The sequence below is a fragment of the Alosa alosa genome, chromosome 9 (genome assembly GCF_017589495.1).
Source record: "Alosa alosa isolate M-15738 ecotype Scorff River chromosome 9, AALO_Geno_1.1, whole genome shotgun sequence".
In the NCBI taxonomy this organism is placed as follows: Eukaryota; Metazoa; Chordata; class Actinopteri; order Clupeiformes; family Clupeidae; genus Alosa; species Alosa alosa.
This window is the reverse complement of record NC_063197.1, coordinates 22320345-22381292: the sequence shown is the minus strand read 5'-3', so window position 1 is coordinate 22381292 and position 60948 is coordinate 22320345. Positions and strand designations below refer to the sequence as shown.

General features: G+C 40.2%; 3 protein-coding genes across 3 annotated transcripts; all 3 read left to right on the top strand.

Annotated features, from left to right (window-relative positions):
• Positions 1-9324: 9324 nt before the first annotated feature.
• Positions 9325-16239, top strand: LOC125300759 (thiamine transporter 2-like). The gene is made up of 5 exons (XM_048252890.1): positions 9325-9474; positions 9743-10469; positions 14907-15099; positions 15778-15919; positions 16078-16239. The coding sequence occupies exons 1-5, from the start codon at positions 9325-9327 to the stop codon at positions 16237-16239; spliced, it is 1374 nt and encodes a 457-aa protein (XP_048108847.1).
• Positions 16240-26419: 10180 nt separating this feature from the next.
• On the top strand, positions 26420-46954 carry rgs8 (regulator of G protein signaling 8). The gene is made up of 5 exons (XM_048253529.1): positions 26420-27018; positions 41806-41916; positions 42042-42103; positions 44280-44446; positions 44879-46954. The coding sequence occupies exons 2-5, from the start codon at positions 41816-41818 to the stop codon at positions 45071-45073; spliced, it is 525 nt and encodes a 174-aa protein (XP_048109486.1). The 5' UTR covers positions 26420-27018; positions 41806-41815; the 3' UTR covers positions 45074-46954.
• Positions 46955-58175: 11221 nt separating this feature from the next.
• rgs16 (regulator of G protein signaling 16) lies at positions 58176-60144 on the top strand. Its single transcript, XM_048252547.1, has 5 exons — positions 58176-58271; positions 58501-58590; positions 58709-58770; positions 59039-59205; positions 59355-60144. The coding sequence occupies exons 1-5, from the start codon at positions 58228-58230 to the stop codon at positions 59559-59561; spliced, it is 570 nt and encodes a 189-aa protein (XP_048108504.1). The 5' UTR covers positions 58176-58227; the 3' UTR covers positions 59562-60144.
• Positions 60145-60948: the final 804 nt, after the last annotated feature.

Sequence of the window (60948 nt, the reverse complement as noted above, 5' to 3'; positions counted from 1 at the left end):
ATCAGTGGTTCTCAAAACTGCTGTAAATGATTGTGCTTTAGGGTTAGTGAGTCTGGCCATGTGAGCTATGTGGAACTCTCACGTCCCGTCTTACCTGCTGATCCAGTAATATATTCACCTTTAGCTTCATCTCTGGTCAAAACGTGTTATATTAATAGCATGTAAGCCTTATCTGCATTAGATTGCAATCTATACCTGGCATTAACAAACACGAATGCGCTCGCTCTATGCGTAAAGCCACTAAATTATGTAAAAGTATATAAGTATATATACTTTTTTGATCTCAGAAATTTGGTCTCTGCATTTAACCAAATCGGTGAATTAGTGAAACACAAACAGCACACAGTGAACACACAGTGAGGTGAAGCACACACTAATCCCTACAACGGCGGCGCTCGGGGAGCAGGGGTTAGGTGCCTTGCTCAAGGGCACTTCAGCTGCGGCCCACTGGTCGGGGCTCGAACCGGCAACCCTCCGGTTACAAGTCCAGAGTGCTAACCAGTGGGCCACGGCTGCCCACAATGTATGTGCTTACTGCGCCACACAAAGAAGACAGAAGTAGATTTCATGTTTGTAGGTTGTTAAAGTGTGGACTAACTGCTCAATTGTGTTCAAGAAACCGCTACATTAGCTAAAATGACATCTCCACACAACAAGTAGCCTAGTCTGGATGTTATGAACTGTTTCTACGTGATAGCTCGCCCTCACTCACTGGCCGTTTCAGTGTAAAGCTGACGGCAGGCGGCATTTGTGGAGGCAGCTGACACTGTTTCTGACGTGATTTAACATAATATTTTAATCAAACGGGTTGCAAAAATCTGCATATGATTAGGGAAGTGCGGACTGCCTTGTAACTTGATCGAACATAATAATTTTGACTGTGCCCAGGCCCCCTTACTGGTCCTGTGCCCCTGGGCAAGTGCCCTAATGGTTAATCCGGTCCTGTGTGGATGTATACTAATGGCTGTTAGTGGAGCCGTTTAGTGGGATCTTTTGAAAGAATGACCACAGGTAATAATCAACTCTAAAGGTGTTTGTTGTGGGTTTTTTGGGTTACATCCAATAAGAGAGATGATGAGCTTGTCCTAGGTCCTCTATTCAAACTCCACACAGTGTAATGCAAATAGCAACAACAGAACGCTACATAACATGGTACCGCCATGCAGAACACAAAACACAATAAAATAAAATAAAATAGAAATGGATGCAAATACACTTAAAGAAACAGAGGAGAGTCAAGAAGAGGAGACCTCATCCCAACCGAACAGATAACTGCTCACACACACTCAACACTGAAAGAGCAGTGCCAAGGTACTACTGGCAGAGTGGTGCAGGACAAATGTGCATTTTTGGCAAAAGCGAAACGGATGAAGAGAGTGTGCTTCTGCTGAAACCAGTGGCCGAGGTGAGGCCAAGTGCAGCGGATATGCGTGATCTATGACCGAGCTGTTAAAAATCTCAGACAAGGTGGAGAGGGGGAGCGCAGCGAGAGAAATGGGGCAAGCGAACAGATTCAAAGACGGAAGGAGAGATAAAGTGAAGAGTGTGGAGATAAACCAGGAGGCAGAGGGTAGGTTGGGGAGGGGGGGCTGGAGGAAGAGATAGAAACATTAAGAGAAATACGGCGAGAGAGAGACAGAGAGAGAGGAGGAGGAGGTGGAGGAGGAGGAGAAACTGGCAAGGAGAAAGAACGGCTGGAGGTTGCACAGAGGAAGGCACTATCAGAAACCCTAAGAGGAGGCAGCAAATGGCTTTGGCTAAGAGGGATAGACATCAAAGGGGAGGAGAGCAGCCAAGGAGTAAAGTTAGTTAGCTTGTAGGTTGACATGATGGCAGAGATATGGGGGTTGGCAGCAACAGCGTGACGCTCGCCAACAGAGAGTCCACTGATTCTTGCAGGGCACAGGCACAGGAAAGCAGTCTTAGATCTAATCAGTAGACCATAAGATAAGTCCATTAAATTTTATGCTGGCCTCTCTATTTTATACCTGGGCAGCACTTATATTTTTTAAAACATTCACCAGAAAAATGGTGGAAGCAGCATAGATAAAATTAACAGCGAAAGCATTACATTTTATAAAATCTTCTTCCATCTGAAATCAGTGATTTATGTTTGAGGTTGTTACATCACCTTTCTCGGTATTAAGTCATCTTAATCATGTGCAAGAAGTTTAGAATTGTGCAGCATTAAATGCAGGAGCACAGTCATTTACATTTCAAGATGCAGCTGCATCCAAAACGTCATCTTTCTCTCCAGTGACAGAGGCCTGCAGTGCAGTCTTGCCCTTTGTTGCAAAAATTATGTTTTCCACCTCAGTAATGAAGTATTGCAAAGCTATTATTGCCTGCAGAGTTAGCCTACGGGGGTATTTTGCCCATTGTCAATATTAGCATAATCAGATTTATCAGATTCATGGTTTGTACGATGACAATTATGTTAAATAATGAGAATGAGGGATTCCATCATGCTCTTTGGGGCGCTGAAGACAAACGACTTCAGTTTCACTCTACCCAGAGCTGTCTTGCAGCCATGTCCAATCGACTCAGTGTGTATAAATAATCGGTATGGTAACACATCTGATCCAACAGTTTTTGGAACCAGGAAACATTTTGCAACACTCTGCAAGGAAAATTGAAATGATTACATATTCTTAGTCCTAAAAAAGTTGTTTCCTCATATGCCATTTCAGTGGATCTGGCACTATTGCTGTATGTTAAAAGTGATTTCATATGGTGGCACTGGAGTGCAAAACACAAACATACAAGGAACACGCATTGCACAAAAACCTGCAGCCTTGAAATGCAAAACATAAACAACAACAACAAAAAAAGAAAGCACAAAACAAACACTCGCAGCGCTAAAACACAAACCACAAAAAGAAACCGCAAAATAAATAAATAAATAAAATCCTGTGGTCCTGAGGTGCAGATGCAACATAAAAAATAAAACCTGCAGTTTTGAAGTGCAACTGATGACATGTTACTGATTTTTTGCAGCATTTGCACCTCAGGACTGCTCATTTTTGTTAGTCTATTTTCTTTTTGTTTTTGTGTTTTGCACTGCGGCAAGCAGTTTTTATATCAGCAATGCATATAACTAAAGCTGAGGATATTTCCTTCTATTTTAAATGGAAGACTCCAGAATGGCCACATCAAGTTGCATATAAATGGACTCCAGATCTAACACTCACATTTTTTAAAATGATTACCAGTATTTGTGACTTGAATAATGCAAACCAAAGTGTATGCTTACAAATGAAATTCAAGCAAAAAAGAATCCCAGTCTTATCTCTTAAGGGGAGAGGGAAACTATCTGAGTTTGGCTCTCTTCACTATAATCCTGAAAAATAATACATCTGCATGGGGGGTGTATGCCACAGAATTAATTGCCATAACTCAAAGAGTGGAGTCTCTGATGAGCGCCTCAACTGAATGACTAATTCGAGTACAGTATCAACAACCAACCCAGCCATGAATTGAAATCTCCCCAAGACTTAAAATTCATTATATGACTACTCATATAGTTTAATTGAAACTGAAAATGTTATGTTCCACTCGAACAGGCAGCTAATAAGCACTCTTCAGTGACCAATGTTGTGGAGCAATTACATACTCCCTTTCCCTGGAATTCTCTGTCAGGAAGATAAGAGAGTGAAGGGAAGCTTTCATCCCAGCATGGCAGTTACAGATGAGCAGAGGAGGCTGAAACCCCAGCCCCTATTTACAGGTCTTTTACGCTCACCCCAAGAACAATGAATCAGCTTCTCAATATGTGTACACTAGCACCCATTACAGTGGATAGATTTCCGTGGTTTCCATGATCACAAAATAAATAAATAAATAAATAACACACGGCAGAGCTCTGGAAAATCCAACAGTTATGATTATGTGGCTTTGCAGCAGTGGTATCAAGGAGAAGGTGTATATCCAGTACTGTATATAATTCTCTGATCATTTATATGGTGAGTTTCTGCTAGTGCTCTGGCCTTAGTCATGTAAAATGCATGAGGGCAACCCTTGGCATCCATTAGAATATAAATGTAAGAGGCCTGGAATAAAGAAAAAATGAATGGAAGAATATTGCCATTTAGTGGCTCCATCTAAATATCTATAACATCGTCCATCTGACCATTGATGGGACAGCAACTTTGTAGCTGAATGCTTTTAGCATCAAGATTATATAAGGGGGGGAAATAGATGGGTCATATGCTGGCTTTCAGTGAGGGGGGGAGATGATTAATTAATGATTTTGAATTCACAATTTACCCCCCTTAAGCTCAGTTTGACCTTAATGATTCACAATGCAGTCCATTTTAATTATAATCATTAATGTTGAATATAAAAACCAATTGCCTTTTCGCTATCTTTGCACATATTCCCCATGAATGTTTCCACTGATTTGTTCTTTGACTAATGCCAGGCTGCATTGCCTCAAGATGACTTAAGCCATACATTGTTAGAATTGTAAAGGGCAGAGAAGGTGCTCTTTTTGCAATGACATTCTGCTGGTAAAGTTTTTTTTTTTTTAAATCTTGCATTTATTTTCGTCACAGTAAAAGGTACCTTGACAAAAGACCACCACATTCACTCATTTTAACATACTCACATTCTACAAGCTGCAAAAAGAGAACATATGATTCTAGCACTACTCTGACCATACAGTAGAGGCATTTCATAAAACACAGAGCAATGGCGCAAAGGCAAGTCATGAGTGGGCTAAACACTCCAGCCCTCTCTAGCTGTATGGAAACAAACAGCCCAGAGAGACTAAAACAAGTCCTTCACAAACCGACACTGATTAGAGGATTTCAAAGGCTGTTCTGAGGAAACAAGGCCCTTGATGCATGAACATATTGTACAACGTCAATGTGAAATAAGTCCATGATTTAGCACAAGCCTCCTTCAGCCTTTTGACCCACCTCTTTCTGTCCATGGAATCAAATTCCTGTCCAAATGCTGCCATATAAAGAACCACTGGTGCTGCTTAACCAAGGTCATGACCTTGATTGATTAGACTTGGCCATTCACTGCCACATTAATGAGTTCTAATTGTATTTAATGCTTCACTTCTAATTGATATGCTTTAATTGGCATGAATATCACTACATCAAATCCATTTTTCCGATTCATTTTCTTGATTAATAAACTCGTAATGTCAAGGACCTGTTGACAATCAGGGCAGCCATTCTGTGATCAAGTCCAGAGCCAGAGCTGGAAGTTATCAAGAGCTAGGGCTCTTCAAAGATTTCTCACAACACATGTGATGCAAACAAGAAATATTGCTTTTTATTGGTGACTCACAATTTGAAAATATAATGATTAGAAAATTAAAGTATAAACATTTCTACAGTGAAATGAGGCAGACTGAAGGTCCCCCTGATTTGTACATAAAGCATGTGCATGGCAACATGCAGCCCTCTACTGAACTAATGTCTCTGAGGGAAAAATACTATCACATGGTCTCCTCAGAAGCTCATGGATATCATTACTAAGAGTGGCAATGGCAAGGGGAATGTTATGATTGTTGCCAGAATCTCAGATACTATGTAATACATTGTATTGACCTGTTAAGCTTCCAATTCACTGATTAAAACCTAAACTTCCTTAGCTATGAATCCTTTATGGATATTTATATGACATTAATCAGATGGTCCCAACACACACATGGTGCTTTGGACACTGACGATAGCAGTCTCTGGGGTTCTGGAAAAAAACTCATCCTTCACATGCCAGCTGGTAGTCAGCTTTACCTCCCCTAGAATTAGACAAATGTCTTGAGTAAACTAGAGCTTTCAGACATCCAGGTGTGTGTCAATAACAGCAGCTCACAGCAAATGTTAACTGACCCGGCAGTGCATCAAATAAAATGTCAAAAGAGCTTTACTGGATTCCCTTGTTGCTGTTGCTTATATTTGTTATTTGCTTGCCTGCCTTGCTCTGGAAGGTCGATATTCAACCCTCCTCTGATCTTTAAAGATTTTTGCCTCCTATTTGACAGGAAAGCACAACGAATGTCTTGTCAATCTACAACAGAATGTATGGTTTTAAGCCATAGGAGCACACAACAGTCCCTCCGTCTTGAAGTCAGCTGTAGCCAAATTTAATAGAGGTTCTTATTGATTAGTTAAGTAATGTTATTATTATTTTATTACTTGGTGTGCTCTCATGAAGAGAGACTCCCTAGCGTCAGTGAGGGAATAGAGGTTTAAAATCCTCTTTCCCTACAATTCACGGCCAATAGTGTTTTCATAGAGCAATCATTGCAAAGCAAAGAGCAAGGGTACAGTGTGACTAGCAGGAGAAATGTGTGCCAACAGCACCCCCCTGTGAAACAGAGGGAAGGGACTCTTGGTCATGTCCTTGTGTTAGATTGTTCTCTGTTAGCAATGCACGCCTGAAATATTTTCAAAGCACTGCAGTACACACTTCTGGCACACTGACACTTCACTCACTACTCGGTAAGCATTTTGAATCGTGTTTTTGCGTATAGCAGAAATGAAAGTACATTCAAACCAGAAGGGCACTCTGAGAGAGCAGAATGCCCTACTGTATCTTACTTTTCATCCATTTTGAAAATCATGGATCTGTAAATTGATCCAAACGCTCTCTAAATTGTATGGGTTCTTGCTTGGCCCATGCCTCAAACCCTGTCCACATTTCAGGAAAGTCAGGCAGTTCGTTTTTGGGAGACATGATGATAAACAGACAGACAAACAAACAATCCAACAAACTTCAAGTGTATGAGCTAAGATGAAAAGTAGTGTCACCCATAGCATTTCCAATATGTCCAGAATGTTAAGTTAGCTGGCATATTGCATTCATCTAAATTCAGTCTGCAGCATACAGCATGTTAACACCATGCTATCACCCCCAAATATAGGTCTACATTATTCATGTGAGTGCCTTGTGGTGTGCTCACAAATAATTTCTAGATAGTAAAGCCACTTTTAAGCCCCTCTTAAGCTCCACTTTTCAATTTCACCCCCAGCAAAGCCTATGGCCCAATCATAGTTATTTTGCCTGTCAAAAAATGCAAATCTTCATTGAAAGTCATTGTGTGGAACAAAATAATAAAATAAAATGGCTGGATATGACCTTTGTCAAACCAAGAATACAATCAACAAACTATTTTTGAATTAATGCAAATTGCCCATTATTTGATGGCATACACTCAACTGCCCTGCCATCAAGCATAATTGCACGTTGATTATCCCAAGGAGAATTCTCACAACAATAACAAGCTTCTGCAGCAGGGGGGTCATAGGCATTTGGCCACGGATTTGTAGAGAGAGGTGGGAAGGTTTTCAAATGTGCCAGAGCACCAAAGGAATAGCATCCCTCACTGTGGGGCTAACCGGATTCTGTTAGTAGGCTTATTCAGGGACATGTCATCGGTTTAAAATGAGCTGCGAGCTCCATAAATGTGAGGAGCTTACATTGTGTATGTCCCTGTGTGTGTGTGTGTATTCGTATGTGTGTGTCAGGAGAAGAAGCGAGAGTGTGTGTGAGTAGGGGAAGAGGGTGGGGGGCGTGCATGTGCAAGTCGTTCTGTGTGTACCGTGAGAGAGACTCGGATGTGACAGATGTGGGGCCGGTTTTTGTCGCACCTGCCTCCCACAGCGTCACTCTGATTCTCACCCTCCTGTAACAACTTACCTAGGGGCAGCAGACAGGCAGCAGCCACACACGATGGCGGGGGAATGGCATATGTCGCCACTCAGGCACCGCCGTCAGGCCGGTTGGTGGAAGTGCGACAGGTCGCACATGGCACGGTGACAGCTTCCTGCCTCCTGAGCCTGTTAGTGTCGGGAGTGTGAGCCATCGCCGGAGGACTGTCTCTAGGAGCTTGACCCGAGGCACTGGGGCAAACACACACAGGGTGAACTGCATGCAACCAACCACAGCTCCTGCACATTTCACCAGCACTGTTGGTCACAGTGGTCTACCCACTAGCTCATGATTAAAATGAAGACAGTGGGTTAATACTTTGCTGGGAGCAGCTTAATCAATGCTTAATTTTGCTTACACAAAGCACAATGGAATTAAACATGTAGCGGCTAAATTATCTGACAATCATTTACGCTGCAGTAAACACGTTTCGTGTAGTGGAAGGAAACTGCAACAAGATCATCAACATGGAATGAGGTGGTCCTTAGTCAGATGTGTCAGGTTGTTTGTGCGAGGTCAGCGCTCCAATCATTTTTTTTCAACAGGGTGAGCTGTCATTTCTTCAACACCTTGGAAATAGTCGTCCAAGTCCATTTTGATTCCCTCCTCCCATCTCTCTCTCTCTCTCTTTCTCTCCCACACACATACACACACCTCTTCATTCTAGCACTAAGTTCTACCCACAACAGCTGTTAAAACAAGGGTGTTATCTGTCACTCCCTGCTCCCTTGGCAGCCGTCATCAGAGTCTATTCTCATCCCTTCCCACTCCGAAGGTGTACAATGAACAAAAAATAGAACCATTTGGAGACTGCACTGAACTCTGACTCCAGATTTCTAGATTGTTAAAATGATAAAGGCGCACATAAGACTGCATTCATGTAATGCACCTGGTAGATGTTTTAACATCCACTTTTGCAAATACAGCAAATACAAATTAGGGTCATTTATATCATTAGATGTAGTCTCAAATAATATCCACTATAAACAATGCCACCCTTTTTATACTCTTACTTCTGTTCCACTCCGTAAAGATGACAAAAAAGCCTTGTAAATGTATAATTTAATTGCTATTATTTCAGAAATTTATGGGCCATAAAGCTTGGCTAGCCGCTGACTATTACGACTCTCAAAATATAATATTTCCTCATTATCAAGCCATATCCTTATCTTAAAATGGCTGTGTCCATAAAAGCTCCAATATCGCAACACAGGAAAGAACAAACTCCTGTCATTTTTCATCAAGATCTTTATCCAAAGTGGCATTTCACCAAAGTCTCTGGCCTTTCTGAGGCTCCCCCAGTCCTCCTGTTTAACATTGCCTCGCTGCAACACCCCTTTAAATTGGAGATATATTTGCTATGAGTAGGCAGCAGGATAGATGGGTATATATTCATTACCGGGCACTCATGGGGATCACGGAAGCTCATTCGTCATCTTAATTCATGGGCCACTCAGAACCCACCAGCTCCTTAGGAGGAGGGGGAGAAGGCGGGGGAGAAAAAAACTTGCAAGGCAAACAATGAGAGCAGGTGACCGGTCACCTTGAGCTTATCTGTGCCTGCATATCGGCCCCAGATCAAACAGGCAGGAATGAAAGGGAGTTCTAACCCATGCCAGCTGAGACTATTCCCGGGGTAGACGCACTTCAGAGGCCATGGCCTGTTGGAACATGAGGCAGGGCGATGGTTGGCTCTACCCGACGGCAGTCCTGTGTGTCTACGGATTTCTTTCCATGATGAGACCAGCGGAGCCTTTCCTCGTTCCCTTCCTCACTGGACCACAGAAAAATTTTACTGTTCAGCAGGTACAGTACAACCCCTTAAAGCAATAGGTTACACTAGCACAGGATACTGTGAGAATTGAGGTACATTCTTCATAATTTGTTCTAGGGTTCATCAGTCTGTCAATTGTTTGTAATTCTATTTGTAGACTCTAAAGGAATTTATTTAGCACAGAGTATGGGTGACATCACAAGATACCTATTAACTATTGTGACCATGATACATGACAGTGATTGTACTGGGGGAAAAATACTTGGCGATCATTAAACAATCTGTATTTTCCATCTCCAGATTTCAAGAGATATCTATCCAATATGGGCATACTCCAGTTTATTCCTCCTAATCCCCATGTTTTTGCTGACAGACATGTTGAGGTACAAACCTATTGTTGTCTTGCAAGCGCTGGCCTATTTGGTGTGCTGGCTCCTGTTCTCCTTTGGACATGGCCTCTGGTCCATACAGCTCGCCCTCTTTGCGTACAGCGTGGCAATGGCATGTGATTTGGGCTACTTCTGCTACATCTACAGCATGGTCGGGCAGGAGCACTACCAGCGCGTGACCAGCTATGCCAGGGCAGCGGTTTTACTCGGCTACGCAATGGCCTCTCTGATTAGCCAGCTGCTGGTGTCCATTTGGAGAGTGTCCTTGTTCTGCCTGAATGTGATTACAATCACTTGCCTGTGTGGGGCACTGTTGACCTCCTTGTTTTTACCCATGCCCCAAAGAGGTGTTTTGCTAACGGAGTTCCATGATGAAACTGAATCAAAAACAGATTTGCCCACTCAAACAGCATGGCGGAAAAGGTTCCAAAGGACTTGGAGAGGGCTGAGACATATGCTGGTGGACTGTAAAGAACACTACTCCTCTGTAGCCTTCTTGTTCTTTTGCATTTGGTTTGTGATGGGAAAGTGTGGCTACTATCAGATCTCTGAGTATGTGCAGATTCTGTGGAACCTGAAGAAACCGGAGAACTTCACAGTTTACAACGGAGCTGTTGATGCAGTGGCGACTCTTTCAGGTAAAATAACTATTGCATCATGTGGAGTCTTCCATCTAAGCATTCAAAACAGTCCCCCTGTCTGTGTGTATGTGTGTGTGTTTGTGTTGGGCGGGGGGTGGGGTGTCACGATTCCTTACAACCCTTTGGTGCCAGAAGTTCCTGAAGCTCCATTGCGCTACTTTTTCATAGCATCACAGTGATGTCATCTACCAAGCACTAAAGCAAACAAAATATATGCATTTTAATGCATCATTCTAGTTTGTGTAAATTTAAATGTAAAATGGTAAGGCACAAAAATTTGTCTTTTAAACCGGTGCACAGCATTGGACTACACAGCATTAGAAATAAGCATTATGGCATTGCACATTGGTGTATTTCCAGCTCTTATAGACATTGCCATTGGTAGGAAAAGATAAACATCCTCCCATAAACATATATGCAATAATGCGGAAAAGCCTACTGGATGAAAGTATTTCTGTTATAAGAGAAACAATGCATGCTGAGATTGTATCACAGCCCTAATATATTTAAAACAAGTTGAGTATTCAACAAAACCATATAGGTATGTTGCAAACCTATAACATGCACGCTATCTCTACACAACAGTTTCACAAGTCTCTCTCTCACAACAGTCTGTATTCTACTCAGATGTGACTGTCTCTCCTACAGCAGACTAACATTTTCCACTCAATTCACTGAATGCTGAAGCAGTAAAATCCACCTTGAGAATTGAAAGTCCTCTCATATAGCATTTAGTTCCACTTCACAGACTTTCAAGTGTAGTCCGCAGAGAGAAAGACGGGAAAAGGGAGTAACTTGTTTCCTTTCAAATATCATTTCTGTTGCTTTGACACTTTGACACCCAAATGACTGTCTCAGTTCAACCTTGAGTCTCTGTGGAGTGTGTTTGAACACTCCTTCCTGGAGAGTGAGAAAACAACATCAAGACCAGGGTTCAATTACCACTGAGAATTTCACACAGTGATTCAAATAACGCACCAGCCATTTCAGTATGCTGAAAGCATGGGTTATTTCTCATTAAGCCGGCAATTTCTTCAGTGTAAATACTCTCTTCGACTCTCCCAAGAGGAACGAACTCAAAAATGCCTCTTGGGAACACAATCTCAGTCTAGTGTATAAGAGCACTCACCTGCATGCAGTCGGGTACAGTATGAAAACTCACTGCTCCATCAGTGGAGAGATGGCTACAGTGACATCCAATGATATGGCACAGAACACCTTGCACTTAACTAGTGTTCCTCTTAATTGAGTCAATAGTGAAATCTATGATATGAGCTTTAATGGCCTCCAGCAATGTCCACTCTCTTTTTTATTGTGAACTCAGTTCCATTAATCAACCTCTTGACGCCCAATACGGATTAAGGCATGTCTTGAATAATTACCAGGAATGTGGCCATACTCATTCGGTTTCAATTTATGTCATTATTGCCTTCTTCTTCAAAGATTAAGAGCAGCATAGAGATATTAGCAGCTCAATAACCTGACCCAATTTTTAGCATGGGACAGTGGTGGCAGTGAATGACATAATTCCCATTAGGATTCCCTTTCAGAATTGATGAAATACATTCCTAATACAGTGTGTGGTCATTAGGACTTACCATATGCAATTAGTATTGATCCAAAGAGGTGGCACGGGGTGATGAGCTATAATCTTTGTCAGGGACGGCTGACTATATTCCATTACCATCAAGAGGTTTGGAGATAATTTAATGCCCTTGTCTTGTTGGAGACGGGTGTTGCTCTCAGTTTTCACATTTTGTAGAAGGACTGATATTTCATCCTGTGGGGCAGGGACAGGCAAGGATATTCTGAATGTATAACCTTTGCAATTCATCACTGCTATCCCAAACAAAAATGTTTAACACAGCCTGACACCAGAAGTGGCAGAATATAAAAGCTAGTATAGAGTGACTCCTAGTGGTAGTGATTGGTATTGATAACAAAAGTCCATCATGTCTGAATGACTACCGCCCAAGTAGCCCTGACGTCTACAGTGATGAAGTGTTTTGAGAAGCTTGTGAAAAACATTATCTGCTCATCCCTCCCTGCCTCCTTCGACCCCCTCCAATTTGCTTACAGAGCCAACAGGTCTACAGAGGATGCCATCTCAAACCTCATGCACACCACCTTAACTCACCTGGAGGAGGGGAATGGGAATTATGTGAGGATGCAGTTCATTGACTTTAGTTCAGCATTCAACACGATAGTACCTCTCACCTTGGTCTCAAAGATGAAGGCCTTAGGACTGAACACCACCCTGTGTCACTCTATCTAACAGCTTGACACTGAATATTAATAAAACCAAGGAAATGGTAGTGGATTACAGAAGGAAGCAGCAGAACTACAGTTACACCCCACTAATGATCAGCGGGCAACCTGTAGAGAGAGTCACAAGTTTTAAATACCTTGGTGTCCACATTACTGAAGACTTAACATGGACTGTTAACACTCAATATGTTCTGAAGAAGTCCAGACAACGACTCTACTTCCTTCGTCAGCTAAGGAAATTCAAAGTTTCTACATCCATCATGAAGGCCTTCTACACTTCAGCGGTTGAGAGTGTTCTAACTGGTAGCATCATCACCTGGTATGGGAACTCCACAGTTAGAGATTGTAGTACTCTGCAGAGAGTAGTGCGCTCAGCTGAACTTACTATAAGAACTCAACTCCCTGCTCTACAAGATATCTATTCCAGAAGAGTACTCCTAAGAGCCCAAAAGATTCTGAAGGACTCTTCTCATCCTAACAACGGATTATTCTTACCGCTGAAATCAAGAAGACGCCTATGTAGTCACAAAGCCAGAACTGAGAGACTCAGGAGAAGTTTTTATCCCCAGGCCATCCGAACTCTGAACTCACACTATACTGACTTTGCACACATTCACTCCTCAGCACTCTCAAACATTTCCCAACTCTGAATTCACACTATACTGAATTTGCACTCATTCACTCCTCAGCACTCATGATCCCCCCCCACACACACACACCTACATGACTTTTAGCACTTCCCTCTCCCTATGCTACAGACCTTTTATTTATTTTCTTATTTCATCACACGTCAAAACACACACACACACACACATATCTGACTTTCTCCAACTTTTGCACATCTCCATAGAACTTTTTGTTTATTATTTTTAATTTCTCCTCCATCTATCTACCCATGTCCCTGATTGCCTAGCCTTTCTGACCCCCATCCCCATCCCCAACACACACACACACACAAAACACACACACTTACATCATCACTGTCATCACTTCACATACATACAGCACACTGCTTGCTACAGTAAGCCTCCTCTACATACTTGCTGCACACTGCCCCCCTACATACACAGCACATTGTCTTCAGGATCTTCTCCAACACACATCCTCTACATACTTACAGCACACTGCCCCCACCTACCCACACACACACTACACACACACACACACACACACAGTCACTGCTCCACTCCCCTCCCGCCCACACACACATCTTCACTGTCATCACTCACATACATCATACATACAGTACTTTGCTTGCAATAGTAAGTCCCTTCATCATACTTACAGCACACTGCCCCCCCCTCCCTCCCTACACAGCACATTATTTAATCAGGTGCCCCCCCCCAATCCCAATCCTCCCCCACCTTTCTTATGCAGCCCTTGCCACTTAATCTACTAAACCCCTCATCTACTGCACTTTTTACCCCCATAAATGCACAAATAGGCTGACACCAGTCATAATTTCACTGCATTTCTTACTTCCAGTAACTATATGCATGTGACAATAAACTTCCTTGTATCTTGTATCCTTGTATTTCTTGTCTCTACCTTTTTCATTCTGCCACAACTCCATATTTTGTATAACAAATGAAATAGTGTACCAACACCTCAGGAATGCAACTATTCATCAATAATAAATTATGTTATAAGAAAACTTATTTCTTATTTAAGGAAAGCAAATACAGATTAGGGACATTGTTCTACAGCAGTGTTTCTCAAACTTTTTCAGACCAAGGACCGCTTAACAAATAAAAACAAAAACTCACAGACCACCTAGCTAAAAAAAATGAGACCTACTTAAATAATATATTACACAATAGGCCTACTCACTGGACTACCTTGCTTATTGTCTTTGCACTTTGCTTATTGTGTCAGAGGATTCATTTGATTTAAACTGGCATAGCTTGCATAGGCAATGTTGCAGAACTGTTTGGATTTACATACAAGTTGGTTCAATATTGCAAACAACTCATCTATATTATATTTTACCACGTCTGCTCGCGGACCACATAGGGATAGCTTGCGGACCACCAGTGGTCCCCGGACCACACTTTGAGAAACACCGTTTTACAGATATATAGTATATTACGAAGAATGTGTTTGTAATTACTCTTCTCTGTTCATGTATATAGCTGCTCATATCTCTGTTAATGTGTGTGGGAGTAGGTGCGGCAGCATCTGTGGCCGTGGGTCACACTACCCTGAACTGGTCTCTGTGGGGGGAGCTATCCCTGGGTGTGTTCTCCACTCTCAGTGCTGGTTCTGTCTACCTCATGGACCTCACCAGTAACATATGGATTTGCTATGCCTGCTACATCATCTTCAAGTCTATCTACATGCAACTCATTACCATCTGCGTGTAAGAAATGCCATTCATACTCCCTGAGCTTCATCCACAACACACCAGTGCATGAGGTAGAGCTTGTGAGGTAGAGCTTGATCATCAGTAAACTAAAATACAGAAAGGAAGAAATAAAGCTTTGTTACCTTAAAGGTGCAGTCCACAATTCAAATCCAATACACATTTAGTAAAATTCTGATAATTGCTCCTTATGTTTTTTTTTTTTCAGCTATCTGTTGTGGTGTCAAAAACCTCATATGTTCATATACAGCCTTGGCTCTGAAAATGTAAAACAAACATAGTGGCTTGCTCAAAGCCTAAGCCATGAACAATTCCAACCAATAGTATGTTGCTTCAAGAGAAGGGTGTCATTTCATTGGTGGTTGAGCTCAAATCTATATTACAAATATAGACTACATCTTTAGCAATAGTTAGATGGCATTAATCAAATGATTAAACTTGTAACATCTACCCTGCAAAACTGTAGATGGAAATAGCCCAATTCCTTGATGGTCACAACAAATGTATTACAATACATGTTTTGCTAGTTTTATTATAATAAATGGCATGTTTACAAACATGTTTCTACCATGTTTTTATGTTCTGCATCATTGGGTTAATAGATAACATTTAGTAGTTTCATTTTAATTTAATCATGTAAATGCAATGTGTACAAATGATTTATCTGCCTCTCAGTTTTCAGATAGCGAAAACCCTGAGTAAGGAACACTATGCGCTGGTCCTTGGTATCAACAACTTTGCAGCAATGGCTCTCCAGGCCCTTCTCACGGCAGTTGTGCTGAACACCAAGAGTCTTCAATTAACTGTGGCCACCCAGGTAGGCTGCATGCCTACTGAATGAATGAACCTCTGACCTGCCATTTCAAAAACCACATGTTGTGATTGAATTATAATATCACCAGTGTCCCATACATCTTGCAGCAGCAAGGTATTGAGATTTTCTTTAAACAAGTTTTTTTTCCCCTCTCATTGCAGTTCCTTATATATGCAACCTACTTTGGAGTCATTTCCCTGATATTCCTGATCAGAGGAGTGTACAATGTGTATGCAACTAAACAGTCCCTGCTAGAAAGCGACAGCCAAGAAGAGCAAATAATTGAGGGACAGACTGGCTTACCAGAGGCAACAGAGGTTTAGCAGTGTTTCACTCAATCACTAACATCTCAAGGCATGAGCACCTAAAATGTTTTATGTGCCTCAGATTAACATTGAATTTCAGATTAATAAAGTGTCAAATGTGTCATTAGTTTTATTTGTATTTTGTTTATGTCTATTGTACAATTAATCACTGTGTAAGAGATATTAAGTACAGTTGGGTTATCTTCCTACACAAATGTGTAATTGTGATAAAGAAACACTCCCACTGATTGCAATGTCAAGAACAGACCTCTAAACATGCAATGTGTACGTGCACCCACCAGAGAGCACTATGACAATAAAAATCCACTAGTTATGGTTATGGTTATGGTTACGCTTTTGTCCAAAGCGACATACAAAACAATATAATACTTAAATTTAACAGCAAACAAATTAAGATTTTGGTCAGACTATAATAAGAAGAATAGCAATAATAAACAACAATGTCAATTCAATCAATAGCCTAATGAAATAAACAATGAAAAAGAGGGAAAAAAGCAATAATAAACAATAAACTAGTTCAAATAAAATAAAATAAAATAGTTACTGCATGTCTGTGGTCTGTGACTATAATATTGAGATGCTACTTGAAATAAATGTGCCTTTGGAAGGATGCCAGTAGAGATAAAAGAGGCTGGGCAACACCTCAAACAAATGTATTTAAAAAACATGAAAACGCATGATTCAAAACAAACATAATGTAAAAGTACAGCCATAGAAACTGATCTTATGCACCAGATAAGTGGCCGTCAAAAGGGTTTCATATTTCATTTGACAATGAATATGAAAGTATAATAGGTCATCAGACAGGGAGATACATTTCTAATTTTTACCCATCATCTTGTTATAATCTGAACTGCCATGAACAATAATAATGAAGAAGGCTTTTAAGTAATTGGATTGTAAATACATAGCAGACAACCATGACAGTAATACCTGCCATTATTACAAACATTACCCAACCTAATGGTTGCAATTTGAAGATTTTGCTGGTCCCAATGTAAGTGGATAAACACTATATACTGAAGTGTATGAAAGCATGGACAAAAGATCAGCAATGAGTATATGAGAAAGAAACACTATTGAAAAAGCCTGCCAGATGATTGCAGGACAGTCACAACATGAGCAGAATGAATAGGACAGACATTTTGGGAGGCAGACAAGAACCCCAAAACTGGACGTGAATAAGGTCCGGATGTCAGATAAGCACAAATCTTTACCCTCTCTCTCTCTCTCTCCCTCCCTCTCTCTCTCTCTCTCTCTCTCTCTCTCTCTCTCTCTCTCTCTCTATCTCCCTCTCTCTCTCTCCCTCTCTCTCTCTCCCTCTGAGCCCCCTTGAGGAGGGCATAAGAGTGCTGAGGAAACATACTCACTGACCCCATGCTACACTCTCACTGATTATGTCCAAGTCCATTTACTAAGGCCGTTTATTCGATCATAAGTACTTTATACAGTAATCTGTCACTTCGCACATCACTCTCATTGCCATGTGACATTCATCTTTGCTGTTAAGCACATGCTAATCTAAACCTAATTTCTTTTGATTTTATGGTGAATTCTATAAATGACTATGAACTCACTGAAATCCCACATGAAATCCCACATATCTCTTAAAGTAGCAACACACAAAACAGTACAATGTGTAGTCCAGCATTATCTAACAAGTCCTAGATGACTGATATCGTAGATATACTGACTTTAGTTACTCCAAAGATTAATCAAGCAAAAGTGAAAGCCCTGTACAAAAAATAATGTGAAAAGCTGTCAGCTGGGCAACTGTCAGCTTGTGATAACGGAGAGCTCGAATTAAAAGTTGAGAACATGGATGAATCTTCATGCATGTAATGCCCAGTATTGCCACAGTTACCTTGAAAAAAGTAATCTGATTACTGATTACTCCTTTAAAAAGTAAGTTAGTTACTTTACTGATTACTTGATTTTAAAAGTAACTAAGTTAGATTACAAGTTACTTTATTAGTTACTTTCAGCAGCTGCCGACAACACCCCAATCCGCCTCAACATAAAATGATAACCGGTTTTGCCAATACTCACTATACTGGAAGTGCATTTTAACAGTAATGTCAACAATGTATAGCAGACATCCCAACCTAACCTACTTAGATACTGAAATTCAGATGTTTGTTCATGTCTAGTCAGTACACCAAATAGGAAGGCCTATTGATAGAAATGGTGATAGTAAAATATGTAGATTTTGGTAGTTTGGCCTTTTCATGTAGCCTTGGCAACTAGCCATCTAGTATAGGCCTGAGTAATATGCAAATGAAATTACACTTGTTAAACTCACCTCAACAAGTCTTTTGCGGTCATTTAACCCGCCGTGAGCAATGCTAAAGTCACTGTTACAAACAGTGCAGTGTGCAAGTAACGCGCTACTAAGTAACACGTTACTGGTATCACTGGTAATGCCATCTCACATTAATATTGTGGTTGAATATACAGTATGTCTATGTAGGAAATAATCTGCATAATTGTAAGGATGTTATTTAGGGAATGATGCTACAGTTGTAACATGCTTCATCATCTGAAACAAACTTGAACAACAGCAGTCTACCTTAGTTGAATATTCCATTACATTTAATCATCACTGCAATTTAATACCATTGCTAGCTGTGTTTATGTTGCCACCATGCCATATCAGTGTAAAATGTAGCTCAAATGAAATAATACTAATAAAAAGACTCTGTTTCTTTGCATACAGTACATAGCTCAAGTTGTGAACAAGCAATATCCTACAAATAATTTAAAGTTATCAAACTATGATAGTTTTATGAAGTGCTGGCAAACACATCTGAAATGACCACCATTCTAACTTTCACTCACCTGATGAGAACGTGTAAATAAAAAATTTAAATAATTATCCCAGAAAGTCCCAGAAATATGACTTGAATAGAAGTTAGTTAGTTATTAACAAATAATTGATAACTTTTAGAATACTTTGAGTACTGATGCAGTCAGCATAGGCCTCTTACATTGTTTGCAGGTAGGCCTACATAGGGGCAGCCGTGGCCCACTGGTTAGCACTCTGGACTTGTAACCGGAGGGTTGCCGGTTCGAGCCCCGACCAGTGGGCTGCGGCTGAAGTGCCCTTGAGCAAGGCACCTAACCCCGAGCGCCGCCATTGTAGCAGGCAGCTCACTGCGCCAGGATTAGTGTGTGCTTCACCTCACTGTGTGTACACTGTGTGCTGTTTGTGTTTCACTAATTCACCGATTGGGTTAAATGCAGAGACCAAATTTCCCTCACGGGATCAAAAAAGTATATATACTTATACTTATACTTATTTCATTCCGTTTTCGATGGCAAACGCAAAACAGCACCAAAACAACCACCAGTGGACAAAAAGAGTATTACATGTGTCCTGTTAAGACTCGCCATAGAGAATGAATGGGGAAATTACGGATGTTATAGTTTGACGATGTCGTACTTCCGTGCGGGCCAGATGCTATATACCACGGATATGTTTTGGGGGGCCACCCACAAGGAATCGGGCCGTAGTTTGGAGACCACTGATTTAGATCAAGGAGGGGTTGTTGGAACATTTTTTTAGACTTAAAGAAGGCCCAGATTCCTTTTATCTAAATTATCTCATTTTAATTTCCAGATGCCATTATTTGGATTGAGTCATATATATATATATAAAAAAACGGTCGCAGTTTGTTAGAGTGCAGCATTTGCATGTCCACAGGTGTCCCACAGGGATCCATATTTGGTCCACTCTTATTTACACTCTATGTCAACATTCTGCCAACTGTCTGCCCCAATTCCAACATTTACGTATGCAGATGACACAGTCATCTTCATACATAGTAGCAGTGCAGATCAAGATGCAGGTCAGTTAACAAATGTGATGCAACATGTTACAGCATGGTTAAAACAAAATTGTCTACAATTAAATGTGTCCATTTGTTTTTAGCAAGTCAAAACAACACTTACAGAGCCAGGTGTTCTTATAGCAGTTGGTCTTAAAGTTGAAGTATCTTGGTGAGCTAATTAATTGATTGAAATTCATTTAAAGCTACATTTAAAAAAAGCTTTGTCAGCGGGTCAAGTTTAACCTGGCAAATTTTAGCTATATCAGCAACTGCATGTCAACAGAGGCTGTGGTTATGTATATACTCAATGATCATCTCTCATATAACATCTGTCTTATGTATAAGATTTGTAATTTGTAAGACAAAAAGATTTGTCTGTTGGAATAAACTATCCAGAAAACAGCTTTGCTTTGAAAATTTGATACAATTGATTCCACCAGTGATGACTAAATCATTCAACTTTTTCTTTTAATTCATTTGCTGCCGATCTTAACCAGGACTTTCTGAATGAAGAGATATATCTCAATGAAACCTTCTGGATTAAATAGAAATAGATCAATAGAAATAAAATAGAATAAATAAAAATATTGTTATCTTACATTTATGAAATGCATGACATTTTGGGATAGTGTATGTCATTAAATCTTTCCATGGGTGCATAGACAGGGCCATAATAGGGCTGCACCTTACTATGGGCCCCAGACAGGAACTTCTCTCATGCTTTACACTGCACAAAATTAAATCTAACCAAGTGTTTTTAATCTTATGATAAGGTCAAAAAATCTATTTGGTATTGTTTTTAGTATGAAAAGACTTAGGGCCAGATGTATGTACATTTGCAAACGTAGCGTTATCAGCGTCATAGACAAACCGCACATTGCGAACGCTGTCAGACCCAAGTTTCCCTCGTATTTATCAATCGTTCAATCCTTAGTGTAAACTGCACTTTTCTCTGCCTTTCTCCGCCCATAAATGCAATTTATGAACGTCCACAACTGAATGGCAGCGCCTACAAGCGCAGTTGAATGAAGTTAACTGATGACAACATTAAAAAGAATCAAACGTTTAGCATCGTGAAATAATACCATACATGATAAGAAGATAATGAAGATCAGTAGTTCTACTCAAAATACTTGTGCATGTAGGCTATGGAAGATTGGTCAAATCTAGCAAGTAGGAAAGTTTAAGTGAATGACGTGAAAGTGAAAGTAAGACATTTGAAAGGCCAACGAAAGTTAATGTTGCTTTTGATAGTACAAAGACTTACAAAACTGGTGCTCTAAATAGCGATTCTGTTGTCTTTGAAAGGTTCTCTTATTGACGCATTGAACTGCAATTTGGATTAACACCTGCTTTTACAAGGCGAAAGTAGGCCTATTTAGGCGCAGAATAGACTTGCGCTTTCAGGAGCAGTCTTTGTACATACCTTAGGCGCTCTTTACTCTTCCCCTCCCATCTTTTTACGCTAAACTCCCACTTTCCCCTGGATCCTCCCATGAATGCATATGCATGACATTAAAAACGCAATCTGCCACTTTCAGCTCCCGCGACAGGCAGTTTGTGCTTTTACATCATTGCGGCCTGTTTGTATACCTCGCAATGATTTTACACGCACGTTGCAAAACAAATACGCCTGAAGTGGGCGCAAAAGCGTTATTACATCTGGCCCTCAGTGCTCTCTCGAAAGATAATTTTGACTTAATTTAAGAAGACTTCGACTTATTTTAAGGTGTCTTATCAAGACAAATTTACTTATTTACACACTGGCAGACAAATTTGCTTGTTTTTTGAACAAATTTGCTTAACGCACTGGCAGAAAAAAAATGCTTTTACAGGATGAGATGTCTTAAAATAAGTCAAACTTTTCTTAAATTAAGTCAAATGATTTCACAAAAAAGCACTAGGTAAGTCTCTATACTGAACACAATACAAAATTAGTTTCTTTCTTGATATTAGATTAATAATCTTGGTTAGATTTTATTAGATAAGCAGTTTTTGCAGTGTACCTATTGAGGACACATCATGTGGGAGCAAGGACAGGAGACTCCCTGCTTCAGCACATTACTCATATGGGAGGATATATTGATGGAGTCTCTGTGTGCATGCATTCCTGAGGCTCTGCTCAATAGCATGCAGCAAAAGTGAATGGCATTGAGCTATTTGGTAAGCCTTTACAAAGCTTTACAGAAAAATAAGACAGCTCGGTAAAGTTGAAATTAGAGGATACTATTGCAACAACGCTTATGAAGGCAGCCTCAGGAACTCTTCTGACAGCATATAACTGCATTACATTTGAACCAAAACCTTTGCATTCTATAACATAGAATGGATGAACAGAGTATTTTACATTGTTTGTAGATGTTAACATATAAGGTATACAACTTTGATCTGTTAAAAATGTTCTGATGCTCTGATTCTATTTTACAAGGCCAATTACAACCATTTAATTCAGGGGTGTCAAACTCATATTAGGTAGTGGGCCGGATTTGTTGGAATGAGACCTCGTGAGGGGCCGTCATTGTCATGGTCATTATAATTTTTCTGCATGGGTATCAGAGTGTTGTTAGATGATATCACTTATGAGCAAACAAGTACAAATAATGTACTGCTGTCATATACTGCTCTTTCTCTCTTGAAATGCCCACTTTTTCCTTCCTGTGGATGGTTTGTAGTGTTAGGTTTAATCAAGTCATCATAGAGATATTGCTTATTACATATTGTTGAAGACAACTGGATGTGCATCTTTTTTTTTGTAATTTTCCCTTCCTACCCAAATCATCTGGGGGGCCGTATGAAACCTGCTGGCGGGTCTGATCTGGCCCCCGGGCCTTATGTTTGACACCCCTGCTTTTAATTAGTTGGGGCAATAAAATGGCACATTTTAGCTGTTTTACATGTCATCTTTTAAGTTTCTGACTGTTATTCTGAAGTGCTGCTGTGAACACAGGACCAATGCAGCCCAGAATCAAACACCCTCAAAAGTGAGCATGTGTGAGTCAGAAAAGTCAGTTCATTTATTCAGATGTTTGGTTATAAATAGACTGCACTTGCCTTTTTTATTTATTTTGAGATATTCCATGACTCACATCTACCGACTAAAAGTGCAGGTTTCCGCATTTATTTCCGGACTTATTTCTAGATGCATATTGGTTATCTTATCACAGTAGTATTCTGCCAAAGTCACTGTGCCAAATAGATAGCAGGAGTGAATCTCTGATTTGTGGATGTCTACACTGTTGCCAACTCACAGTGCCACAACACTCCAGGGGCCTCAGAGATCCTGGATACCAGACTGAGTCTTGATCATGTATGCACCACAGACTAATCGGCTAATGTTTTAACGAACATGGGCAAATGGAGCACACTTCAGAGGAGCAAGAGCAATTTAACTGTGAGGCAATTATTGTGGTACTTTGATTTTCTTTTTTATGTTCCAAAAAACTATTAATGCTGTTGCTGTGTCTATCACAGTAATTTGAAAGCAAAGTCTACCTTTAGTGTTGATTAAATGGAAGAGCTTGTGTGGTTGTCTTATCTGATGGAACCGGAGAGTTTCATCTGTCTAAGTGCAGATCTGCTTACCAAAGCTCAAATATGCCTACACTGTCTGTGCCTCTCCAAAGCTCCAAAGCTTATTTTTCCATGTACAATTTTACAATGCACTTAAAGTTGTTACGCACACATGCACGCGCACACACACACACACATTTTTTTTTGATTCCAAAAAGATTAACGTATGACCTACAAGCCAACAATCATGTACTGACAAGAGGCCTTAATATGACTTCCTTTTTTGTAGAGCTTTAGTGCGTGTGTAACAGTCTTGGGTGAGCCTCTGACATTCTAGGTATTGTCACGAAAGGCAGCACAGCTTGTCATGTTTGAAATTGACATTACACAGTGGAGAGTGGGGCTGGTTGAGCCATTTTTAGCAGTTTTTTGTAAAACTGTGAGAGTCATGCACTAAAGGAAATTTTGACTGTTTTTGCTATTAATTAATTCGGAGTGTCTATTTAACCCCTGGTACTGTACGAATAGCCTTGGCCACACAGCTGAGCTATTCACACCCTGTGACATAACAACAAAAAGACGTTGCTCACGTGCACAAAAAACATGGCGGACATTTGTTTTTCCGTCAGCAGAGAGTGAAGAATTCTGAATGGTTTCGGCACTAATATCTGTTCAAATTAAGTTTTAGATTGGAAAGTTGTGTTTTATTTTCATAATCTTCGTTCAGTGAACACATACAACTGTCAGTTTGTTAGTTAACAGAAATGTCGTGAATATGTCGCTCAGGCCTATAAACTATAAGTTTACCTGCAAACAACCCTCAAGTGGTGGAACTAGATAGTGCAGTGGTCACAGATGGTTTAGTATGTGGGAGACTAGAGTTTGATTTCTGCATGATGTGTTATGGCAGAGTAAGTGCACACGTTCACCAACGTCTTTGGAGAGAAGACGCGCAATTTGAACAAGAAATCGGTTCTCAAACTGAAGTTTGATTGCAACAATTAGCTAGTTCAAGCACCAGGGTGTAAATAGCATACAATACTATAAACACCAGGGTACAAATAGCATCCACTTCTAACTATACATTGATGCAAACAGCATTATTCAGAGTGTCTAGTGAGCTATTCACACCCTGTGATGTAACAACAAAAACATGTTGCTTGTTTTTTTTTATTATTATTATTACATTGTGTGATCAATGTGCCAGAGTAAATGCACAGGAGTGCAAATAGCATACACTGATATTTGTACCAGATGGGGTATTAATAGAACACATTGCTGTGTGCACCGGGGTATGAATAGCATACATTGGTATTTGTACCAGACGGGGTATTACTGTAATAGAACACATTGCTGTGTGCACCGGGTAATAGAATTTACTTCTAATTGCACCAGGGTACGAATAGCATACACTGCTAATTGTACCAGGGGTGCAAATAGCCTTACCCTAATTAATTTGGTACTGGGGTTGGCTATGCTGCTGACAGAATTAATGTTTCTTTTTTTCTGAAAAAATATTTCCAACATGAAAAAGTATTTAATTTCAATAACTATGCATTACATACAAACAAAACAAAAATAACAATGCAAGTTATATAAATAAATAATAACTGCAAGCGGTGATTGTCGGGGTCCGAGCAAAATGACAAGAAGTGCCCGTTAGCAGAATGAAGGTGGGGGCTAATTAGCGGTTTGCAATAAAACTGGTCACATTCGACTAGCATGAAAACAAATCCCAGCGAACGGTTGAACTCGGTACACGTGTTATTAACCCCTAGGTTCATTTTGCGCCGGAATTGTCCTTTAAGTAAACATAACACGAACAACAATATATTTGAAAACTGAACCATATTGCTGGTGTGTCTTTATCAGACAAACATGGCCTAGTATGTGTTTTAACCAATCAGATATAGGGAAAGGATCTAATTGCGCACAATATATTTTGAACGTATTACAACATGCCTTACACACACTTCTAAAAATCTTGGCAACAGCCAATTCATTTTTAAAATGTTACACTGTAAACTTTTGTGCTTGGTGACGACAGTCTGCATTTGAATAAAAGATTAAAACATTCCAGTCATAATTCATATAAATGTATTGAACAATGAATCACTATCCTGGAGCGTTGCTTTATGACTAACCTCAACGATATAGACATGCCAGTTTTGGTATCAGTAGGTAGGCTGAGTCATTATGTATTCCACTGGTTGACCTTACAATGTGACTTATAATGTAAGCCAAGACATGTGGAGAGCCAGCAGACTCAATCTAAGCACGTGGAATCGCAAGAGACCATCAAGTCATTTCTCCGATGCAAGTACAACTACTTGGACAATGAATTTCAACATCAATAACATTCTTAGAACCAGACCCTATAATCTTTGATATTGTCACACTGAGCTTTTCAGATGCACCTTGCACATTTGGAGTCCTTGCATGTGTGAGTGTGTGGGGGTGGGGGATGGGGGGGCAAGGGCGTGGGAAGGGGGGTGCTGCAGCACCCCTGGTCAAAGATAGGTTCCTGTGCGCCTGGGGGGGGTTTGGTGTGAAAGAGGAGACATGGTTTTACACAGAGAATATCAAAAGTCAACATAAGGAAAGGAGCAAATCTCCCTGGGAAAAAAAGAAAAGATCAGATTAATTCTGCCACGTCCACTCCATATGACTTGACAGAAGAGAGGACGGCTGGTATCACGTGTAAGCGTGTGTGAGTTGTAGCCGCAGAATTAGAGCGCGTGTTCTGGGGTGGGGTGGGGTGGGGGATCAGAGCTTGGTGACACCGAGTTAAGCCGTGCATTGGTGGGCCTGCTCCCCCAGCCACTGCTGCTGTTACCGCACTGACGCCAGGACCTAATTGAGGACAGCATGTCCTCATTCGTGTCCCTGTGATAAGGGCCATCCCGGCTGCAAGCTGGAGGAGAGCGGGATAAAAGAGGGGCTTTGATGATTCATTCACACTCTTTTTTTTCCTCCTTCGCCAAGCCACCTCTCCCTGCGCTGTGCTGAACAAACCCCAGGCACACCTGCAAAGCATCCCTATTGTCAGCCCCTTTGCATGGGATATTAACACAATGCAAGCTCCCCTGACATTTCCATATTGGCTGCTGCCATGGTACTGCTCTTGGGGACGCGTCGCGAGCAATCGTGTGTTGGTTAAGCATCTCTGCTTCCCTGCTGTTCGCCCCCCTTCTCCCTCTCTCTCACTCTCTCCCTATCCCACGCTCCCTCACACTATCACACCGATGCGAGCAGCGTGTGTACTGATTCCCACTCCCGGGCAACAACAGATAGCTCTGCGCAAGAGAGAACAAAAAAAAGCCCTCTAAACCGCTGCTGGGTGGAACAGCCGAGCGAGCAGCTTCTGCCTCCTGCTCCCAGCCGACATCTGCCGAGACCCACCTTGCACCTGTTCCCCGGGCTGTACGCACTGAAGGTAAAGTCTCCATATTCATATTCACTCTGATTTTGTTGCATAAGCTCTCAACAGGCAAGCTCTCGTGCTGCTTGCTTGCTCGCTCACTCACTCACTCACTCAGTTGCTTACTCTCAGTTGCACCAGTGTTGTTTATAATTCAGAGCCACTCTCGCCATCTGCCTTGTAAGATCTCTCCTCTCTCATGTATGAAATGCTTGTGATGTAGCCCTAGGATGTAATGCTATGGGCAGTAAAAGGGTTATGCAGTGAGATCTCGTACTTTAAACCTTTCATCATTCAGATTGATTTCTCATAATGTGTTGAGTGCAAAAACAGCAGCATCGCTTATGGCTTTGAGATATGATATGAGATTATACTTAGGTGATATTATCTTGAGCTTTTTCGATCACATGCATCATATGCTCCCTCTATCTTAATCTTAATCTTAATCTGATGTGTATGTCTGTTGTGCATGCAAAATGCATGAACACTTTGTGCCCAGGCTCTTTGTTTACATGCATGTAAACATGTGGATGCGCATGTGTAAGTGACCATCTGTGCATGTGCATCATTTACATGTGTGCATCTGTACTCGTGTGTATAAAGTACACAGCACTACACACTGCATTGTGTGTGTGTGTGTGCGTGTGAACGTATGTGTGTGTGTGCGCGTGTGTGAATGAGTGAGTGTGCATGCTTTTGTTGTTGCAAGGTCTCACTTCCTGTAAACTCCCCCAGTAATCACCCATAGGGATTCTGGGGCACTTAAATGTCATCATGAGGAAGTGGGGAGAGATGTGAGGTGACTTTGAAGCCCCCACACATGCCACCTACCTACCACTGCTTTTCTATCAGTACCAGCCAGGTTGAAGCCTTCAACCTCCCCTTTCATTTGATAGCTATCAACACAGCCTACCCCAACATGGCACTCCAGTCTAAAATCAAATCTCTGTAGACTTTCCATTTCAGAGTAGTTGTATTAAATGCATTGAGGTAAATTGAAGAACCGAACTGCATTTTTGTAGCTTCACACTGAAAACATTGCTTTTCACAACCCCAGTACCTCAATATTTCATGTTGCCATAGCAATAGTGCTATCTGGCTTGTGTGATTCTGGAAACTCTGCCATGTAGGACTCAGCTGTAGCTATTCATTCCATCTGTGTGTCTTGAAAATGCAATGTGATCGAAATTACATCCCTCTGTAAAACATTAGTGTACAGCACAAACATTGACCAGTCGAGTTGACAAGATAATAATATCCACAATTATCCACAAGATAATAATAGTAATAATAAATATCAAATAAAATAAGCAGGGATATAAATGGAACCAGGAAGGCGATTTTGTAAAAAAAAAATTTAAAAAAAACGCTTAACGCTATATTTAAAAGCTGACACTGATGGAGGCTGTTTCAGAGCTTAGGTAATCTGACTGCATATGATTGGTCACTCCTAATTGATAGTCTAAATTCTGGCACACAAAAGGCCCAGTCTGCAGGATCTGAGGGACAGTAAGGGGTTTTAACAAACATCATTTGTACAACCTCAAATCAGAAAAAAGTTGGGATGTCAAATAAAAAGTCTCATAAACCCATATTTAGTAGCAAAACGGACATAGACAACATATCAAATGTTTAAATATGTGCAAAATTCATTTTGGTATTGTTTTCCTGAAATATTCAAGGTCTTCCCTGGAAAAGACAGTGCCTTGATGGCAGTATACAGTATGTTGCTCAAAACCTGCATACATCATTCAGAATTGATTGTGCCTTGCCAGATGTGCAAGATGCCCATGCTGTAGGCGCTAATGCATCTCCACACCGTCATAGATGTTGGGTTTCGAACTGAGCACTAAAACTAATTTAATAGGTTGGATACTTGGATATGCCCTCTCCTCTTTAGCCCAGATGAGTTCATGATTTCCAAAAAGAATTGCACATTTTGATAGGTCTAACCACAGGACCTTTTCTCACTACCTCAGTCCATTTTAAACAAGTTCAGGCCCAGATAAGACGGTGGTATTTCTGCATCATGTCTAAATACAATTGTGGCTATTGTATGGTAAAGTTCACACTAGCATTTCTGAATTGAGTGTCAAACTGTGCTCATAGACAATAGCTATCAGAAGTTTTCATGAGCCCATAAAATTATTCTGGATTCTCTGAATATTTTCATGATATTATGTACTGTAGATGATGAATTCCCCAAATACTTCACAATTTCATGTTAAGAAGCATTAAATTACATTGTTTCGCACAGGTTTACACAAAGTGATGAATACCCCTACATATTTACTTCTAAGAGACTCTGCCTCTCTGGAACATTCTTTTTTATACCCAATCATGTTGCCAGTTACCCTGTGATTAGCTGTGAAACATTCCTCCTTTCCTCCATGTCGTACGGGTGCTCACACAATTTGTACTCCCTCACACCAACCTCAAGTTTCTGAGAACTTTCATCCAATTCGAACACATGGAACTGGTTATGTGCTTGCCCTGCAACAAGTTGCCCCATATTGCCTAAAGCAACACGTTGAAATTTTTATTTAATTAATAATTTAATACTTTATTAATAAATGAATAACTTTTTGTGATCATAATATTGACATTCAGGAAGATGAGTAACTTGTAGGTTGCTCACACACACAATACACTCCTTCATACCAGCCTCAAGTTTCTTGAGAACTTTAGGGTAAGGCTATTTGCACCCCTGGTACAATTAGTAGTGTATGCTATTCATACCCTGGTGCAATAAGAAGTGAATTCTATTCGTACCCCGGTACACACAGCAATGTTTCCTATTAGTACCCCGTCTGGTACAAATATCAATGTATGCTATTCGTACCCCGGTGCACACAGCAATGTGTTCTGTTAGTACCCCGTCTGGTACAAATATCAGTGTATGCTATTTGCATCCCTGTGATTTATTCTGGCATATTGATCACACAATGTAATAATAATTAAAAAAAACAAGCAACATGTTTTTTTGTTGTTACGTAACAGGGTGTGAATAGCTCAGCTGTGTAATAGACACTCTGAATAAGGTATACTGTTTGCATCAATGTATAGTTAGAAGTGGATGCTATTCGTACCTTGGTGTATATTGTACTGTATGCTATTTACACCCTGGTGCATGAACTAGCTAATTGTTGCAATCAAAACTTCCGTTTGAGAACCAATTTCTTGTTCAAATTGCACGCCTTCTCTCCAGAGACGTTGGTACACATGCACACTCACTCTGCCAAAATGCATCACACAGGAATTGAACCCTGGTCTCCCACATGCTAACCCATGTCTGTGACCACTGCATCTACATCTTCTTCCACAAGTAGGTGGTGTTTGCGGGAAAACTTACGACTGAACGACTGAACGACTGAACGTCATATTCACAAAATTTCTGTTAACGAACAAACTGACGGTGGTATGTGTTCACTGAACCAGTATTATGAAAACTAGATATACCGCATACCGGTATAAAATATGACTGCCGCTCAGTCCTCTACATTCCGCGAAAATAAATCATATTAATGAATTTGTCTCCATCTTCTACTCCATCCCCCACTCTTGAAACTTTTGTGTATGCTTGTTTGGAATGTGTGTTTGCGGGTCGCTTTACCAAAGTAGCCTACTGGCTGCAAAGGTGAATAGATTTGTAGCACTTGCCAAAAAATGTGTAGCATTGTTATAAAACCTTTAAAATATCTAAACAATCACAAGTAGGGCAGTTCATTACAGTCCATCCATTGCAACTGGACTGATGAAAGGTACATCTCTAGGCTACATTGTATTTGGGAAAAGCAGAAGGTATAATGTATGTATTTATTTATTTATTATTAAACACAACAATCCCTGTCAGTTCCATGCAGTTTTCAACAGCTATCAAGAAGAGAGGTCATGTCATGGATTTTTGTGAATGTTTTTTTCTTCTACATATGGATAAGTTTAGTCATCTAGTTCATATAATATTCAGCTTTATTGTCAATGCACAAATTAAATACCAGTAGTCTAAAACAAAATGCCGTTTTACCCAGTGGTGCAAATAACTGACATGTCCAAAAGGGCCTTCATGAAATGCGTTGCTAGACTGTTTATTAGGGTGACCACCTGCTAATAAGCCCAAGGGGGGACAAAGGGTGTGTTTCTGAGGGACAATGTGGGATACTGCCTGGCGCGACGGTGCCCCCACCTCATGGACAGACTCACTGATAGTGGTTTACCCATTTCTAGCACATACAACCTTACATGGTATATTAATAATGCCCTATTCCCCTAAACATGTGTAATTGCTGATGTATGCTCATGAATAGGCCAACCAATGTGTATTTCTCTCTAAATAAAGATTCATAATACTTTGAACATTCAATGAATTGACAGATGCACTTCCACTTACGATTTACTTTTTACGAAAATAAATCACACTTCAATTTGTCTCCATATTTTACTCCATCCCCCACTCTTGAAACTTTTGTGTATGCTTGTTTGGCATGCCTGAGTGTGTGTGTGCGGCTGCACAGAAAGTAGCCTACTGGTGCTGAAAAGGTGAATAGATTGTAGAATAGCCAAAGAAGATGTAGCATTGTTATAAAACCTTTAAAATCTCTAAACAATCACAAGTAGGACAGTTCATCACAGTTCATCCATTGCAACTGGATTGATGAAAGGTCACTTACACCTGTAGGCTACATTGTATTTGGGAAAAGCAAAAGGTATCAGCGTAATGTTATTTATTTATTTATTTTTTATGTATTTATAAACAAAAACATCTCTGTCAGTTCCATGCCGTTTTCAACAGCTATCAAAAACAAAGGTCATTTTTGGATGGATGGATTTTTGTGAATGTTTCTTCTTCTACATAAGATTTTAGTCATCTTTAGTTCATGTAATACTTTATTGTCAATGCACAAATTAAGTAACAGTAGTCTGAAACGAAATGCTGTTTTACATCTAACCAGTGGTGCAAATAACTGACATGTCCAAATGGGCCTTGATGAAATGCGTCGCTAGACTGTTCATACACATTTTAACGGGCCAAAGTTGAAGAGCTTTGTCCGTTATTGTTAGTGCAACTATAGGCTGATTCATGTTCCTTGCATTTTGTAACTGAGGTCCATGGCTAGTCTGGCTTTCACCAAACCAAGCTCAATCTTTTAAGAAATCAAAAAAAAACTATAGCGGGCAGATCAGGCTGGGTTCACCCAGCCTAGTCCATAGGCACCTGATATTGTTTAATTTTCGATTGAGATATACACGCTCTGGCTATTCTAAATGCAAAAATGCATCAGGGAGTTATGACAAAAGCGGTAACTAACAAACTAGATCCTAATAGAAAGCTGTTAGCTTCCCTAAGCTACAGGTAGGATTATAAAGTAGGCCTATTTACAACATAAATTGTCAATAGGGTATGCTGGCTTACACAAATAAAATCTCCTTTGAAACCAATGGCTTACGCTTTACAGTATCAAGCCCGGACTTAAACTGCCATATCGTGGCGAAAAGTTGTAATAACATTCACGCAGCTCCACGAGTCAAGGAAGCTTTATGAAGTAGCCACTTCTAAATGGGACCCACTACACAGTAGCTTAAGGTGTGTTGCTAAAGCAGCCATAATGACATGAAGGTGTCATTGTTTGATACTTCACACACACGCGTGCTTTTTAATTTCACAGACTACAACTACCAAGCTGTAATCAAAGCACATCGATTCCCCTCTCACACCCTGCACGCACTTAAAACAAAATATACAGGCGCCTCAGTCTCACGCATGTACTGTATAGGCAAAACTGTATCAGACCGGTGTAACGTTGGTAAATCTTCCATTGCACAGAATGATTTTGTAGCACGGCAATAAATGACAGTCGAAAAGATACAAACAGTGCTGCTATCAATTTGCTTGGTATAACCGCATTTATAGTTTTCTACAAATGCAATCAATCAAATGGGCCTCCATCACTCAACCAACGCTTAACGGTAACATTACCTAGGTCCTTATTGATATTACAAGATTAACGCATTACCTGCAGTAAAACCAAGCATGTCCGATAAACATCCTCAGATTTATTTCGCTTCAAGAAGAAATGGGAATTACACTTCATGTGAACATCGTCCCTATCCTTATTAGATGTTCGCCATGTAAAATACAGTCCTTGTAGGAAGCGTCCATTGTTTTTCCAACCCACTTTTAACTTCCAACAAAATTACGCCTCACTGCAACGATCGCGCCATCTAGTGGACAAACGACTACTTATCGCCAATACTGAAAATGCAGCCATGATGATGATGATGAATATTTATTTTGGCTTTCTTTTAATCCTACTGAATTTGTAATTATGTATCGGCCGTTCTAATACCGATAGTATGTGGGTGCCTGTGTGTGTGCATGTGTATATGTGTGCACCGCCATTTACAGGCCAATGAGTGTACAGTCACTAAATGTACACATAACCTAATTTTTTTAGACCCCCCCATGGATGAAATTCTATGAACCAGAGAATGCCAGGTCAATCATACACATAAAATTTGGTGCAGTTCTGAACATCTTAACTGAAGATAGGGGCGATTAAAGCAGAATAATATTGCATTTTAATTTTTTACCGGGGGGGGTGCAAATCACAAATGAGTGATTATGAGCCAGGTTGATGTGGGCCCTTGAGACCAACATACCATAAAAGGGGGCGGGGCGGGTGGGTGGTGTTCCCCGGGGACAAAATGAAATTTTTCCGTAAAAGTCTAGTGGGGCTACATACCCACCAAATTTCATGTACCCCGGTGGTTCGGTGTCCCGGGTATCAATGACCAAAAATTCAGGAAGTAGATGACGGGAAAAATTCTTGAATTGTGTGCATGTGTGTGTGTACAAGTTTATGTTTATGTGTGTGGGTGTGTGTGTGTGTGTGTGTGTATGTGCGTGCTTGTGTGTTTGCCTGCGTATGTGTGTTTGTGCATGTGCATGCATGCGTACATATGTCTACTGTGTGAGTATGTGTCATACGTATGATTACTGTAAATGTATGTGTGTGCGTGTGTATCTGTTTATGCACATGTGTGCACATGGAATGGGTTAACATGACCCCTGGAGGCAAACATACGGAAAAAAATTGGTCATCCTAGGCCCTACAGTTCTCAAGATATTCACAGAGAACTGTGTCTGCCCTACCCTCCTTTCGGGGGGTCCAGTCCAGCGGGGGGGCTACAGATCAAAACGAAAAATGACGGTTCCATGCTATCCATGTGGGGGTACATGCCCACCAAGTTTTGTGTACCCCGGTCTTTCAGTGTCCCGGGAATCCTTGTTGGTGTACGTCACTAAATGTACACATAAATTATTTTATTGTAAGGCCCCCCATGAACGAAAGTACACAAAACTTGGCATGCATTCGGAGGGTGTCATAATGATCCTACACTTTTAATTTCGTGCAGTTTTGACCTTGTCAGCCAGAGATATTGTGATGAAAACTAGGTGGCGCTATACATGAAATAAGTGGTAATGGGATGGGTTGACATGCCCCCCTTAAGACCAACATACATAAAAAGGTGGACCTCCTAGGCCCCTACGGTTCTCGAGATATTCACAGAAAACTGTCTCCGGCCACCTACAGGCCAGTTGGTGTATAGTAACATAAATTAATTTGTTGTGGCCCCCATGAACGGAATTCCACAAAACTTGGCGTGCATACAGAGGGTGTCATAATTATCCTACACTTCCAATTTCGTGCAGTTTTGACTATGTTAGGTCACAGATACCTTCAATTACAACACCTCATTTTACTTTTTGTGTTTAACTAGGTGGCGCTATACATGAAATGAGTGGTTATGGAATGGGTTGACATGGCCCCTTGAGATCAACATACAAAAAAAAATGGTCCTCCTAAACCCTACGGTTTTCGAGATATTCACAGAAAACTGTGTCTGCCCTACCCTCCTTTCAGGGGGTCCAGTCCAGCGGGGGGGGGCTACAGATCAAAACGAAAAACGATGGTTCCATGCTATCCATGTACATGCCCACCAAGTTTCGTGTACCCCGGTCTTTCAGTGTCCCGGGAATCATTGACGGAAATTTGGGCATGCGAAAAAGGAAAAAAAATAAATAAAAATCTGACTAAACCCATATGACCGCCGCTTTGCTGCGCGGAACACAAATGGAACCCAACCCAGTAGCTCAAGGTCTGTGGCCAAAGCAGCCATAATGAAAGCGTTATCATTGTTTGGATACTTCACACACACGGGTTTTTTAATCGCATAGACTACTACTACCAAGCTGGAATCAAAGCACATCGACTCCCCTCTCACACCCTAAACACGCACTTCGAACAAACAAAAAACTGATGTTGATGTTGTGTTTTGTCATGTTGTGTTTTGGCCTGATGCGCCACCCTCCACCTATCTACTAATCACAAAGTCAGTAGTGTTTTGGCATGTGGGTTGGCAACCTCGAGTCAGGGAGGAGGGGGAGGGGATACACCGCTCTACAGTAATTTGAAAGTGATTGCAGTACCAGTTTTGGCCACAATCTTACATATGGTTCCTTTAAGCCCTGAATTAAACGTAGCTTCATGTGTTCCATTGAACATTATAACAAGTGGGTTCACAATGTGTGGGGCTGTGCTAAACCTGACCATAAGGCTACTTTTGCCAGAGTTCAAAGTAAAAATGTATTGAGACAAGGTAGCATCCCATCAGGGTTATCTCAGCATGGTATACTAGCCTATAATATACAAACCATAACTCATAAAAAATGCTTAATTTACTAAGTGCCTGCTGATCAGATAGGCTATGCCCATAGACCCCTTTTGAAAGACCCAAAGTGCCAGTCAGATATACCTTGAGTCTCACATTTTTAAAGTCTCAATGTGTCCATTAGTTTACACAGAATTCACTAGAAGTCGTTATTTAAGGGGTTATTTTTCAAAAATTTCTGCCGGGGGTACATGCCCCCGGACCCCTCTAGCCTTCCTGTGTGTGACACTGGGCTAAGCCCCCAATGTTTCAAATGTCTGGCTCCGCCCCTGGTCAGCATATTGTTCTGTTGACTGTTTGCAGGTTATGGCATGTCTTGTAGACAGAGAAAAACTGAAAAACTCAGTTTTGACTCAAACACTCATCATTGTGGAGACATGGAGCGGCTTGGTACATATTATAAGAACCATTGAGACCTTTGATTGCAAATAAAGATGTTTCCAGTGATTATTTTAAAAGGGTATGAATAATTGTGTACATGCCATTTTTCATAAAAATGTTAAAAAAGATAAAAACGCTTATTTTTTTGATTCCATGTTTCTACCACATTGTCTTACAACCTATGGGCATGTGGCAGTGTCATTTTCAGTCAGAGCAAACATATTGGTCAAGAGAAAATCAACATTAAATCAATTTTTGCCAGGGGTATGAATAATTTTGTTCTTAACCTGTAGGTACAGGATCCAATTAGGAAGAGGCTCAGGAAATGTGGTTACCTTAGACCTATAGGGGGTGCTAACGGTTGATGTGTTTGGAATTAAAACTTACTAGTGGTGTCTGTTAATACTGTGGGAGGTCCTAAGGCCGACACATCCCAATTTGTGATGTCAACATAATTGATCCGGCGGCCATATTGGATTTCATCAAGAACCATAAAAAGTTTTCACGGGTACAAAGTTTATCCGATTTTCACGAAACTTGGTGTAGATAATCTTCAGACCATGCCTCACACAAGTTATTCCATTGCATATTGATATTCCAAAGCATTTTCCCGTCATAGCCAATCGAAATTGGTGGCAAAGCTGCCAAACAGGAAGTGGACTTAAATATCAGCAAGGCTTTCACATATCAAGACCAAACTTAGTACGTGGGCTCAGGACCGAATTAGGAGGAGGCTGAAGAAATTTGGTAAATTTTGACCATTATGGGGGCGCTATAATCACAGGAAGTAGGCTCATATCTCAGCAACGCTTTCACTTATACTGTAGAAACCAAACTTGGTATATGGACTTGGGTACCCATCCTGAGGACACACAACAAATTTGGTGGCCTTCAACTACTATGGAGGTGCTAGAATTACAGAATATTAGCTCATATGAATGCTTTCACATATCAACACCAAAGTTGATACATGGACTCGGGGCCACATCCTGAGGACACACAAAAAATGTGGTGACCTTCGACCACTAGGGGGGTGCTAGAGTTACAGAAGGTTTGCTCATATCTCAGCAATGCTTTCACATTTTGAAACCAAACTTGGTTCATGGACTGTGGACCACATCCTGAGGACACACAATAAATTTAGCGACCTTTGGCCTCTAGGGGAACTCTAGTTAGCAACACTTTCTCGTATCAACACCAAACTTGTCACATGGACTCGGGACTACATCCTGAGGACGCACAATAAATTTAGCAACGGGGGTGGGGGGTAATGGGATGTGTGGGGGAGACTGTGTACCTGTGTGTGTGTGTGTTTATGTGTGTATGAGAGGCAAAAAGAGAGAGACATTGATGAAGTGTGAGGTTGATGAGATTAGGTATGAGGAAGAGTATGGCAGGTTCAGCATTCTGATGGCTTGTGGATAGAAACTGTCTCTGTATCTCTTTCAGTCTGTAGGCTATATCCTGGGATGTAGTGGTAAAATAAGAGGGGGGTAAACTATGAATTCTGTGATTTCGATGAGGTGGACTGCGCTATGCAGTATCGGATTTTTAAAAAACGCATTCAGAACGGTAGTTTGAACACTCAATCGCAAATATGGGTGGAAAGTTTGGTTGTTGGAACTACTGGTCAAGAGTAGTCGTTGTGTCGTTCATTTTGCGGTTGTCAACATTTTGCATTAGTTTGACTAGATTGACCCTCCATGTTCATACCTGAACACCCTCCAACAGAGCATTTTACTTATCATTAAGTTTTTTAATTTACATTCATTCATCTTTGAGTGCAGGGGTGGAACGACAGAGTTGCGATGGTGTTCATACACAGCTGCATCCACAACATCCACTCATGAATGTCTACGTGAGCACAGGCTGAAATTAAGAAAATATTGGGACACAATAGAAACATTTTCTTCCATCGATTATAAGTTGGTTGTGTATTCATAATAATTTCTATATAATTGTTGTTGTTGTAATGTATAATTATTGCCAGTGTGAAAAAAGGGGGTCACTACAGCAGACAATTGATTGCAGTATTTTTTGGGCCATGTAGTTGCAGACATGTTGTATAAACTGCACTAGTCACACATACAGAATCAGGGCACCATGAAACAATAATCCTTTCATGTCCTGAGCAGCTAAATAAAACACACTGACCTTTGCTGAGATAATACGAGCATGAGGCAAATATTATTGCAGATAAAGGTGCTGCAGATTGCTCCAAACACCTCACGGCCCAAAGGTCAAGTTAAATATAGAGCGCAGCACAGCCTACAGGGGGAGACATGGCCAGACTTTACCTCCCACGCTGTCACAACCAGCTAGGAGCTGAGACTTTAAGTGTGGACTGCTGTGACCGTGACAAAGCAACAGGGAAAAGTTCAGCTGAAGGTATTTTTGGCCCCTATTTTTTTTTACTCCAGTATAAATACGATATGCTTTTTACCAAGCATATCGTTTAGAAAAGTGGATGTCACACTGTGGCTTGCTAAAGGAGAGGAGATGGGAACATGGCACTTTTGCATGTAAAAATAACCACATCAAGAGTTGGAGCTCAGATGGCTCGACACATTGACTGTGGGCAGTGGACATGTAGAGGTGGTGCCAATGGGGTGCTTACCAATGAGGAAGTGCAGTGCACTTTCCTGTCACATTAAATTAATTCATATCCACACACAAGGATGTGACATTTATGCCTTCATGCAATGGTACAGCTATTACAATGTCTCTAAAGGCCATATGTAATTCCATTTGTTTAAGGTTAACACAGCATGAATTTGGGTCACTATAAAATACAATAATTGCTTCTATACCAAGTGTTAGTCACATGGATGAATAAAGCTTTTTTCGCTTGCATTCAGCTATTTCTGAGGTTTATTGTATCCCATTATTATATTCCATATAAAAAAAACATATTTGCGTCTGGAACACTCTATGAAAAGTAGAGCGAAACCAATAAGTGAGCATCCAGCGTGATGTAAAGCATCTGCAATGCGAAATTCCACATCAAAGAGAATTCACAATTATCATCTTGCAGACAGCCAGGCTTTAGACTTATAAAAAAAATGGAAAAGACGGGGGAATGCTAAACTATTCTAAATTTTTCATGAGGCTTCCCAGATTTTATGGGGTGAGAAATTTCAGGACCTTTTTATAGCAACCCCTCCAGGACCTCTTTTCTTCTGCATGGCTGCCTCTACATGAACTGACATCTTCCTGACTACAAGGATTTGTCAGAGGATTTTATAAATAGTATGGCACGTGTCTGTGCCGGGTGCTGCCTCCAGAGCCGAAAGCAAAAGAAGTATATACAGGCACCATCGAAACACGCATGATGTTGTCGCTGGCTGGATTTATTTTTATCTGATTAAATATCTATATGTGCTGAGACATGCTTATATAATAATATATATATATATATATATATATATATATATATATATATATATATATATATATATGTTCCAGATGCAAATATGTTTTTTATATATGGAATATAATAATGGGATACAATAAACCTCAGAAATAGCTAAATGCAGGCGAAAAAAGCTTTATTCATCCATGTGACTAAAACTTGGTATATATATATCCCTCTGAGCATCATAATGAGAACATCCAGATTCTCTCTCCATCCAGCTTCCCACCATTTTAAGTCCCCCCGTACCACAGTTTAAAGACTGCCTACACAATATAGAAATAAAATTAGATTTTATCCATAGCATTCTTTGTGCTGCACCAGATTTAAAAAAAAGGACAAACAATACTGTATTAAACTAAATCAACTAAATATGTTAGTTGATGGTTTTGCCTTGTACAAGGGTGACAAAATAATAATGATGTTTCATAATGTATAATTTTGAGTTGCATCAATTTTTAAACTCTTTGACAGAATTTCTGACTATCGGTGTAAGGATGGCCTGCTAACACTCAGTAGTATGCACTACATTTCCTCTGAAATCCCAGTACCATTCTTCACCAATATTAAAAGAATGGTCATGAATTAAACTGCAGAGTCAAGTACTATTCAAGTGTGCATCCCCTGGTAGGGGTTTAGCAGGACAAATGCACAATGCACAGTGAACAAAACAAATTTAGACAAATCTAAATAAAGAATTATCCATTTTTAAGCAAACAGTGCGATCTTTAAAGGTTCCCCTCCTCCATGATATTAAGATACAGGGTCACCTGTTCTCCGTTTTGCACCTGTTCTGCCCCTCTGCGATGAGCACCTTTTCAGTGTGGCAATTTCACCTCATCAAAACATTTTCATGCAATGTTCCCTGTGTGAGTGTACTGTAGGCTACGCTTGAAATTGATTTGTTGAGCTCACTGTGTATCTCAGCTCTTTGTGCCGTAAGTAGTTGAGGCATGCATGACCTCTTCTGACCAAAGTTGTTCGGAAAACCTGTTAGGTAACAGTACTGCTGGATCTGACAGACAAGAAGTACCATGTTCTGTGATTGCTGACATTCATATATTTTGGTATATTTTTTTATTTAGGTTGGAATGGAAGATACATTCAGTGAAAGTGAAATGCTATATTTTCACTATATTTTATTTGGGTTGTGGTTTGAATAAAATTGTTGGGGATGAAGTCAAAAATGCTGACTGGATGAGCCAGATGGACCCACACATACACTAGGGGGTCCAGGCTCTGTTAGGAGGTTTTAATACCTTGTCAATTCATAATTTCATTTTTTTGCCAATTGTTTTGGCACTATATATAAAATTGCACATGATGGGTCATGATCACACATCAGGTCACAAATGTCCTTAGATGTGGTGATGTGGGATTACTTAAACCCAGGTGTTACCCTGGAGTCACAGCTTAGCACTTTCATATTTTTTTGCATTTATGCAAGCTGCAAGCTCTCCACCCTCTCCATGTTTGAGTACTGACTGCCCACTACTGTTTTACTACTGTGTTACTACTGTCCACAACCTAGTGTCTTACTACTGTTTTACTGCTACACTGTTTTTCATGCTATATTAGCACACATGACCATTGGCTTCTGCTACAATACTGAATGGCTGTAACCCTATTACCTCAACCTATTCTTGCACTGACGTATTTTTTACATAGTTTTTATATACCTTCTATTATACATTACATTATACATTACTCTCTTATTTGTCCATATTATTTATGCTGGTCTATAGACCTTATTCTTGCACTGTTGCACTGTTAAGACTACTGTTGGACTGCTTTTTGCACCTTCACCATGACACTCACTCTCTTGAGCACCTTACCATGCACACAGAACTACAGGCCAGTCCCGGCCCTGTCACTGGAAGCGACTCATGCTTGATCATCCACAGGCACACTGTGGATTTTTTTTAATTTAATTTATATAGTATATTTAGTATTTAGTTTTGTTAGTTTTATCTTCTAGTTTTGTTACTCTTATCTTCTACTGTCTCTATTGTACAGTGGAGTTTTGTTATGTGTATATACTTATATTTACCCTTTCTGCTGTAAGTGCATGTTGTGTGTGATGTCTGTTTGCTACTGAGACCTTGAATTTTCCCTTGGGGATCAATAAAGTATCTATCTATCTATCTATCTATCTTTCTATCTGATATGTCAAGTCACCCAAAAAATGTAGAGACAAAAAGAGAGAGGTTCCATATGCCATTTGATATTTCATTGGGAAAAACAAACCTACTGTACATATCTATTCTGTCTTCTTTCAGATCACTCACCATGAAAACCAGGCTAGGCTGCCTATCCAATAAGTCGGACTCCTGTAATGATTTCTCTGAATTCTTGCCACCTGCACAGGACAGGTCGGCTAAATGTGTAAAGTGAGTGCCTGGTGTGATCAGACAGGATTATCAGTATCTACATATTACGTAACATTTAACCATTTTTTTACAGTTTGATGTGCTTTCAAGGAAATATTAATCTTCTGGGTCTCATTCTCTCTCAGGTTATCAACTGAAGAAGTCACAAGCTGGGCTGATTCATTTGACATTCTTCTGTCTAACAAGTGTGAGTTGGCATACACATACATTACAAAATGTGTTTTCATAACAGATATATAGGTCTCAAGGCCCTTGGGTTGTCCTCATTTTCCTGGAGAATGCATATTGTCCTGGAACACTTAGGCTAATGGTGCTTTATGCTGTAACTTAAAGGAATTATCCGGAGTAAAATGCACTTTAGATCAATTTACGGATGATTGGGAGTACATACGTTGACATCAACGTATGTACTCCCAAAATACAGTATTGTATTTGACATCAAAATCACGTCATTCGGATGTGTTTTGAGAAAGTTCGATTTTACCGTTTTTAGTCAAAACTCGTTAGCCTGGAAGTGACCAGGGCATGTCATTTCGCCGCTACAAAACGCTATTTTTATATCTCTTCTACAGTTCCAAACAACATTACATGCCCTGGTCACTTCCAGGCTAACGAGTTTTGACTAAAAACGGTAAAATCGAACTTTCTCAAAACACATCCGAATGACGTGATTTTGATGTCAACTCAACGAATGTACTCCCAATCATCCGTAAATTGATCTAAAGTGCATTTTACTCCGGATAATTCCTTTAAAAGAAAACACATGAGGGAATTAAAAATCACCTCTTTGTTTTGTTATGTAAGAGCCTTTGCCTTGGTTATGGAGGATTCTTCACAGCAATGTGAGTCAGATGGTTGGTTATGACCACCTTTGGAGATCACACACTAAATGACAGGTTGAATTTGCTCGGTCTGTCATTGCCATCCACAGGGACAGCTTGTAGATGTCCCCTCTATCAAAATCACACCAGAGGTCTGTGATGAAACACCAAAAATAAACCTCTCTGGTCCAGGGAACATGAAGCACTCATTGAAGGGTATTCGTGGAAGGAGAGTTGTGCCTGTGTTATTACAAAAAAAAGGATTTTAGATATGCAGTTTATATTGACTGTTTTACAGGTTTGATTGTCTTGCCACACTGACCAATGTAATCTCACAACTACTGTAACACTGCTAAGTGGCTTCATGATTTAGAGTTGCAAATTATCTATAAAAACATTGAGTTAGAAATTCTGTGGATACCATTTAAGCAAGAAATACAGATTTGATTTGATTTGAGCTATAGTACCCCAAACATAATACATGGATGCAAAACATATTTTCTCTGTAACACCATCATCTCTGTATTTTAAAGTGCAATGTTCTGGATTCTGAGGTAAAATTGTGAGGATTTGAGGATTTTGTGTCGAGTAGGAAAGGTAAATCCTGTTATTGTATAAGGTGCCATTGGATACAAGTAGAACTGTTTGTTCCAGTGACACAGCAGGAACACATAGCCTTTGTTCTCACCTCTCAATTGGTCTCTTATTGAATTCTGCCGAGGAGCCACATCCTCACATTTAAACTGCCCTTCCCCCAAGCGCAACCCATTTCTGTGTGATTTAATCATATCAAATCAGGCTGCTCTGCAAACACTGTCATTGCCATTGGATACGTACTGTTTCAGGTACTCCTTGTAAAGGTCTTTGAAGGTCTTTTACACAAGGCTCTCCGGAAACATTAAATACATTTAGTTGAATATCACTATACAAGACTTATCCATATCAATGAAAAATTAATATATATATATCTGTCTATTATGCTATTTCCTGCTTTGGTGTATACATACAATTCTGAATGGAATATATTCTAATGGAGCCAGAACCCAGTTACAAACTGGAAAGGGGAATCTTTGTGATTTTACATTTCTGCCATGTAATTGTTGTCATAATAACAAAAGGCTAGGCCCTGTAGGCAGTTTTCCATTCACTCCTCCATGGGAAATGATGAGTAAATCACGGAGTAGTATGTTGTCACTAGGTAAACATGGTTATGGGAGGAACCACGCTGTCCTCCTTTCTCAACCAAAACATGACCTCGACAGGTTTGTTATCACTGGTGCTCGACAGGCTAATTTCTCATTATGATAAATGAGGAAAACAAGCTCATTCAGGAACTGGGGGAAGCTTGTTTATGTTCTAGTGCTCTAGTAGGCTGGCTTCCCTGTTATTTTACTAATCCCACGCATCCCACTGAAGTCAATGAAGCAACTGTTTCCCACCTATCTGGACCTATCTAAAATGATATGTTGAGCATTTCCGTTCTCCAGGGTTGCATGTGACTGCTTTTGTTATTTGCGTAATAATTAGTTTGTTTTGCTTTAGATGGCTTGACGGCCTTCAGAACCTTTCTTAAGTCAGAGTTCAGCGATGAGAACATTGAGTTCTGGCTGGCATGTGAAGACTATAAAAAGATCAAATCACCTGCAAAACTCATGTCAAAAGCTGAGAAGATTTACAAAGAGTTCATCGATGTTCAGGCACCAAGAGAGGTACACTACTGCATTGTACATAAAAGACCAGAAAGTCACTCACTCAAAATGCCCCTATTTCTACTGAATGAAAACAGTAAGGGTTACACTTTACTTGACAGTATCGACATAAGAGTGACATGACACGATAATAATTAATAATAGTTATAAACAAGTCATAAACGTTTATGACATAACACAACATTTCTTTTATTAAGTGTCATTCGGTTTTTGTCAATTTAGGGTTAGGATTAGGGTTAGAGTTAGGGTTAAGATTAGGGTTAGAGGTTAGGATAAGGGTTAGGGTTAGAGTTCATATGTCATGACAGTGTCATGTGTTCATGACAGTGTCATGTCACTCTTATGTCGATACTGTCAAGTAAAGTGTTGCCACAGTAAGTTTACAGATTATTCAAGTGAATAATACATTTCCTTTTCTCTGCCTATTTTCAGATAAATATTGACTTCAGGACAAGAGAGGAGACCAAGCTAGGTCTTCAAGAGCCAACTCCAATCAGCCTCAATCTGGTGCAAGCCAGAGTGTATAGTCTGATGGAGAAAGACTCTTATCCACGATTTCTGCGATCCAAACTCTATCAAGACTTGCTTAATAAGACTCATATACACTGTCAAAGGAAGTCAGTTTGAGGAAAAGCTTCAAGGTATCATGGATATCACTGATGGACAATGAAATTCAGCATCCATGTGCCATGTTCATTTAATTGTTGACTGTACTGAAAATGCATTTCATGGAATCCTGACAAGTTTATTTTAGAGAAGAAACATCACAACCATACATTGTACCTTTTAGCGATCATTTTGTGAAAAAAAAGGTGAACTGAATCTTTGGATGATTTCACATTTAGAGTAGAACAACTGATTTAAATGTAACTGTTTATTTTAGAGGTTACGTGCAAACAAAATCAGTGGTTTTGTTAAATGTGTTGCTTTTAATGGTATGGTCAGCCTTTCATAGTTTAGTCAGATATGATGTTTTTGCTTATTCTTTTTAAGCTATTCTGAGCACAATGACAGAGTTCAAAAGAAGGTGACTGGACAGAAAGTCTACCCTGGGAATCCAGAGTTCTCGCGGAAGCATTTGCTTAGCGAGAGACTCTGGCAACGAGATGCACGTAATGATGCACGTAACTTTTGCCCCTTGCATCGCGGGGAACCAATCATATCTGTGACCCTTAATCTTTCATATTGGGTCTGGTTCTCTAGGCTACAGAACTGCCGTCATTCCCTTCTAATTGGCAGACACATACATCAGTCAAGGACAGGCCTCATCTGAGGAGATATTTCAATGACATTCCTCTGTTTTTTTTATATTCATGGCTACCTTTTTCTATATTTTTCTTGCTTAATGAATTATTGATAGCTTGAGCCTATACAAATGAAAAATATGTTACAATCATCCTGTTACATATCAAATAAGACAATGTGCCTGTATATAGTAGCCTAGCCAGATGTTCTTCGATCAATCAATGTTTATTTCTACAGTCTGCATGTTTTCTGGATTGCACAAACCAGATATCAATACTGAGTTTCCAGACAGAAAATCCGTTAAACCGTTAAAAATCCCGTTAAACACCAAAATCCTTTTTTTTTTCCATTTATGTGCTATTCAGGTCAGTTAGCTTGGGGAAAGCCAGCATAGCTTTCTCAAATGCCTTCAAGATTCTTACACTTCACATTACAGTTGACCTCATTAAAACAATTTGCAAATCACATTTCACATAAGCCACAGATTGTTTACCATTTTTGATGTTGCAGGTCACAATCATTAGCATTTGTCAACGCCCACCCTGTACCTGCTGGTGAATTGTCAAGTACATACTAATCTAATCTAAAATGTAACCAGTGATGGTTAAAATAGTCACACACTAATGTTAGAGCTTAGAGGTTGAGTAAGAAAAGTCATACACATTTTAGAGGCAACATTTTTGTCAACCTTTTGATTTCACTTGTATGTCTCTTGAAGCCTTGGAGAGTTCTGTAAATCTGTAACCACACTTCAACCCAGAAATTGTGTCAACCAATATTCAATCAATGGCTGGGGTTGAGCAGAAGTAAGATCACTGAGGGGGTAAAATGTTAATCATTTCATAAAAAAAACATTATTTACATTTCTGAAATATCAACGTGGCATGAGTATTATTTTTGGCTGGTTCAAATATTCAATTTAGGTTTGATATCATTACTATTTTTGTCAATAGCCATGCCCCCCTGACCAATCAGAATGAATTTATGGAACAATTTTGTACATTTAAGTTAGAGCATCCACAAGCATATGTTATTGTATGGATTATGTGCAATTTGCTTAAGGCATTCAATGTAAGACTTGACTAAGGTGCATAGTAAAGACTGAAACACTGATCCATGAATGTAGATATTATCATCAGGTGTGTGTGTGTGTGTGTGTGCGAACGCGAGAGCGTACTCTGTCTGTGGAATGTTTAAATGCTAGTCAAATGTAAATATTATTACTTTAAACTCATTACCAATAAAGACTTTGGCAACGTTTAAGAAATATTTCATTATTTCAAATAAGACATTATTTCAACATGCTTGCAACAAGAAGTATTCGGTAAACACATTATTATTATTATTATTATCATTATTATGACGTTCATGCTTATTAATTCTCATGGAATATAGCCTGTATACCTGTATACAAATAAAAGAGAGTGCTATTGTATCCCTTTACATCATGAGCAAAATTCAGACATGTCTCAAAATGTGCACTGTCAATCCTCTTTGACATATAAATTAGTTGCGGACTATGGCGAACCATTTCCTCTTTTGAAAGACCTTTTTGAGCCACTTACATTCCTGTTTTAGCTTGCCTGCATAGGCTGTCATATTTGATATCAGACTATGCTGAGACTCGCCCTCCTCCCAAATGTACTATCTGAGCAAACTTTCTTGTAACTTATAGGAACTGGGACAAGGCTGTATCAACTCATGAGTCTACCACTTTACCTCTCTTACATTCACAACCAACTCATTTTAGAAAGAAAAAGAGCAGTGAAAATGTGGGACTTTTTTCTCACCGCATAGAGACATATGTAGGTCACTCCACATCAAGCCTATTCTGTTCCTTCATTGTATCGCATCTTTTTTTTCAGTTACCACCTGCACCCTAGCATTTTTACATCACAGCTTTTAATTCATGGTCTAAGCTCAATATTCATGGCTCTGTGACAATGTTCTATAAATCTAAAAAAAATAAATGTTCTCACAGGCTAACATGTCAAATTAGGAGGATTAAACAAATTTTTCTCTGCACAACCACATTCATAGCAAGAGTGCAGCACAATTGCTGTAGATTTGAGGCCGTCTGCACAACTCTGCTCTCAAAACATGACATTCTAAAACCCGGCACATGTGTATAGATACGTTGAGAGTGCTCTCTGTTGTCATAGCCTGAAAGGCAGTTGAGAGACATATAGATAATTCTTTATGAAGCATGCATCTCATGCGTATGTATGATGACATGTAAGTGATCTTGTTCAATGTCTGATGAAAAGTGAGTAGGGTCAAAACTTAAAAAATATTCTCCTAAGAGAGGAGCAGTATGACCAGTTTTGTTCCATTGGCCTTTTTTGTGCACCTGCCTTTTTGGATGTGCATTCTCTTTTCTGGTCTCAGTGAATTAAAAAAAGGTTTACATAGACCATAGGTGGACATTAACACATGAAATGAGCACTTAATAGAACAAGATGATGGCTGAACTGAGGAATTGAGTGGGACGTACTAGGAGCCTCAGGGTGTGAGTTTTGAGCAGTCTCTGGAGATCAGGCAGGTAAGTACTGCTCAGAACATGGGTAACATCTGCTACCTCCAGGCAAGGCTTTCCCCTGAGATGCGCTACACAGCTGAACAACACAAGGTCTGTCATAAACACGGTGTCTAGCACAGCAAAGCTACAATCCAGGGCAGTCAAAGAATGTTTTCATTCTACCGCTGAATTCTAACCTGGTGCTTTAGGCCTACACGAGAAGAAAGGGATGGAGTCAACAGCAAGCTTATAGGTTAACGAAGCAGTTCATGCTACTGTAACCATACCACTATCACATTACATTACATTGCATTACATTTGGCTGACACATTTTTAACCAAAGCCACTAACAATATGGTTAACAGTTTAAGCTTTTTAAAGCAACTTTCTCAACAATTCTAGGACAATTAAAAAAAAGTGCATCAGTGAGTGCTGTGAGTGCAGTGAATAAGTGCATCAGTGAGTGCTGTTTTTTAAACAATCAAGAGTCAGTTCTAGTCAGGTGGTAAGTGCTAGGATCAGCAAGACTAGTTGTAAGTAGTGCTACAAGAGTAGATGTTTTCTGAAGAGCTGGGTCTTCAGGAGTTTTTTTGAAGATGTAAAGGGATGTCCCTGCTCTAGCAAGAACTGGTAGTGAGTTCCACCAACGAGGAACAACAGGTGAAAAAAGTTTGGATTGGCCTGAGCGTACCGGTGGCAGAGCTAGACGTCGTTCATTTGTGGAGCACAACGGTCTGGAGGTAGCATATGCCTGTACGAGGGCATTCAAGTAAGTGGGAGCAGAACCAGAGACTACTTTGTAGGCAAGCGTTAGAGACTTGAATTTGATGCGAGCAGCCATACAGTAGGTAGCCAGTGTAGCTGGATGAGCAGTGGGGTAACATGTGCAGTGGTGGAGGAAGTACTGAACCTCAGTACTTAAGTAAAAGTACAAATACACAGAGAAATATTTACTTTAGTAAAAGTAAAAGTACCACAATGACAACCCTACTTAAGTAAAAGTAAAAAGTACCTGCTTTTAAATGTACTTTAAGTATTAAAAGTAAAAGTATTTGCATAATGATTTATTCTCTTAATATCTATATTCTAAAAGGAAAAATCAGTATGGGCTGTGGCATTTTAATTAAGCTAGTTTTAGGTTATACTCGACTAGATAGTTTTAAGTTACTGTAATGCAATTGTGCTTACCATCTGTGGCCCAGTTTACATTCTGACCTACAATTCTAGAGACTGTAATTCTGGTTATCTACTAGGGTGATCTGCTGACTAATATCATTCAGCAAAACACGAGAGCCTGAAGTTTAACGGGGTAGACAAGGGAAACGTCGGGTGGATCGTAATGCCAATTATGCTGATTGAACAGAAAAGTTGCTGAGAAAGGTGTCTTTATGATTAAGTTCAGTTTCACTTGCGCAGACGCATAGACATTGAATGAGCGCTCACGTTACTACCCCCCAATTGTAGGCTATGCATCTTTATTTAATCACACACAATTAAGGAATATTTCCTAATCTGGAAAATGTTACGTTTTTCCGCCACCGGTTCATTAATAGTCTACCATTCATTTGTGCCGCAAATGATCAGACGTGGTGACAGAAGCATGGGCATAGCCTGTAACTTCGCTGATCCGCGGATAGCAATCTCATCGGAGAGGAGGCCTTAACGCTGCAGATAACAGACAGAGAAAGGCACAGAACACAGTTGCATGTACAGTGTAGCCATGGGTCTGGTGAATATAGCCTACCGAATGCAGATGGCTACAAGCTCACGCTTTGCCTGGTCTAGACTAGAAGCTTATGTTTCTAAGAATGCACGTGTGCTCCAGAATCTTTGGTAGCAACCCCCGGTAAAACAAAAACGTGTTTGTCAGAGAGAAAAAAAAAACTGATCATAAAATGTATCGTAAAAAGGAACGATGGTGTTGTAGAAATGTAGCGGAGTAAAAGTACAGATAATTGCTGTAAAATGTAACGAAGTAAAAGTCAAAAGTATGCACTATAGATTTTACTTAAGTAAAGTACAAATACGTGGAAAATTTACTTAAGTACAGTAACGAAGTATTTGTCCTTCGTTACATTCCACCACTGAACATGTGTAACATGTGCCCTTTTGGGTTGGGTGTAGACCAGACGGGCTGCTGCGTTCTGAATCTGAAGGGGTTTCACTGTGCAGGCTGTGAGACCTGTCAGGAGGGCGTTACAGTAGTCAAGTCATGAGATGGCTACTGCCTGTACCAGGAGTTGGGTAGCATCTTGAGTCAAGTAAGTCCTGATTTTCCGTATGTTGTAAAACGGCACAACTGGGCGACCGAGGCAACATGATCGGAGAAGGTTAGTTGGTTGTCAAGAACAACTCCTAAATTTCTTGCAGTCCTGGTGAGCACAACAGACAGGGAGTCAATTTTGATGTTGCTGTCATTATTTATAGTAGGTTTAGCTGGGAGGACCAGCAGTTCAGTTTTTGAGAGGTTTAGCTGGCAATCCGAGATCCGTGCCAAGACCAGGGGGTCATCAGGTGGAAAGGACAGATAGAGCTGTGTGTCGTCTGCATAGTGGTATGAGAAGCCATGCGAATCTGTCCCAAACAGGTGGTGTAGATAGCAAAGAGAAGGGGGCCCAGCACTGAGCCCTGGGGGACCCCTGTGGTGAGATAGTGAGGTGCGGACAGCTGTCCAAGCCATGATACATTAAACGAGCGTCCTGTGAGAACCAGGAGAGAGCAGAGCCGGAGATTCCCATGTTTGAGAGCATAGAGAGAAGGATACGGTGATTAACCGTGTCAAAGGCAGCCGATAATTCAAGAAGAATGAGTACTGATGACCGAGCGGTCGCCCTGGCTTCCTTTAAGGTTTTTGTTACAGACAGTAGAGCTGTTTTGGTAGAGTGGCCGCTTTTAAACCCAGACTGATTTGGATCCAGAAGGTTGTTCTGTGAAAGGAATTCAGAGACCTGTTTGGAGACTGCTCGTTCGATACCTTTGGATAGGAAAGGTAGGAGTGAGACAGGGCAGTAGTTCTCAACTTGAGCAGGATTGAACGTTGTTGGAAACGTGCCAGAGGTTAGCAAAGTGTTGATCACATGTGTGATTGCTGGTTTGATGGTCGGGCTGATGGACTGAAGTAGGCTCGTAGGTATAGGCAGGGTGCGATTTGTAGGGGGGGATGGTGAGGATTTCCCCCCCTCTGGTTTTCCTATCCCTACCTCTGCTAAATTATTTTTATCCCCGGTGGAGACAACATTTATCCCCCTCTGCCCCTCATATTGATTAATGCTACTTCATATAGCCTACATAATAATCTGACATCAGAAACGCACCGTCACCATCAGCACTCATGCTGCTGACACAGTGGCGGCGTGATAACTTAATTTGGCCTTGATCGTGCAGGACATTTCAGAATGTCGAGTGTGTAATCCATCATAAATGGCTAGTTTCAATGGAAAAGTTAGCTGGACAAATGAAAGAAAATGAGAAGGATTCAGTGAAGCATAATAATGTTTTAGAACCTTCAAAATTAGAAAACTGATGCAACTGAGATGGAGGACAACTGCACGTAGACTAGAACGTAGGCCAATTGTCCGAAGGAACTTACATTAAATGAGGAGATATTTGCTGAATGTCACAAAAAGTGTTACAGAAATTGCTTGGCATCGCTTATTCAATGGCTCTCTACCGAAACACCTGTAGTTTGCGGAGGACGAACGAGAAAGCACTCGTTTGATAAATTAGCCAGTAGGCTAGGCCTAGTAGACAAATAACTTTTAGAAATAATCTGTACTGCAAAAACAAATGTTGGTGGGTATTTAAACTATCTAGCGGGTGTTTTAACAGCTGCAAGAAATAGAAGCTTCATGGTCTTTATGTTCTGGTTCGTAAATTATTTTCATAAAACTTCAAGTTGCCCTATAACTTTACTCTCCAAACTCTTCACTGCACTGTAGGCAATTAACTGACAGTATGATAGGCTATTTATTTTCTGTAGGCTACAATAAACACATTTATTTTTTCAACTTTTGCAAAATTACGCACTTGGCTACTGAACGCAAATCAGCAGAGAGAGAGAATGCATGTAGCCTACGCAGTGTGTAGCGCAATGTGTAGGCTATTTGGTTACCAACTAACACTGTTAGCCAATTCACTAACTTAAGACTTCAGTGCCATCATATACAACGTTTTTTTACACAACAAATACAGAAAGGATGGAGGCAGCAAAAGTAGAGGAGTCATTTCAGATGGGGCAAGAACAAGGTGAATTTGTATGCTTGTCAAAACGTAGTCCTACCCTGCATTAGAGGAGCTGATCATCAGCACACTCGCTGTTTAAAGTCGTACACCACGGTAAACTAAAACTAAAATGTTGCTATGAATCGTACGTTAATTTTTTTTTTTTTTTGGGGTGGGGGGTTACAAACTTATTCAAAATCATCCCCCCCTCTGGTTTTTACACAAATCGCACCCTGGGTATAGGGTCCAATGAGCATGTGGTAGGACGGCTACATGTCAAGAGTCTAGATACCTCGCTCTCGGAGAAAGGCGCGAATTCTGAAAAAGATGTTCCAGCAACCGCTAGAGGTTGTAGGAGTGCAGTATCTGAGTCTGTTGTGTCTTGTGGGCATGTAGAGAATTGATTGCTGATTGCCGCCACTTTGTTTGTAAAAAATGAGGTAAGGGTATCCGCAGTAAGGCTGGACAGAGGAGGAGGCGGCTGAGGGTTGAGTAGTGATTTGAAGGTTGAGAAAATATTCAAATTCGAGTGTCTGTGGCTGTGTTGATTTTGTCATTATAGAAAGCTGTCTTAGCAGCAGTGATGCTGGCTGAAAAGGAAGATAGGAGTGTCTGGTCGTCTTTGAGGTCATCAGTTAGTTTAGATTTGTGCCATTTCCTCTCCGCGGCTCTGAGTTTGGTGCGCTGCAATCGGAGTGTATCATTTAGCCATGGATGAGAGTGTTTGGATCGAGCTGGCCTTGTAGTAAGAGGGCACAGTTAGTCCAGACAGAAACTCAGTGTGGAGCAGAGCGAGTCTGTGGCATCATTGACCTCCAGAGAGGAGAAGGTGCTGAGTGGAGGTAGACTGGAGGCAACCACAGAGTGTCACAAAATAACTATCACAAAATATCCTGATCATAAAGATATACTGGGCCTAATCTACCGGGTATTTCAGACAACTTACTGTAAAAAAACATTATCTAATATTAAAGGATGAAAGCCTCCTTTGAGTGCTTTTCTTCTATGACACATATGTTTACAGGGCTTTTTCCAAAACAAAGAGAGCATTGAGTCATGCCAGGAAGCACCTTCATCTAGCTGTGTTTTTGTCCGGGACATGGTTGCCCTGACTAGGTGCTAATTTACAGTATTAACAGCCAACATCAACCTTGGAGTGTGGCTCAGCACTCACACTAAGCTCTTTTCTCACGTTGCTAGGGAACTCAAATGACTGAGAGACGGAGGAGAAAAGAATGATCTGGAAAATTCCATCCCTTGCCACTATATTGTTGCAAGGACCTACAAAGAATTAATACCTCATAATGTTTATTACCAACACACAGACACACATACACACACACACACACGCACACACACACACACACACACACATACCTTTTCGGAGTTTCAGATCATTCGATCATCATTTTGGACTACATTAGTCACTGTTGGTATTAGGGCTGTCACTTTTGTGAAAAAATCCTGTTTGATTTTTGAGACATAAGTGTTCATTGAATCGATTGTAAAATCGATTTTTCATGTCTAAAGATTCCATTTTCAACGCCAAATATAGGACAATCCACAAACAACTAACAGGCATTAGGACGAACATAAAGTGGGCGCTTGTAGACGCAAGTCGAAAAACAATAAGTCAAGTGCCATTACATCAGTGACAAACATTACTGCAGGCTTCAACGTAGCTGTGTCTGTGTTTACGATTAGAAATGTCAAACAAATTTCACCTACGTAGAACTCGATTGCACAGTTTGCATAGCCTACCGCTTTGTTCTTCTCCATAGTTTGATATACCAAAAATTCGAAGTACTTCCACATCGAACTCCTCAAGTTATTAGGGCCTATCACTCGTCTCTCTCATGTCGCACAGATTGATCACGTTGTCCTCTGCCTTTGCCATTTTTTGGCAAAACACGAGCAGCACAGCAGCTGATTGAAACAGCTGTTTCCGGTGCGTAAAATTGGTGGGGATTTTCTTTTTATGCTTGATGCTTACTGCACTTCGGAATTCTTTTACATTCTTATATTCTTGTTTGTGAATTTTGTTACATCTATCCTTTTTATTTGTTTAATTCGTTTAAAATTAGTAGTGTACATATTTAGTTAAAATTCCCCATTTTAGTTTTTGAAACTTGTGTTGTTTGGTCCAATCAATTGTGCAATCGATTTTCGAACGTAAAGTGACGTAAAGTTGGTATTGAAGTATGACAATCAAAAAATCCAGTGGAAACTAGATGGCAGAAGTGTGTAGGCCCACCATTTTTTTCTACTTCGCCACCTACAGATGTTTGACAGGTATGATATTTTCGAAACGACATGTTATTTCCCATAGACATTCGACGCCCGGAAGTTGGGTGGATCCGGATGTTTCGGAGGCGGGACTTATTCCAGAGAGGTCTATTGAGCAAGTGAGAGCCTTGTGACTAACCATATTGGTCTGTAACCATGGTCTGTTACACTTTGTTAACAACTGTTTCATCACAGGAATCAATTTAGGATAAGTATAAATAAATAGCTGAAAGACTTCTTTGTGGCAGCTGTTCATGGAACTCAATACCAGTTTCCTGGAATACTCCTTCAGGGCAAAACACACTAAGCAAGAGATGACTTGCGAATCTAATTGATTTACACCAATTCTTGGATTCTCATTCAGTCGAGTTTTCTCTGCATTAAAGATGCAGTCGGCAAGTGCACAGGAAGTCACATTTGTTTATGTTTATATTTAAAATTATCATGCATTCTGACAATAAACCTAATAGCTGAGTGATCTCCAACACTCCTGCATTGGCAGTGAATAGATCATATATGCAGCACACGTGGCTAGCAGGAGCATAGTGACATGATGATAACTATGAGCGGGTTGAATCTATCCAAGTCCACATTTGTAAAATATTGTAAATAGTTTCCTATGAGCAACCGTTGTTATATTTGGCCTTTCAGAGTGCCATGGAAAAAAAAGTACAACAGAAATATTTAATATTGAGCCCTTGTGTCTTATTTATTGTTGTAGATTATGGGATAATATCTGTTTGATCAAAGGCTAAAGGCTACAGCTTGCAATGCTGAGGTTAGCCACACTAATGCTCCAGTTTAACAACTTCAGGCCACTGATCTGCCTTCTTCTCCTTCACCTTCACCTGCCTATGAGCTGCATGCTCAGGTGAAGGCATAGGTACAGTAGGAAACTCCAGTCTACCTAGGGTCTATTTTTAGATGAAGATTAGTGGAATTTGTTTTGGGTACCAATGCAAGGAATCCCAATCATGAGTCACCAAACTATTCACTTTGTGAATGAGTTTGGATTTTTCCAGGCTAATACAGCATAGCCTCTGGGGATAAATCACTCTTTTAAGCCATTCACTAGGCTCACAAAATGATTACATGTCTATGCTACTATAGAGAGTGTCTCTGCAGACAAACTGAAGTATTTTTACCTTTGTACTAAAGACAGGGTATTTAAAAAGACTTTGTGCAGTCAGTACATTACTTTCCTCTTCTTTGGGTTGCCGCCATCTTGTGAGGAGAAAATCACACCTACAAAAGTCAACATTTAGTTAGGTATTCCTTACTACTTAATGACATTTTAAGAGAACAATTTTGGTAAACAAAGTCCAGGTCTTCAACATGAAATATATGCAAACTGACTGTGTTCAGTGATTGAAATAAATCTTGTGGCTCTTTGATAACTCTTCACACAATTCGACATTAGCTTAGTCAGGGAGCTTCTGAGGAAACCCTAACCACAGGCTCATGAGAACTCTGAGCAAGTGACCTCAGACTGGATCAACTGAGGTGGTTCCTGGTAGACACGCCAGGTGAGATGTTCTCTCAACACAATCTCCTCTCCCCGTTTCCTGATCCTAGGGGAAGCATCGAGACACTGTCCCCTGTCCGCACACACAAGGGTTGAAACAGATATATCAAAAAGCGCACCCCACCGAGATGCCTCTCTCAGGCTTCAATGGCTCCTAATCTGAAGGGTCTCACCCCTCTCTGTGAGGGTGCAAAGATGTTGTCTTCAGTTCAGAAAGAGAGGCAAAGAGTAAACAAAGAGGCTATTTTTCTCACCTCACATGCTCTGCTATGCTCCATTTTTGATAAATGATTTCCTGGAAAAGGGGAGACTGCACAGAGCTTACATCATGGCTCACTGGATGGTGCCTCAAGGCTGGGTAGTTGTCCTTTTCATTCAGCCTTGTACAGCTGTACAGGCCTCCTTCATAACGATGATTAATACACCCAAAGGCTCATGAGCCGCACTAGTCATTCAGTCTGGTGACAATATCATCAATATCATTCTAGGTAGCAGGAACCCACCGCGCTAACTTTTATTTATCAAATTACACCTAATCAAATGTTCTTTGTGTTGAATACGCTCACAGCAAATTAGGTAAGCCTGTCCTTTTCCTCTTTGAGTAACAAAATACTATCCGACAGTAGAAACCATTGGTGTCACTGAACCACAGATACCACAGGGTGTTGTATTATTTTTCTTTAATTTGCCTATCCATGAATCATATTATTTTATATTAAGTCATTACCTACCCACCCATTACTTTCATAGTCACTGCACACGGTGTATAACCTATCCATATGTGAAATAAACCACCACTGATTTTCCTGAAGCACAGGCTGTGTATAGACTCTTTCAACTGCATTAACAAACTAATGCCTAATGCCTAAGGCATTTCTGGTGGCACAGAAAACAACATAGAGCCGGTAACCTGGGACAAACAAACATAAAAACAACCAAGTTTTAAAAGTCAATATTTTGTAGAGCATCATGCTAAAGCATTATGATTCATTTTAATTTCAAAGTATCTCTGTTAGTTAGTAAACCCTCTAGAAACAGATTGAAAGTTCCATAAGAATGTTGAGCCACCTATGCTATGATGTTGATGGAAAACGTATCACTATTCTGGCCTGCTTAATTCTGGGCATCTCAGAAAGTAAATACAACACTACTGTTCCTCATTACTATATTTGGAGCATTGAGCGTGTCACCAGTCTACCATTATTTACATTGTACACCAATGACTGTTGAGCCTGCATACTAAACCAGTTTAATCCTAACTATAGATCCCTAACTGTTGTCTAGGGTTGTGATGATGACATACTACATTTACACCTTAGCTTTCCATGCAGACGTAGCAAATTAGGCTACTTCAGTGGTTGTAGCTATGGTCAGATCAAAATGCTAAATCTTTATAGAAGTTTAGAACTTTTTTGATTGCTCTTTTCACCCAATTCAGGTTAATATAGTGAGAGCATGATAGTATGAAGTGGCTTTTCTGACCATTATCTTTTCCAGCTCAGCTGCCTGGAACTGTACATGTGGACAAAATCAATTCAATGGAAGGGCATCCTCTTTTTTGATTACAGCAATGTTACAACACAGTCATCCACTGAATCATTCACTGAAAAGAAATCCCCTTATGACTGGAAGAGCATTTTGTTTTTCTTCCTAGGTAAAGGAGAGCTTTTCACCTGAAAAAACAAACAACATGAAGGACAAATGTTTTGTCACTAGGGACATACAAATTATCAGGGGAAAATAACTCTGTATCTTTTGGTCTCAGTAATCCCCCCCTCTCTTTCTCTCATACACACACATACACACAAAGCCAAAGCATACTCTCTAACACACACACGCACACAGAGCAGAGCTTACTAGCCATTGGCTGAAGATTGGTGACGCTTGCTGTCTGCCATATATAAGCTCTGAGAGCTCTGTTCAAAAGCACATTACTGCTCTGTTTGCCAGCCACACTAAGCTGAAAGGACTATAACCACTGTCACAATGTGCAAAGGACTAGCTGTGCTGCCTGCCACATACTTTGAAAGGTACATAATTCTTCATTGTGCCATTTTCCTGTATTAAGATGTCCAGAGTAAAGTAGGTCTATTAAGTGTTAATGATTTATATTGAAATCTATGGCATGAACACATTAACGCTAGTAAATAGATTTTAAGAGATTTTGTGTCTACTAACGATTCTTTACTTATTTACTTAATTTTACATGATGTTATGATAGTATTGAAATGAGCATGTGTTTACTTTTGTTTATCACAGAGTGAAAGAACTTAAGGCTCGCATTAGGAGCTTTCTCAAGAGGCAAGACTGGAGTCGTCCCTGCTTGTCCTATAAAGGAGGAAAACCCAGGTAAATATAGATGCTGTGAAGCTGCTGACTTTTACATTTTTACCATGAACATTCTCTGGAGAAAAATAAAGCAGCAAATAATAGTCATAATAACCAGTTCATTCTCTTTCATCCACAGACCTACCTTGGAGGAATGTTTGCAGTGGAAACAATCTTTTGAAAAGCTTCTGTCGAGCAAACGTAAGTAACCACATTAAATTTGTAGAAACAAACAGATCTCAAGAAATCAGCCTCAGTAGCAGACACGCACGGCATAGATAAAGAATACATCACTGCAGTACAGATGCTCTTTAAAGTAAAGATGAGAATCACTTTAATTTTCAGTCTGAGTGAACAGTGTGTCTTACCATCAGAGGTTCATGCAATCCCTCTGCAGATCTGAAGAGGAAGCTCAAATAAATGTGACTGTCTGCCTTTAACCAAACCTCTTATCCTATCTTTTCTTCAGATGGATTGTATGTCTTCAGGGCCTTCTTGACTTCAGAGTTCAGTGAGGAGAACATCGCCTTTTACCTCGCCTGTGAAGACTTCAAAAAGACCAAATTAGTAGCCAGGCTACCATCCAAAGCAGAGAGAATATACAATGAGTTCATTGGGACTGAAGCACCCAGAGAGGTAAATTTGCTACTTTTTATCTAGAAATTATACACTTCCGTTTCATAGGTGTGGTGTGTGTGTGTGTGTGTGTGTGTGTGTGTGTGTGTGTGTGACAAGTGACACGTTGTATTAAAGACTTCCTTCTCTCTCTTTTCCTTTCTTGCTAGGTTAATATTGACCATGAGACCCAGGAGATCACCAAAGCCAACTTGCTTCACCCCACAACATCCTGCTTTGATATGGCGCAGTACCGGATCTATATCCTGATGGAGAAAGACTGCTATCCACGGTTCCTGCGGTCATCCGTATACCGAGACCTCGTCAACCAGCACACACTCAACAAGCAGCGTCCGATGTGCCAGAAAAAGGCTTGAACCAAGCAGGTGACCACAATCATCATTTCTAATCACAAGAGAAAAAGAGGTCGGCAGAGTCCAACAGAGAAGAAGTGTGGAACACAAGGATGGTAGAGGATCACTGGTCGTCGTAAGGATGGTGGTTCTACGAGGACAGTTGGAGGTTCGAGGACAATGGCTGACCAAAGATGGGACAGGTGGAGATAGACAGCACCTGCATGCCTGGGGAAGAGCGGCCGAGACAGGAAGTAGTGGTGATGGAGCAGAGTCGAAGACTGCTGCCTCCTACATGCACAAACAGAGTGAATGTTCTGAAACAGGAAAAGCACTTATGCAACCAGAGAAGCTGCTAAGCTGACTAAAATGGAGGACTCTGAAAGATGGAGGCTTGAAGCACTCCATATAGACTAGAGTACACATATACATAACTTTGATTTTTTTTATAGAATTGTATTTATTTATTTATTAATGTATTTATAAAGTCATGGAAAAAAGCTCATTGAACGTGGATTGAAAATGTCTTTGAAGATAGGAAAAGATGTCCAATACTTTTTCATCTCTCTTTCTAATGGAAAACAGAATAAAATATTTAAATTGTAAATTGTATCGTTAAATTTCCTTGTATTTTGACCGAACAAGCAAATTCAAATTGCATCACATTTCATAGCCTACAACTGTGACATTGTTACTAAACATATCAGTATAATATATAGTAGACTGACACCATCTGCAAAAGAAAACTCACATATTGTTTTTTGTTCCTGCATAAAATACATACATTACTGAACACATTGAAACACTGTGTTTAAATACAAATACTCAAATATGCCATGGCAAGCTTTTACGAGATGTGTCCACTGAGGTTCACTTATGCATTATGTAAAAAAAAATACAACACTACACTACTCCATGAATTTGGCTACATGATAAGAAATCAAAGGCTTTTTTATGCATTTGCTACTTTAGACAAAGCCCTGTTGAGCACCGAGCACAGGAAAAGCTTGGGCAGATGGGGTAGGTTTACAAAGTACCCGCGGCAACTGTTTGGAGTTGTCCTCCAAAGCTCACAGCACACAGTGAGCCTTTTCTCTTTTATAAAGTCACTAGCCATTATCATTATACCACAGCATTGTCTGATAAACTGAGTTGTACAACAAGGATTACATATTAAGGCACATCCAACATGTATATGTTGAGAATGATTATGAAACAGTGGTGAAATCTGAATCAATTATCATAAGTATTGCATTAAAATAACAATACCAAAGTTTGCCTTGCCTATGCATGTGCCAGCTGTACATTATCAATGGGGTTTACCTAAAAGGTGGTGGAAGACAGTATGCCTAGAAAAAACACTGTAAGATCTACTGTAAGAAGTGTCTAATAGGATGTTCATATTGCATTC

Coding starts and splice junctions, on each gene's coding strand:
- rgs8 (XM_048253529.1), top strand. CDS start 41,816: ATGAAAACCAGGCTAGGCTGCCTATCCAATAAGTCGGACTCCTGTAAT. Junction 41,917..42,041: donor AGGTCGGCTAAATGTGTAAA/GTGAGTGCCTGG, acceptor ATTCTCTCTCAG/GTTATCAACTGAAGAAGTCA. Junction 44,447..44,878: donor ATGTTCAGGCACCAAGAGAG/GTACACTACTGC, acceptor GCCTATTTTCAG/ATAAATATTGACTTCAGGAC.
- rgs16 (XM_048252547.1), top strand. CDS start 58,228: ATGTGCAAAGGACTAGCTGTGCTGCCTGCCACATACTTTGAAAG. Junction 58,272..58,500: donor CCTGCCACATACTTTGAAAG/GTACATAATTCT, acceptor TGTTTATCACAG/AGTGAAAGAACTTAAGGCTC. Junction 59,206..59,354: donor GGACTGAAGCACCCAGAGAG/GTAAATTTGCTA, acceptor CTTTCTTGCTAG/GTTAATATTGACCATGAGAC.
- LOC125300759 (XM_048252890.1), top strand. CDS start 9,325: ATGGCCTGTTGGAACATGAGGCAGGGCGATGGTTGGCTCTACCCGACG. Junction 9,475..9,742: donor AAAATTTTACTGTTCAGCAG/GTACAGTACAAC, acceptor TTCCATCTCCAG/ATTTCAAGAGATATCTATCC. Junction 15,100..15,777: donor CAACTCATTACCATCTGCGT/GTAAGAAATGCC, acceptor TCTGCCTCTCAG/TTTTCAGATAGCGAAAACCC.